General features: G+C 48.5%; 4 protein-coding genes across 9 annotated transcripts; all 4 read right to left on the bottom strand.

Annotated features, from left to right (window-relative positions):
- Positions 1 to 245: 245 nt before the first annotated feature.
- Positions 246 to 3,874, bottom strand: LOC142069072 (uncharacterized). Of its 2 annotated transcripts, none has more exons than XM_075119423.1 (2): positions 3,687 to 3,874; positions 246 to 2,074 (listed from the first exon to the last, which is right to left on the bottom strand). In XM_075119423.1, the coding sequence occupies exon 2, from the start codon at positions 2,000 to 2,002 to the stop codon at positions 998 to 1,000; it is 1,005 nt and encodes a 334-aa protein (XP_074975524.1). In that variant the 5' UTR covers positions 2,003 to 2,074; positions 3,687 to 3,874; the 3' UTR covers positions 246 to 997. The 2 variants fall into 2 exon arrangements, with proteins under 2 accessions (XP_074975524.1, XP_074975525.1); XM_075119424.1 differs by having other exon boundaries at positions 246 to 2,071.
- A 5,307-nt stretch (positions 3,875 to 9,181) lies between these two features.
- Positions 9,182 to 16,093, bottom strand: LOC142069070 (uncharacterized). Of its 5 annotated transcripts, none has more exons than XM_075119416.1 (4): positions 15,938 to 16,093; positions 14,951 to 15,065; positions 13,433 to 13,546; positions 9,182 to 11,654 (listed from the first exon to the last, which is right to left on the bottom strand). In XM_075119416.1, the coding sequence occupies exons 2-4, from the start codon at positions 14,982 to 14,984 to the stop codon at positions 10,549 to 10,551; spliced, it is 1,254 nt and encodes a 417-aa protein (XP_074975517.1). In that variant the 5' UTR covers positions 14,985 to 15,065; positions 15,938 to 16,093; the 3' UTR covers positions 9,182 to 10,548. The 5 variants fall into 5 exon arrangements, with proteins under 5 accessions (XP_074975517.1, XP_074975518.1, XP_074975519.1 ...); XM_075119417.1 differs by having other exon boundaries at positions 9,182 to 11,651; XM_075119418.1 differs by lacking the exon at positions 14,951 to 15,065.
- A 13,400-nt stretch (positions 16,094 to 29,493) lies between these two features.
- Positions 29,494 to 68,737, bottom strand: LOC125621504 (uncharacterized). Its single transcript, XM_075119714.1, has 6 exons — positions 68,485 to 68,737; positions 66,730 to 66,843; positions 60,398 to 61,506; positions 35,449 to 35,551; positions 33,269 to 33,382; positions 29,494 to 32,094 (listed from the first exon to the last, which is right to left on the bottom strand). Exons 2-6 carry the CDS (start codon positions 66,806 to 66,808, stop codon positions 31,070 to 31,072), a joined length of 2,430 nt encoding a protein of 809 aa, XP_074975815.1. The 5' UTR covers positions 66,809 to 66,843; positions 68,485 to 68,737; the 3' UTR covers positions 29,494 to 31,069.
- Positions 53,787 to 60,395, bottom strand: LOC125621812 (uncharacterized). The gene is made up of 2 exons (XM_048819139.2): positions 54,913 to 60,395; positions 53,787 to 54,324 (listed from the first exon to the last, which is right to left on the bottom strand). The coding sequence occupies exons 1-2, from the start codon at positions 55,490 to 55,492 to the stop codon at positions 53,804 to 53,806; spliced, it is 1,101 nt and encodes a 366-aa protein (XP_048675096.2). The 5' UTR covers positions 55,493 to 60,395; the 3' UTR covers positions 53,787 to 53,803.
- Positions 68,738 to 70,113: the final 1,376 nt, after the last annotated feature.

Here is a 70,113-nt window from a genome sequence, read left to right as displayed (position 1 = left end):
ACCCAGAGAGAGAAAGGAGCAATGCTTCAGCTGCTGCTGGGGAGGAGAAGACAGGCTGCTCCCCTCTGGAAGTGTCTGGCCTCCTGGGGTGAGGAGTCACATTAGTCCCAAGTGACCTCTTCAGCTCACAGGTCACCTGAATTCTGCTAACAGTGCCATGAATTCCCTGAACTGATTACATTTGGGGTGGGGAACAGAAGAAAGATCAAAGCCCAGAGACAGTAAGAACCACAAGAACAAAGAAATGGAAATGATTTTTGGTTTAAACATTTTGTTAATCGCTATTTGTTCTACGGTGCATACAGAGTCCCCATGTATGACAGCTGGTCTAGCACAGCCTTGTCTATTCCAGAAGAGAAAGGAAGGCAATGGTAGTAACTGAGTGGGCTGTTTAAAGTAGAAATGAGACTCTCATGTCCTAACACCAGAGTGGGAGCTGGCCTCATTTGCCTTTGACCTGAACTAGTTAAAAGAGATGTGAATGTGCTGCTGCTGGAGAGAGGCCCTTGGTACACACAGCGTGAAAGCTGTGCTGCAGTCCTCTCCTGGAAGAGCCACGGCTAGCACCCCGCTCGGTCCCCATGGCGTCTCTGCTGAGACATTCCATAGTGAACCCCGTCTGGGTTAGTCCCGCTGGTGTTCTCAGGGGTGTAGACACTCATCCTACCTGGAAATGGCAAGAAACCTACAACCCGTTCTACACAGGCCAATAGTAAAAATTTAACAAGACAAACATATCCCTTATCCTACCAGCTACTCGCCCTCCCAATACAAACCCCAGCCACTGGCCAGCTCTCCTTGCCCATCCCTAGTCCCAACCCACTAAAACAACCAATTCTCCCAAGAACCAACCCCTTCCCCTAATGATCCCTGCTAAAAAGCCATACCAGCTCCCTCCCACCCCACTAACCCCCAGAAAGCAGATCCCACAAGCTCCAATCTCCTCTAGCTACTGCCTCCTGCTGCTCTGATGGACTCTCCTTCCCTCCCCCAACCCCTAACATGCTTGAGTGGGGTACGGCCATAAAGGCAGGAAGGACACAGGGTTCTCTCCTGTGTGGGTTCTCTGATGCCTCTTGTGGTGGGAACTGCGGCTGAAGCTTTTCCCACAGTAAATGCACTCATAAGGCTTCTCTCCTGTGTGGATCCGGTGATGCTGGGTGAGGGTAGATTTGTCAGTGAAGCTTTTCCCGCAGTCAGAGCATGTGTAGGGCTTCTCTCCTGTGTGGATCCTCTGGTGTCTGATCAGGTTTGAACTGACATTGAAGCATTTCCCACAGTGACTGCACTCATAGGGTTTCTCTCCTGTGTGGATCCTCATATGTTTGACCAGGTCCGAGTTCTGGCTGAAGCTTTGCCAGCACTCGGCACACGTGATGGGGATCTCGATAGTCGAGGTTTTCTTCTTTGATGTTTTAGTTTTTTTAACCTTCCCAATGGCAGCGCTGTCCCGCTGGATGCATTTGTCCTGCCTTTTCCCTGGAGGGCTCCTCAGGCGCCTCTTATGGTGGGAGCTGCGGCTGAAGCTCTTCCCACAGTCGATACATTTATAGGGCTTCTCACCCATGTGGACGCACTGGTGCTGGGTCTGGGTCGACTTGTCTGTGAAGCTTTTCCCACAGTCAGAGCAGCTGTGGGGTCTGTCCCCTGTATGGGTTCTCTGGTGACGGATAAGGTTTGAATTGATGCTGAAGCTTTTCCCGCAGTCAATACATTTATAAGGTTTCTCCCCTGTGTGGATTCTCCGATGATTCATAAGGTCTGAGCTCTGGGTGAAGCTTTTCCCACATTCGATGCAGATGTTGGGCCTCTCCCCTGCATATGTTCTCTGGCGGACGATGGTGTCTTTGCGTTTCCTCACGCCTCTCCCACGGTGGGTGGACTTACCCTCTCTCTCCTCTGAAGGGTTTTGCTGCTGTGCTTCTGACCTGCCCTGACTCTTAAGGGATTTTCCCTGGTCCAAATTCTGAGACACGTTTCCTTTGGATCGTTTTGGAGACATCTCAGGCAGTTCCTCTCCAACAAGGCTTTGAAGATTCGCCTATTTTGTTATCACTCACAGTCCTGACACCTGCTGGGATAAAGAGAGAATCCAGACACGAGTCATGCTCCAAGCATAGGCAGAAGGAAACAGGAATAATCAGTTGACAAATTATTTTAGAACTGAGAAGGCTCTTTAACCTCACAGGCAAAGGTGTAACAAATCCAATGGCTGGATGATGCAGGCAGCTGAGCTCAAAATGGAATTAAGGCATAATTTTTAATAACTTCCCAAGGGAGGTGGTAGACTTTCCATCATTTAAAAAGTTTTTAAAAAGATTGGATGCCTCTTTCTAAAAAAAGAAAAGAAAAATGTGCTCTCTAGCTCAGCCACACGTTATTGGGCTCAATGCAGTAATCACTGGGTGATCTTCCCTGACCTGTGCTATACAGCAGAGGTTCGGATCCAGGGTGCCTTGGAAGGGCCGTGAGCAGGTTTCAGGGGGTCCTCTAAAATAAACCAGAGAGCAAGGCCTGCCTGAAATTCACTGGGTCCCAAGGCAGAAAGCTGAAGCCCGAGCCCTGCCATGCAGGACTAAAGCCGAAGTCCGAGTAACTTAGCTTGGCGGGATCCCCTGTGGTGTGGGGCCCTGGTTGCTACCCCCTAATGTCAGGTCTGGCTTTTAATTTACTGGATATGCAGTAAAACAGTTGCTGTGGCACAGGTGGGCCGTGGAGTTTTTAATAGCAATTTGGGGGGAGGAGGGGGCTCAGAAAGAAAGATGTTGAGAACCCCTATTCTAAAGGAGGTCAGACTATGCCTTCCGGAGTAGCCACCTGAGCTCATAGTTGCCCTGGGTACCCCTTAATCCCTCAGATTTTCTGTTATGACTCTCACTGATGGCATGTATTAATTTAGGGACCAGTCCTACAACTATTCACTCATGTGAGTAACTATTCACAGAAGCACACCAAGGCCTCATTCCCCATAGCCTTATACTTGTCATTTACACCGGTGCAGATTAAGTGCAAAGTGGGGGAAAACACAACCATTTCAGATTAGCAGAGCAGAGGGTGAATGACACAAAATGCAAGGCAAGAGCACCCAGCCCTTAACTGGCAGCTCCTTAGGGCAGGGGGACATTTTTATTTGTTTCTGCAAAGAACCCAGCCCACTCATCTGTGGGCAAGACTAATAACAATCAAAAGAGCCATTTTAGGGGTTTCCCCTGACATTATCCCCAAGTGCAGGGACTAAGCAGAGGCAACAACTGGCTTTTCCTCTCTCTGCTCTTCTAGTTAAAAAAAACCAAGAAAGTCAATTCTCAGATGGCTTTTGTATAAGGTAACCTAGGCTATGAATAAGAGTTTTTAAAAGGCAGGTTTACTAGCTGATGTATCAGTGACCACAGCACTTGGAGCTGGGTTGGGCAGGTTCGGGATCCGGGAACTCCCCTCCCCAGTTCTCTCTCCTGCTGCCCCTTTCTGGGCTTTCCTTCCCCCGCTGCCCTCCCCTCTGGCAGGGTCCAGCCCGGAGGCATTTCCTCCCCCATCGCTGGCCTGGCTCCTAATAGTGCGAACGGGAGCGAGCTGCCATGCGACGAGCGAGAAGCGCTGGGGGTGAGGAGGGGCCATCTGGGCAGAGCCAGCGCGGCTCGCTTTCTGCCGGGCCCTCGCACTTTCTCCAAGTTCCCTCTTGCAATTACCTGGAGTCTGCGGCTCAGAAGCTGATGTCGACAGAGCCCGAGGCTGCCCCAGGGGCTGGTTCCAGCCCCGGAGAAAGTCCCGCCAGCTGGGCACAGAAGGGCGGTAGGGAATGACTCTCCCCCCACAGCAGCAGCAGCGGCTCAGTCCGGCTCACAATGGAGGCAACAGCCCCAGCTCCTGACCCAGGAAGTTCAATCCCTTATATCCTGGTCAGACGAAAGCCAGAGAGACTCGGAGAATCCCCCTCCCCCTTCCTTAGCAGTAACCAGAGGCCAAACTAGCCTTCTGATGACAACAGCTGCTGAGGGCGGCCCGCTTTGCTGCTGCTGAGCACCGTGTTAATGCACGTTTGAACTGCAAATGGCTTTTCAGGTTTAAGACCCATCTGAGAAGGGATGCATGGGGCAGGTCTTGTCTTGGCTGCCCGCATATACTGGGATGTAACTGGAAGCTGGGGCTGGAAGAGTTGTGATGGTCACATCGAGCAGGGGGGAAAACTCCCAGGATGGGTGTAAAATTGATGGTGATGTGAAAATGTCCTCCAGCAGACAGACATGCACATTGTGTAGCCTGAGCTCACTGCAGTCACCAAGGGCTCCTTGCATCCCTCCATTTCCCCCACGAGCTCCCTGCAGGTCCCCCTTCCATCCCCCTCTATTGGCAGGGTGACCAGATAGCAAGTGTGAAATATTGGGGGGGGGGGGGGGGGTTGTAATTGGTGCCTATATAAGAAAAAGCCCTGAATAACAGGACTGTCCCTATAAAACCAGGGCATCCAGTCACCCTATTGGTAAGCCAGAGGGCTCAGCAGTACCCCAGTTCCAGTTTGCACCCCAGGGATCCCGCTGTTGTAGAGTTGCTGGCAGACCAGGTCAATCCAGGGCCACAGGCCAATTCACTTGTGTATTAGTACAGATTGGGATAGCTCAGTGGTTTGAGCATTAGCCTGCTAAACCCAGGGTTGGGAGTTCAATCGTTGAAGGGGCCATTTGGGATCTGGGGCAAAAATTGGGGATTGGCCCTGCTTTGAGCAGGGGGTTGGACTAGATGACCTCCTGAGATCCCTTCCAACCCTGGTATTCTATGAAAGTATGGTTGGTGTTTACAATTCACAAATAACATCCCAATAGTTTTCATATTATTTTCACCTCTTTGTTCCTGTTATAATGAAATAGCAAACATTTACATTGTGCATACCCCTGTAAGTAAACAACAAAGAAATCTTGTGGGATGCTAATAAAGGACTTCAACAGAAAAGCAAGTGGTCATTATGGTGATAATTGGTGGCCAATGACTCAAACTGCATTCCTCACTCACCATCATCAAAGGAAAACTCTGTGTGTGTAGAGACTCCATCAGCTTGTTTTCGGTGACAAGAAGCTATATGTATGGATTCCAGGAATGATCCTGCATCTCTGGACTGTATGGACTCTTACAGGGAAGGGCACCAGATGCAAAGCCAAGATTCCCAGATCTGGTTGTTCATTACATTACTGCTACCATTTGGACTTACAAACTGTGACTTTCCTGTACCTATATTTTACTACTTTAACCTCTCAATAATTCTCATTTCCTTTTCTTAGCTAATAAACCTACTACTAGGTTACTATAGAACTGGGTGCCAATGTTGTCTTTGGGGTGAGATCTGGAGGACCCATTGATCTGGGGTAAGTGGCTAGTCCCTTGGGACTGGAAGCAATCTGAGGTGGTGTAATTTTTGGTTTATGTGACTATTATCACTAAGTCCAGTCTGTCTAGGTGGCAAGATAGGCTGGAGAGTCTAAGGGGACTGTCTGTGACTCCATGATAAGACTGGTACAATGATCCAGGAGTTCACATTTGTTACTGGCTTGGTGAAATCTAATTATAGAACACAGCTCCAGTTTGGGATGTCTGCCCGGTTTTCTGACAGTCTGCCCTGAGATTAGCACTCACAGTTGTGAGCCACTCCAGACAGTGTGACAATTGTTTTCTTGTGCTCCCTCATCTATCTGTTCCCCTCTGTTGTCTCTTGGCAAGAACTGTCTTTTTGTTCTATGTGTGTATAGTGCCTAGCACCATGGGGTGCTGGTCCATGACTAGGGCTCCTACTTGTTATGGCAATACAAATAATAAATAATAACTATAGATTATTACAGGGATGGTTGGAGCTGCTGGCTCTGTTCACTGGATGCCGGGGCTCCATGTGCTTCCCATTCCCCACTTTCAGTTTTCCTGATTGTCACCAAAATCAACAGGGTTCTGTCCACTGCTGCCTAGAACACACCCTGAAATGTGGAACTGATTGGATGTGGTGCTGAGAAGTTAGGACCTTACATCCAAACGGAGAAATGACATCCAATTGAATGTAGGACCTGGCTTCACACAACCAATGAAACTCCCTCCCTAGCTCCCCACAGGAGGGATCAAGTATCCTTGTCTCTTTCCTGAAAAGTAGGAATGAACCAGAGACCTTGCAGGGCTCTGGGCAGCCCTTGGGGCCAGGTACCCATCATCTCTGGGGCTCTTTTATTAGGGGAATCCCTGGGACAATCTCAGATACCCACAGAATCTCCCCTTCCCCGGACTCATGGAATCTCCTCATCTCCATGCTCACCTGCTACCTTCAAGGAGTGGGGAGGGGCAGCCATACTGTGCAGACACCTCCTTAAAGAGCCTCCCCTAGGCAGGACATCTGAGCAGTAACATCTGCAGAGGACAGGTAACCTTCCTGTGCCACTCTAGGGTCTCCACCTGCTTTTATGGCTCCTAGCGCTGTCATATCTGAGCACTTCATGAACATTAATGGATTTATGCACACAACCCCCAGCCAGGCTTATTTCCCCCATTTGGGGAAACTGAGGCACAGAGGGGTTGGTTTTGGGTGGGGGAAGAGCTCCGTACCTTAGCAGCTCCCCTTGAGAGATGTGCAGAGTGCTTTAGGGACTCTGTCATCATTTGTCCAGCACCAGTGCAGTTCCCTGAAAATTAGGCCTAAGGCAGGTTGTCACACTCAGGACAAAGTCGCTTCATCCGGGGTGAAGTGTCTTGGGTGAGTTGCTGCTGATGCCCCCAATGACTTCCCCATGTGAGAGTCTGGCGATCACCCTGGTGATATGGGTACCATATTCAAGTCAAATAAATCTGTGCTAAGGACTCGCCTGTAAATGGAGAGACTCCCCACCACCTCTGCAAGCTGCAGGCTAGGAATAGAGAGCACAGGGAACGTCACCCGAACTTCACTGTCTGAGAGTCCTCAAACATTTATGAACACAAACCAAACCTTAATTTAATGACAGCTAACGACACATCCCACCACACAAAAAATGTAACCACATGGGAATGAGAAGGAAAGCCTCCTGCAGTGCTGTCAATAACTTACACCCCCGTGCAAAACCACTCTCACGTCAGCAGATCGGCGCACAGTCTTGGACTGGACTGAAAAAAGTGTGTGGTGGCGGGGCAGGTCTATCATAATGTGGAAGCAGCGGCTTTGGTAAGACAGTGCTGAAAGTGCACCCCTCAGCAATTCGTCTTGGTTTAACTTTCGTTGTGTTTTTGGGCCAGGTCTGACTCCTTGCAACTCCTCCATTTTAAGCCCTGTAGGCACATGTGACTGGCACATAGCCCACACACGTAACATTATTCTATTTTAACATCTTAGAGGCTACCATTAAGGTTTCACATGAGATCACAAGTTGGATGAAGCTGGGGTGCATGTGGTTTCTCAGTATGTCTTGGAGACGGAAGTGAATGCCTTGTGGAGTGTCTCTTCGTGCCTAGCACCTGCACACAGGCCATCCCTACACCTAGGTGATTCTCTGAGTGCTGCCTCCCAGCCTCCCATTGCAGTGTCCCAGGCAAATCCAGCTGCAGTTTAGAGCTGGGGTACTTGTAGAATATGAGCTGTACAGTGCCCATATCTGGGGATTTCAACAACCCACTTAGTGCCCAAGGCAGAGAGCAAAGAGAAAGCAGCAAGCCTGGAGCATGCAGTATCAATAGGGAAGCATAAACTTCAGTCTCTTCTGAATAATGCCAATACTCAGCTCTTAAATACCTCTCTCAACATGCCTTAGAAAGGAGGTGAGCGTCCACTTTATAGATGGGGACATGACTTGCCATAAGTCACCCAGCAGCCCTATAGCAGAGCCAAGACTAGAACTCTTGCTTCCTGAGTCCTAGTCCAGCATACTACACAATAGGCCCCATTGTTCTGAGAAGATGATGGCAGTCAACTGGCGTTGCTTGTATACAGCAGCTGAGTAATAATAACCCCACTGAGAGCTATATAAACACTTTCCATCCACTGCTCGAACAGCTCTTTACACAGGTGGCTAGGGGGTCACAGATGGGGAAAAATGAAGCCCAGGACTCATAAGCAAGTCAGTCAGTACCAAGCCAGGCCTTGCACTCAAGGCTTTTGACACTTCATTCAGGGACTTCACAACTACTGTAAAGTTCTCGGGCATGCTTTGCTCTCCATCTCTGACAAATTACATCACTGCAGAACAGAGACTTCATTATTATTATTATTATAAAGGTTTTTACAGCTGTTAAAGCCAGAAGGACCCTTGTTACCATCTAATCTGAACTTCTGCATTACACAAGCAACAGAACTTCACCCAGTGATTCCTGCATCCAGCACAGTTGCTTTTTGGTTGATTTTAGTCTTCCCCTGCATGAAAGCAAGAGTCCATTTAACAGAGAACCAACAACTTTAACAAAATTCAGGAAATTAAATAAACAACAACAAAGAACATTTTGAAACGCTCTACAGAAGATAAGAACCATGCCCTAAAAGACCTAACAAGCTGAAAAGATGATGGGCAGAGATAGGATGAAGCTTGAGATCTGCTGAAAAGCTAGTGTGATCTACCAATGGCATTTAGCACCTGTTGTATGAGTCCCACTATTTAAAACATCTTATTAGCCCTGATCCTTGGCTTCCATGTTCAGTGCAACTCAGGAGGGAGGTGAAAAGGTGTATTTAAGCAATCTTTTATTTTCCCCCCATCCTAGGAGCACTTGACCCCAGATACAGGTTAGACCAGCCTGACTTGTATGGGTTGCCAGTGCCCCCAAAGGGCCAGTACAGCAGCCAGAGGCTGGCAGGGTATGGTGTAGCCATGTCTCTGCACCACCCACAGAGAGGGTAGGTGGTATAGGAGCTGCTTCTCTGCCTCCGCACAAGCCAATGCTATGTTAAGCTGGCTTTAGGACATCTTTGTGCTGGCAGAGTTGGCACCAATTTGCCCCAAACCAGGGGAAAACCTGCTCCAGTTGCGTGCTCTGGAGTTGATGGGCCCCTTGGGAAAAGTCTTTTAATGAGAGGCTCGAGGGATGACTCAGAGATAAATGGAAACTGTGAGCCTCAGGGTGTCAGGGTCTCCAGACCTCAAACACTGGGCAATGCGCCATGCACAACATGCACTGAGAGGCCAATGCTGTGGGCTCCTCAGTTACCTGGCTGCAGTCCCTCTGGGTTCCCAATAAACACACAGACACACACACATACAGTAACCAAAGCTTCTTTACTAGGGCAGGCAGAAAATGGAAAGAGTGCAGACAGCCCCGATACAGAGCTCCTACAGAAATCACCTGGCCACATCCTCAGCTAGTGTAAATCGACATTGCTCTATTGGTGTCAGAGCTACACTGATTTACACCAGCTGAGTTTCTGGCCAGATTGTGTAATTACAGTGTTTCTTCTTGCCCAGGTGGACAGGCAAATAAACATGTTAGGGGCCCATACTCTAGCCTAGGCATGTTCCAGGCTTCAAGCTGGGCTCATTAACAGGGTTAGAACTTTAGTTTTGAGGCCTCCCACATGCAAGGAAAAACAGTTATAGACACTAGGCCCCATCTACACAACAGTTATCACTCAGGTCCTGGTTACAGCACAGATTCCGCTCACCTGACTTTAACATGGTCATAAGGTCTCTAGTTATGTCCTTGTACACAGCCTGAAGCCTGAGCTTTTAACCCATTTAGGGAAGACTGGATTAGGTTCCATCTTCATTACAACCTATGTCTGTATTGTCGCTGGGTCGCTTGAGTTAGGGATGTTACTGTGGGGCGAAGACCAAATGTGATTCCAAGCTGCGTTTAGACATGGGGCCCTGTGAGTTAGTTACAGACAGGAAACACAGAGGAATCCTTCACTGGGCCATCCAATCAGATCCTGAGCAATACTTGCCCCTTGGGTCTCCACTGATACATGAGAAGTGTCCCTCCAAATCCACCCCAGCACAGGAGATCAGCCTGATGTCTGGCTTTGCTTCTGTGCCAGCTGGGCACCTCTCCTCCTGTAGCTCTGCAGGCCCCCACCCAGCTGGTACCTCCTGGAGACCTGCTGGGACACAACACACCCATGCCCAGATCTCCCTGGCTCTGGGGGTGTTTCATTGACTGGACAGCTCGGATTCACAGCTTTCTCTTTTACCTCTGTACATTCTCTCAGGGACTCTCCTGGGTCCTCTTCAATCCAGTGACTGGACAGAGGGAAAAGAGAGAGAAGAAGATGAGGAGACCACCAGGGAAAGAGAAAATAAGGTCCAGTCTTTTCTAATCATTAATAATGTGCATTACCAAGACAGCCCATCTGAGATTGGAGCCCCATCACGCCCGATGCCATACTGACACCTGGTGAGATCCAGTCCCTGCCTGATTCAGCCCAAACAGCATAGTCTTTCTCCAGGCAGCTCTGTTCAGTGACAGACTGGGACAAGGTCACTGAATGAATAACAAGAGACCAAAGACGCAGGCTTTCTGAGGGCCCTTTCCAATACCTCAAAGGATCCACAGCCTCCTGTTCTGGTTCCCAGACCTATCTTCAGGCCTCACATAAGCCCCCAAAGGGAAACTCGCAGCTGGTGTTGATCACAGGTGGATCCTCTGATGTCTAATCAGAGCAGAACTCACAGTGAAGCTTTTCCCGCAGTCGGTGCATTTGTAGGGTTTCTCTCCGGTGTGGGTCCTCAGATGATTGATGAGGGATGAGCTCTGCTTGAAGCTCTTCCTGCAGTCAGGGCATTTGTAGGGCTTCTCTCCAGTGTGGATCCTCTGGTGCTTGATAAGGGATGAGCTCTCGAAGAAGCTTTTCCCACACTCGGTGCATTTGTAGGGCATCTCTCCAGTGTGGCTCCTCTGGTGCCTGATAAGGGCCGAGCTCTCAAAGAAGGTTTTCCCACACTCGGTGCATTTGTAGGGTTTCTCTCCTGTGTGGGTTCTCTGGTGTCTAATGAAGGAGGAGCAGTAGCTGAAACTTTTCCCACACTCGGTGCAATTGTAGGGGCCCTCTCCCATGTGGGCCCTCTGATGAGTGTTAAGGTTCGAGCTCCGATTGAAGCTTTTCCCGCAGTCGAGGCATTTATAGGGTCTCTCTCCTGTGTGAATTCTCTGGTGAACAATAAGGTCTGAGCTCCAACTGAAGCTTTTTCCACATTTTGTACACTTGTAGGGCTTCTCTCCCACGTGCAGCCGCTGATGTTTCATCAGGTGTGAGCTTTGGCTGAAGCTTTTCCCACACTCAGTGCATTTATAGGGCTTATCTCCTGTGTGGATCCTCTGATGCGCATTACGGTTTGAGCTTCGTGTGAAACTTTTCCCACAGTCGAGGCATTTGTAGGGTTTCTCTCCCGTGTGCAATCTCTGATGGATTAGCAGCTCTGACCTCCAAGAAAAGGTTTTCTCACACTCAGTGCATGTTTTCTGGGTTTCTGACTTATCTGTTCTCCGGTTGATGCTGATATTGTTGAATTCCTTAAAACCTTCTCCTGGGTGAGTGGATATCCCTAGTCTCTCATCTGGGTGGTTTTCCTGCTGCCTCTCCAGTCCACACTGACTCTCACAGGTTTCTCCAAGTTCAGGGCTCTGGAAAATGTTCTCTTCAGCTCTTCCCAGCAACATCATGTCCAATTCCACCATCTCAGGACTTTCCTGCTCCAGATTCTCCTCCTCATGCTCACTCCCCATCCCATCATCTGCTGGGTCAGAGAGAGAATCCAGACAGGAGTCACTCCCTGTGCCCAGGGGAAAGGGAACCATTGAAAGGGGAGATGGGTACAACAGAAGGGCTAAGTGCTGAGGGTGAGATCCACCAAGGTACTTAGGTGCCTAAACCCCAGACTTAGGCCCCCAAATCTTGGGTTTAGCCACCTAGGTCCCTGTTTTGGCTCCACTCCAGTCGCCTAACCTCACTTGACACTGAAGTTTTTTAAAATGAAAGTTCCCTGGGTGCCTATGTTCCTGCCTCTGGCCATGTGCACGGCTGCCTCATTCTAGGCATCTGGACGCCCATCTCCCACCGAAGCCCCAGAGTGATCAATGAACCAGGGGAAGACAGGTGTTCAGCCGCCTACATGTATGCAGTGCCCAATCCAGCAGGTGGCCCCCAAGATCAGGTCCCATTCAAAATCCAGCCAGCAGAGGAGGTGGCAGTAATACCTACTTTATAGCTTTTAGCTCAAAGGTTAGAGCACTCAGCTGGGATGTGGGAGACTCCAGTTCAATTCCCCACACCCAAAGGGGAGAAAGACCCCCTGTTCAAATCCTCCCACCTTTCAGGAGGGTGCTCCAGCTACTCAGCTCTGGGATATTCTGATTGGCAGTGGCAGGAGGTGCTCTTTCCATCTCTCCCGTTGGAGCTGCTGCACTCCGGATAAATGATGAAAGAGTTACTGGAGCAAGGGCACTGGACCCAGAGTCTCCCAGGTGGATGCACTGACCACAGACATAGACCTGTTTGTGTGTGCTCTCGTCCTCTCGTTCCCTCCCCAACGATTAAGTGTTTATCCACAGTGAAATAGTCATTGGGCCAGAGAGAAAGAATGACTCTATAGTCCAGAGGTTAGGGCACTGAGATGGGAGACCCGGGCTCCAGCCCCCTTGCTCCAGCCACTCTTCAGCCAGCTTCACCACGAGAGGCGAAGGAAGTCCCACCTCCAACTATCCCATAGCTCAGTGGTAAACACACCCTCCTGAGATGTGGGAGACCCCTGTGCAAATCCTTTCACCCTCTCTGGCAGAGGGGGAACTGAACCTCCATCTTCCACATCCCAGGGAAGTTCTCTAATCATTGGGCTACAGGTGGAGGTTTTGTGTAGAGTGAGATAAGCACCTACCTCATTCCCCCAAGAAACAGCTTAGGCCCCTGAGCCACCTGATTCCAGGAGAGGGATTCCCACTGGTGTATCACTAAGCAGAGCTAGGCACCTCCCAGCAGCCTGGACTCTTATCTCTGAGAGAGGGGCAGGGCTTAGCACATGCCCCTCTGGTCAGCATCTCGCATTGGCTAGCTCAGCTGAGGTGTTAGAGTTTGTGGATCCCATTCTTAGGCACTTATCTCAACCCATTCATTGCACAGGGAAACTCAGCGCCTAACTCAGGCTTTGTGAATCGCAATACTGTTCCTGCAATTTACTAGCTGCCTAAAAGTTAGGCCCTGTGATGCCCAGCATTGCAATGCCTAAGTCCTTTCACGGATCCCAACCTGAATCCCCCCAAGCCCTTTCCCAGAGGAGAGAAAGAAGATGACCAATCCTGCCTCCACAATCCATCTGAACACTCAGGAAAGAGAGCTATTGCCAGATGTCAGTCAGGCTGGGTGGGAGGCCGTGAGTGATGTCTGCTATGAGGGCATAGGACACCTGCTGGGGACAATCCTGACCCGAGGTAGAACTGGGGAGCTCACGGGGTCTTTGTAGGAATCTTGTTAGCACAATTTGCAAATGGTTTCTTACTTGGTTTAATACTGACCCCTCACCTGTGGGGGCTACTCTCAGGATCTCCCATTCCTTAGCGGCGTGGGGATCTGGGACACCCAGCTCTTCCACTGTTTCCATCCGAGAGATCACGTTGGGTTTAGGAATCGGAAAGTCTACTCAGAGAAAGGAAAGAGGAGAAATCAGAGTTTGTCACATACTCATTAAATAGATGCTACTAAAAAGCTCCATAATTTCAATCAAGTTCCTTCCCTTGCTGGTGGTGAACTTGGGTAAACCTGTAACAGAGGGGGAAATGCTCTTGGAGACCCTTTGGGACAGTCAGAGGTCTGGTGAGCAGCATTCATCCAGAACACTGAATGAGGCAGGATCCTGCGCAAAAAACTCTGTGATCATGCATAAGAGGGCTGAACCTAATCCTGGCATTTCCTAACTTTTGAGTGCTTGATTTTGCAATCTTAATAATACAACATTCTTTTGACATATTTTTGTATGATATAGGCTTTTTTTGTAATAAAAAAAAATCAAAGCAATTCCATCTTTTGCAACCATAGTGGTAATTTTCTGCAGCTGATAACTTTTTGTCAAATCTGGCTGCATTTTCATGGAGACAGTGAAAAGCATCTCTCCAACCTTACGGCCATCCCCTCTAAGCATAGGAGATTTGAGTCTGAACAGTTAGTTTGTTAAAGTTATCTTACAACTGAAGATGGAAAGTTATAACAGAAAATGTTAGGCAACTTTAATAGGGCTTGTCTTCCCTCAGGCAAAAAGTGTGGTCTTCACTCGAGTTAGGCACAAGATAAAACAAGATAAAACGAGTGAAGACAAGGCAGGCTGTAGTTTTCACAGGACTTAGTAGCTCAAGGCTGCCGTTAAGCTCCCCCATAGACTTTAACTCAGGGTAAGAACACACCTTTTTCCTAGTGAAGGTGCACCCGCAGGGGTCACTATCACTCCATCCAGAAGGATGATGAGCCCATATGGAGGCAGTGTGGGCCAATCGATTGGACATTAGCCTATGACTATCTACACAACGAGCTCGGGGTGTGATTCCCCTGCTTGTGGACGCATCCTTGTGCTAGCTCTCGTTGAGCTAGTGCCAGTATAAATAGCAGTGTAGCCACAGTAGCCTAGGTAGTGGCAGCGGAGGCATGGATATAGACCCACCGGTTTGTAAGTGGCAGGGCTCAGCCATGTTTCTGCTGCTGCTATGGTGGCTACTTAGACTCACCCTGGCTCAAAGAGAACTAGCAGGAGTACGTGTACACAGACAGGAGAACCACACCCCTAGCTTGTCATGCAGACATAGGCTATGATGCAGAAGACCTGAGTTCTATTCAGAGCCCTGCGAATGATGTGGCCTGTTTCTAGGGCAAGTCACTTGCCCTCTAGGTGCTTCTGTTTCCCCCTCACGCTTTGAGTGTCTTTACAGTCAGACTGTGAGCTCTTCAGAGCAGTGTCTGCCTCTCCCTATGTGCTTGCTGGGCCCTGTTCTTGGTGCTGACTCAAGCACTTCAGAGATCTCCCCATTCTTCTGAGAAGAAAGGAATCCTTACCCAGCAATATCAGGGACTCATAGTTCTCCTGCATGTCGTCTCTCTGACCTGGGTCCAGAAGTTCCCACTGCCCCTGGGTGAAATACAGAGCCACCTCCTTGAAGGTCACCAGCCCCTGAAACAGCAAGTATCTCCTGCATTAGATCTATCCCACCTACTCAGACATAGGAACAGCAAGCTGGCAGCTCTGCTCGCTTTGATTAGGGATCAGGTTGTTTTCCCTGTTCTAGCAGAGCTCTTTGTCCAGCATTGGACGACTGACTCTGTGATGCTTTCCTGTTGTCGCATGAGTGAAACCCCCAGTGTCTCCCTGGTGAATGCACACACCTCTTGAAGGAACCTGAACCAGGCAATGTCAACCTGCCGTGCCAGCGACAATTCCACAGTTCTGCTTCCTTATTTCTTCCCCTGTGTGGCCTCCTCCAGACTCTCAGTCCTCACCCCTTCTGCCTCCTTGCTCCCGGGAGCAGAGGGGACCCTCTTTCGGGCTCAGCAGGGCTAAGAGGTACAGCCAGAAAAGCCCTGGTGATGTTCGCACACTATCCACTCTCCCAGGGCCAGGAATGGTTCCCACGGGCCCTGCGCATCGGGCAATTTATTTTCCCTGGATTTTTGATCTGTCTCCTCTTCGTTTTCCACCCCAGCTCCCTGCAGGGACTGGAATAGATCTGTCAGTGAATGAAGCTGGGCAGGGCTGGGAACAGGGAATCTCCCTCCCCACTTATTACTCCTGCTGCCCCTTCCAGTCTCTCCCCCTGCGCTCGGGCTGGGAGACTCGGTCCCTGGCCCGGCCCCTCTCCCGGCGCTGGCTCGGTTCCTGCGGGCACTCAGGGGAGCAGAGCCTGGGGGGGGGGGCAGCAGCTCCGGGACTCGCAGACCCCCGCCCCCGGGAGCAGAGCTGGGGCGAGGAGGGGCCGTTGGTGCAGAGTCACTTTCCTGCCCGGCCCCGGCCCCGGCCCCGGCCCTTTCCCCGGGTTTCTCCCTCACCTGCAGTCTCTGTCTCAGGAGAAAGTCCCCCCGGCTGTGCACAGAGGGACACTAGCGAAGGGCTTTCCCCGCATACACCCCGCTAGGGAGCCGCAGCGGCTCAGCCCGGGCTCCCGGATGCACCAGCGACTGCCTCTGACCCAGGAAGTTCATTCTCCAAAATGCTAAGCCCAAATGAGGCTGAGAGAAGGAAAGACAAAAAGCGGCTTCTCCTCCCTTCCCAGTGATCAGAGCCCTCTAGTGTGGGGGTGTCCGCCTCCCTGAGCAGCCTCTGGATATGGGCGGGCGACTCACACAAACTCCAGATCAGTGTCAGAGGGGCGGCTGGCTGAGGTGTATTCATAGAATCTCAGGGTTGGAAGGGACCTCAGGAGGTCATCTAGTCCAACCCCCTGCTCAAAGCAGGACCAATCCCCAATTTCTGCCCCAGATCCCTAAATAGCCCCCTTAAGGATTTATGTGTATGGAGTGTAAGGGTATGTCTACACTACGAAATTAGGTCGAATTGATAGAAGTCGTTTTTTTAGAATCGTTTTTATATATTGGAGTGCGTGTGTCCCCACAGAAAATGCTCTAAGTGCATTAACTTGGCAGAGTGCTTCCACAGTACCAAGGCAAGCGTGGACTTCCGGAGTGTTGTATTGTGGGTAGCTATCCCACAGTTCCCGCAGTCTCTTCTGCCCATTGGAATACTGGGTTGAGATCCCAATGCCTGATAGAGCTAAAACATTGTCGCGGGTGGCTCTGGGTACATATCGTCAGGCCCCCGTTCCCTCCCTCCCTCCGTGAAAGTAGCAGCAGACAATCGTTTCGCGCCTTTTTTCTTGAGTTACCTGTGCAGACGCCATACCACGGCAAGCATGGAGCCCACTCAGGTAACCGTCACCATATGTCTCCTGGGTGCTGGCAGACATGGTACTGCATTGCTACACAACAGTAGCAACCCATTGCCTTGTGGCAGTAAATGGTACAATAGGACTGATAGCTGTCATCATGTCTGAGGTGCTCCTGGCCAGACATGGGTGCAGGAACTACATTAGAAGTGACTTGACCAGGTCATTCTCTTTAGTCCTGCAGTCAGTCCTATTGAACCATCTTATGGTGAGCAGGTAGATGATACGGATTGCTAGCAGTCCTATTGTACCATCTACTGCCAGGCAGACAAGAGATGAGGATGGCTAGCAGTCCTCTTGTACCATCTTCTGCTGAGCAGCCATGAGATGTGGATGGCTTGCAGTCCTTCTTCACCATCTGCTGCTAATCAAAGATGTAAAAGATAGATGGAGTAGATCAAAACAAGAAATAGACCAGATTTGTTTTGTACTCATTTGCTTCCCCCCCACCCCCAGTCTAGGGGACTCATTCCTCTAGGTCACACTGCAGTCACTCACAGAGAAGGTGCAGTGAGGTAAATCTAGCCATGTATCAATAAGAGGCCAGACCAACCTGCTTCTTCCAATAACAACAATTACTTAGGTGCACCGTTTCTCATTGGAACCCTTCCTGAAATACTCCTTGATGTAAATCCACCCCCTTTGTTGATTTTAATTCCCTGTAAGCCATGTCGTCAGTTGCCCCTCCCTCCGTCAGAGCAATGGCAGACAATCGTTCTGCACCTTTTTTCTGTAAGGACACCATACCAAGGAAAGCATGGAGGCTGCTCAGCTCACTTTGGCAATTAGGAGCACATTAAACACCACACGCATTATCCAGCAGTATATGCAGCACCAGAACCTGGCAGAGCGATACCGGGCAAGGAGGCGACGTCAGCGCGGTCACGAGAGCGATCAGGACATGGACACAGATTTCTCTGAAAGCATGGGCCCTGCCAATGCATGCATCATGGTGCTAATGGGGCAGGTTCATGGAGTGGAACCCCGATTCTAGGCTCAGGAAACAAGCACAGACTGGTGGGACCGCATAGTGTTGCAGGTCTGGGACGATTCCCAGTGGCTGCGAAACTTTTGCATGCGTAAGGGCACTTTCATGGAACTTTGTGACTTGCTTTCCCCTGCCCTAAAGTGCATGAATACCAAGATCAGAGCAGCCCTCACAGTTGAAAAGCTAGTGGTGATAGCCCTGGGGAAGCTTGCAACTCCAGACAGCTACCGGTCACTTGGGAATCAATTTGAAGTGGGCAAATCTACTGTGGGGGCTGCTGTGATGCAAGTAGCCCACGCAATCAAAGATCTGCTGATATCAAGGGTAGTGACCCTGGGAAATGTGCAGGTCATAGTGGATGGCTTTGCTGCAATGTGATTCCCTAACTGTGGTGGGGCCATAGACGGAACCCATATCCCTATCTCGGCACCGGAGCACCAAGCCGGCGAGTACATAAACCACAAGGGGTACTATTTGATAGTGCTGCAAGCTCTGATGGATCACAAGGCACGTTTCACCAACATCAACGTGGGATGGCCGGGAAAGGTACATGACACTCGCATCTTCAGGAACTCTGGTCTGTTTCAAAAGCTGCAGGAAGGGACTTTATTCCCAGACCAGAAAATAACTGTTGGGGATGTTGAAATGCCTATATGTATCATTGGGGACCCAGCCTACCTCTTAATGCCATGGCTCATGAAGCTGTACACAGGCAGCCTGGACAGTAGTCAGGAGCTGTTCAACTACAGGCTGAGCAAGTGCAGAATGGTGGTAGAATGTGCATTTGGACGTTTAAAGGCGCGCTTGTGCAGTTTACTGACTCGCTTAGACCTCAGGAAAACCAATATTCCCACTGTTATTACTGCTTGCTGTGAGCTCCACAATATCTGTGAGAGTAAGGGGGAGACGTTTATGGCGGGGTGGGAGGTTGAGGCAAATCGCCTGGCTGCTGGTTATGCGCAGCCAGACACCAGGGCAGTTAGAAGAGCACAGGAGGGCACGGTATGCATCAGAGAAGCTTTGAAAACCAGTTTCATGACTGGCCAGGCTATGGTGTGAAAGTTCTGTTTGTTTCTCCTTGATGAACCCCCCCACCCCCTTGGTTCACTCTACTTCCCTGTAAGCTAACCACCCTCCCCTCCTCCCTTTGATCACCGCTTGCAGAGGCAATAAAGTCATTGTTGCTTCACATTCATGCATTCTTTATTCATTCATCACACAAATAGGGGGATGACTACCAAGGTAGCCCAGGAGGGGTGGTGGAGGAGGGAAGGAAAATGCCACACAGCACTTTAAAAGTTTACAACTTTAAAATTTATTGAATGCCAGCCTTCTGTTTTTTGGGCAATCCTCTGTGGTGGAGTGGCTGGTTGGCTGGAGGCCCCCCCACCGCGTTCTTGGGCGTCTGGGTGTGGAGGCTATGGAACTTGGGGAGGAGGGTGGTTGGTTACACAGGGGCTGTAGCGGCAGTCTGTGTTCCAGTTGCCTTTGCTGCAGCTCAACCATACACTGGAGCATATTGGTTTGATCCTCCAGCAGCCTCAGCATTGAATCCTGCCTCCTCTCATCACGCTGCCGCCACATTTGAGCTTCAGCCCTGTCTTCAGCCCGCCACTTACTCTCTTCAGCCCGCCACCTCTCCTCCCGGTCATTTTGTGCTTTCCTGCACTCTGACATTATTTGCCTCCACGCATTTGTCTGTGCTCTGTCAGTGTGGGAGGACTGCATGAGCTCAGAGAACATTTCATCACGAGTGCGTTTTTTTTTCTTTCTAAGCTTCACTAGCCTCTGGGAAGGAGAAGATCCTGTGATCATTGAAACACATGCAGCTGGTGGAGAAAAAAAAAGGGACAGCGGTATTTAAAAAGACACATTTTATAAAACAGTGGCTACAGTCTTTCAGGGTAAACCTTGCTGTTAACATTACATACATAGCACATGTGCTTTCGTTACAAGGTCGCATTTTGCATCCCCCCACCACGTGGCTACCCCCTCAACCCTCCCCCCTCCCCGTGGCTAACAGCGGGGAACATTTCTGTTCAGCCACAGGCAAACAGCCCAGCAGGAACGGGCTCCTCTGAGTGTCCTCTGAAGAAAAGCACTCTATTTCAACCAGGAGACCATGAATGATATCTCACTCTCCTGAGGATAACACAGAGAGATAAAGAACGGATGTTGTTTCAACGCCAGCAAACATACACTGCAATGCTTTGTTGTACAATGATTCCTGAGTATGTGCTACTGGCCTGGAGTGGTAAAGTGTCCTACCATGGGGGACGCAATAAGGCTGCCCTCCTCAGAAACCTTTTGCAAAGGCTTTGGGAGTATATCCAGGAGAGCCGCGAATGCCAGGACAAATTAATCCTTTCACATGCTTACTTTTAAACCATGTATAGTATTTTAAAATACCTTCTCCCTTCTCTGCCTGCCGCGTCCAGGAGGCAGCCTTGGGTGGGTTCGGGGGGTACTGGCTCCAGGTCTAGGGTGAGAAACAGTTCCTGGCTGTCGGGAAAACCGGTTTCTCCGCATGCTTGCTGTGAGCTATCTACAACCTCATCATCATCATCTTCTTCGTCCTCAAAACCTGCTTCTGTGTTGCCTCCATCTCCATTGAAGGAGTCAAACAACACGGCTGGGGTAGTGGTGGCTGAACTCCCTAAAATGGCATTCAGCTCATCGTAGAAGCGGCATGTTTGGGGCTCTGACCCGGAGTGGCCGTTCGCCTCTCTGGTTTTCTGGTAGGCTTGCCTCAGCTCCTTAAGTTTCACGCGGCACTGCTTTGGGTCTCTGTTATGGCCTCTGTCCTTCATGCCCTGGGAGATTTTGACAAAGGTTTTGGCATTTCAAAAACTGGAACGGAGTTCTGATAGCACGGATTCCTCTCCCCAACAGCGATCAGATCTTGTACCTCCTGTTCAGTCCATGCTGGAGCTCTTTTGCGATTCTGGGACTCCATCATGGTCACCTCTGCTGGTGAGCTCTGCATGGTCACCTGCAGCTTGCCACGCTGGCCAAACAGGAAATGAGATTCAAAAGTTCGCGGTTCTTTTCCTGTCTACCTGGCCAGTGCATCTGAGTTGAGTGTGCTGTCCAGAGCGGTCACAATGGAGCACTCTGGGATAGCTCCCGGAGGCCAATACCGTCAAATTGTGTCCACAGTACCCCAAATTCGACCCGGCAAGGCCGACTTAAGTGCTAATCCAGGGGTGGAGTAAGGAAATCTATTTTAAGAGCCGTTTAAGTCGAAAAAAGAGCTTCATCGTGTGGACGGGTGCAGGTTTACATCGATTTAACGCTGCTAAATTCGACCTAAAGTCCTAGTGTAGACCAGGGCTAAGAGCTACACCTAAGTCCATGTGTTCACTCTGGGAGGGGAACGATTCCGTTCTCAGCAACTCTCCTGGGAGATGAATGTGACTTGTAGTTATGAAAATACTTGCCTATTCTGGGAACTTCATGTTAAAATGTCTCGAATCCCTCTTTGTGCTCTGATCAGAGATTATCAGCCGTTTGTTCGCAGAGAGAAATGCCTTAAAGAGGAGTAGTGGGTAGGCCACTAGACTGGGGATCCCGACAAGTAGGTTGTGTTGGATATGCAATCAGGGGATGTGGGAGAGGGCTGACTTTGTATGGGCAGTGGCTAGCATAGTGGGCCGGAAGAGCTGGGTTCTATACACAGTTTTGCAACTGGTCTGTTGGGTGACATTGGGCAAACTAGTTCAGTACCTATGTAAAATGTGGGTAATGAAGGTTGTCTCCTTTGTTAAGTCTCTGAGATATACTGATGAGAAGAGCTTGGTATTATAACTGGTTATAATGAACTGGGAGGTACAAAAGCTGGGTTAATTTCCTGTCACTTGCTGTGTGACGTTAGATCAATCATTTGATGTCTCTGTACCTCATCTGTAAAATGGGGTAGTGATATTTCTGAGACATGTTATGAGCCTGACATTAATACACGATGGCGAGGTACTCAGATACTGTAGGATGGAGCTCACAAGCCAAGGTCCAAACTAGATTATAAAGCCTGAAGAGACCACTGCGATCATCTAGTCTCTGACCTCCTATGTAATACAGACCAAGGGACTTTCCTGAATTAGTTCCTGCTAAACATGTATTTTAAGAAAACAACCAAACCTGATTTATAAATTGTCAGTGATCAAAAATCCACCACAATTGTTAGTAAGTTGTTTCAATGGCTAATTGAACTGTTAAAAATTTGCATCTTATTTCTAGTCTGAATTTGTCTAGATTCAACTTCCAGCCATTGGATCTTCTTATACCTTTGTCTGCTAGATTGAAGAAACATTTATTGTTAAATTTCTGCACCCCGTATAGGTACTTATAAATTATGATCAAGTCACAATTCTCTTTGTTAACATTCTCGCTGTTAAGCTAAATAGGTTGAGCTCTTTGAGTCTATCACTGTAAGGCATGTTCCAGTCCCTTAATCATTCTTGTGGCTCTTTTCTGAACCTTCTCCATTTATCAACATCCTTCTTGAATTGTGAGCACCGGAACTGGACACAGTATGCCAGGAGCACCAAATATAGAGGTAAAATAAAATATTAAAACGTATTGTTTACCTGTGCCCAATCTACCAAGAAATCCAGATAACTCTGTATCAGTGCCCTGTCCTCTTCATTACTTATCACTCCCCCAATATTTGTGTCATCTTCAAACTTTATCAGTAATGATTTTAGGTTCTCTTCCAGATCATGGATAAAAATGTTGAACAGCACTAGACCAAGAACTGATCCCCGTGGAACTTCATTAGAAACTCACGTTCCTCATTTACAATTACATTTTGAGGGACCTGTCATTTAGCCAGATTTTAATCTATTTAATGTATGCGATGTTGATTTTATATCTTTTGAGTTTCTTAATCAAAATGTCATGTGGTATCAAGTCAAATACCTGACAGAAGTCTAAGTATACTATATCAGCAGTATTGTCTTTATCAACCAAACTTGTAATCTCATCAAAAAGATATTCTTCTTCTTTCATTTGGCGATAGTGGAACAATGAAAGCAACAGTGAGGGCTACAGTTGGATTTTAAGGTCTATTATTCAGTCCAGAGCATGGCTGTGACACCTCCAGGATGAGCATAGATTGGACAGTCATCCGTTATTTGTCTGACAGTTTGCACCATATCACAGTCGCAGTTTGGTGATTCCCTCACTTTCTATCTATGGACTAAGTCTGCACATCTTCCATGTTGGGTGTGGATACGGTTTAGAACTGTCCCGATGCACCGTGGGAAGGAGAAGCCCGGCACTTGCACGGTTGGGTTGTTGATTAGATTTTTGTTTGGTACGTTGGCAGCCACCCAGGCTTCAGACCATCTGCTGCAAACATCCTTATCTTCTGCAAGGAGGGCTGTGGTATGACAGCAGAAGGGTTTTCTTGATTTTAGTTGGTAGCGCGGGGGGTGTTGTCAGTTGGGGGGAGCGTTAGTGTGGTATTTGCCATGATCTTTGTGTACTCCTTTGGAACACTGGGGGATCTTTATGTACTCTCTTGGAAACTGGGGGAGGAGATGACAACCTGCTTGCCATCTCCTTGGCTACATGCATAAGCACAACGAACATCATCAAATTGGAGACCAAATGTCCTGAAAAAGCCACTGGTCAGCAAAGGAACGGACAAAAAAAAAAAAAAGACATTTAGTTAGTTTGACCAGGTCTATTTTCCACAAATCCATGTTGATTGCCATTATTTTTATTACCCTCCTTTAATTCTTTATTAATCAAGTCCCATGTGACAGATATGACAATTTCTTTCAATATCTTTGTGAGATCTTACTGTATTAAGTTCATGTATCATTGTGGGTCAGGGATTGTATGTAACTCCATGGGAGAAGGAGACCACAGCCCTCCAGGAACTAAGAACAGTGGTGGAAGAGATTAGGCAAATTCAATCAGGTTGTAACACCTCCAGAGAGGTGCCTCTCCACTACATGTAGAGACTCATCTATACTGTTTCAAACTGGATTCTCCAGAGATCAACAGAGAAAGAAAGGACTTTTGGAAAAATACCCAGAGTTTAAATGGACTCAGGGCCTTCTTTCAGCTCTTCAGACCTTCTGTCCAAGGGATGGGGGAGCTTTCTCCCTGAGAAAAGATGTGCTTGCTTAGGAAGAGCTGTGTGGGAATTTACAGCTATGGGCAATTATGCTGTTTGTAGCCTCTAGAGAGAGAGCAGAGCATGGATGCTGGTCTGTTTAGGCAGTCTGGCTTGCTGGGGATAGCACATTGTAGCCAGGGAACTGTGCAGCTGGGAAAAACCCCAGTCAGGAGGGAGAAGGATGTGGGTCTCTGCCCAAGAGAAGCAACAGCTGGGAGCCCGAAGTCTAAAAGTGGGTGCCCTTGCTAGTTCACAGAATGTAAATGCAGTTGTCCTGAACTGTGACATCTCAAATCAGCTGTTCCATTATCTTGGCCAGGATTGATGTTAGGCTGACAGACCTACAATTCATCCTGTTTATCCTTTTTTAAATATTGGCAGAGTATAAGCTTTCTCCCAGTCCTCTAGAATTACCCAGAGTACCAAGACTTATTAAAACTAGGGTTTAGAGAGAAACTGTTTCTTTTCCCTCCATGGATGATGTAAGCAACTAACCAACGCAGTGGACATAGTGAAAATTGCACTTGAATGCATCTTTTAAAATTTGCCTTCAGCGGAAATTTAAGCTTAAAATGTTCTTTGTGTGGAGATGTGTGCTAATGAAGTTCACATCCTCATTCACCCAAACAACAAATTCAGAAAAATCTTTGTGCACAGTATTTCTTCATTCTCCACTTTGTTCCAGCCAGGGTTGATGGAGCTTGTCAGCTCTTCTGCATACCCACCCAGAGAGGGAGGATGGGCAGGATTAGAGGCACTTAGCAAGGACACAAAAGACCTTTGTTCAAAGGCAGTGGGTATAAGATGCCAAGGGAGGCTAAGCCTCCCCAAATAGCCTGCCCGCCGCCTTTGGAGCACACCGTTGCTGAAAGGGTGGGTGCCCCGGTTGTGGCCCTGCCCCTGCTCCACCCCAAGGTCCTGGTCCCGCTAGTCCTCTTTCCCTGAGGCTCTGCCTCTTTCTGTCCCCGGTCTGCCCACATGGGAGCCTTGCAGGAAGGGGTGAAGAAGTGCATGTGAGCAGTGAGTGCCTGGCTGGCTGGTGGGCAGGTGGGGAGAGGGCAAAGAGGTGTTAGTGGTGAGCAGGAGGGCCTTGGGGAGGGGGCTGAGCAGGGCCAGGGATGGAGCATGGGTGGGGCTTCCAGGGGAGGATGCTGAGCAGGAGAAATGGAGGAGTCTCCTTTTCTTTTTACGGATACAGACCTAAAAGTGGCAATTCTTCATGTTCTCTATGTATATAAATCTCCCCACTGTATTTTCCACTGAATGCATCCGATGAAGTGAGCTTATGCTCAAATAAATTTGTTAGTCTCTAAGGAGTACTTGTGGCACCTAATAAATTTATTAGTCTCTAAGGTGCAACAACTACTCCTTTTCTTTTTTGGTTTTTGAATGTTATAATTCTTGACGTCTGATTTGTGTCCATTTATTCCACACAAAGATGGACTACAAGCCGTCAGGAACAGTATCCCCGATAATGTCACAGCAAATCTGGTGGCTGAACTTTGTGACTTTGTCCTCACCCATAACTATTTCACATTTGGGGACAATGTATACCTTCAAATCAGTGGCACTGCTGTGGGTATCCGCATGGCCCCACAGTATGCCAACATTTTTATGGCTGACTTAGAACAACGCTTCCTCAGCTCTCGTCCCCTAATGCCCCTACTCTACTTGTGCTACATTGATGACATCTTCATCATCTGGACCCATGGAAAAGAAACCTTTGAGGAATTCCACCATGATTTCAACAATTTCCATCCCACCATCAAGCTCAGCCTGGACCAGTCCACCCAAGAGATCCACTTCCTGGACACTATGCTGCTAATAAGTGATGGTCACAATAAATACCACCCTATACCGGAAACCTACTGACCGCTATTCCTACCTACATGCCTCCAGCTTTCATCCAGACCACACCACACGATCCATTGTCTACAGCCAAGCTCTACAATACAACCGTATTTGCTCCAACCCCTCAGACAGAGACAAACACCTACAAGATCTCTATCAAGCATTCTTACAACTACAATACCCACCTGCTGAAGTGAAGAAACAGATTGACAGAGCCAGAAGAGTACCCAGAAGTTACCTACTACAGGACAGGCCTAACAAAGAAAATAACAGAACGCCACTAGCCATCACCTTCAGCCCCCAACTAAAACCTCCCCAACGCATCATCAAGGATCTACAACCTATCCTGAAGGACGACCCATCACTCTCACAGATCTTGGGAGACAGGCCAGTCCTTGCTTCCAGACAGCCCCAAAACCTGAAGCAAATACTCACCAGCAATCACACACTACACAACAGAACCACTAACCCAGGAACCTATCCTTGCAACAAAGCCCGTTGCCAACTGTGTCCACATATCTATTCGGGGGACACCACCATAGGGCCTAATCACATCAGCCACACTATCAGAGGCTCATTCACCTGCACATCTACCAATGTGATATATGCCATCATGTGCCAGCAATGCCCCTCTTCTGACCTAAATATCTGTGAATCTATGAATCTATGTACATTGGCCAAACTGGCCAGTCTCTACGTAAAAGAATAAATGGACACAAATCAGATGTCAAGAATTATAACATTCAAAAACCAGTCGGAGAACGCTTCAATCTCTTTGGTCACTTGATTACAGAACTAAAGGTGGCAATTCTTCAACAAAAAAACTTCAAAAACAGACTCCAACAAGAAACTGCTGAATTGGAATTAATTTGCAAGCTGGATACAATTAACTTAGGCTTGAATAAAGACTGGGAGCGGATGTGTCATTACACAAAGTAAAACTATTTCCCCATGTTTATCCCCCCCCTCCCCGCCCAAACTGTTCCTCAGACATTCTTGTCAACTGCTGGAAATGGCCCACCTTGATTATCACTACAAAAGGTCACCCCCCACCCCACCCGCTCTCCTGCTGGTAATAGCTCACCTTAGCTGATCACTCTCCTTACAGTGTGTATGGTAACACCCATTGTTTCATGTTCTCTGTGTATATATATCTCCCCACTGTATTTTCCACTGAATGCATTCGATGAAGTGAGCTGTAGCTCATGAAAGCTTATGCTCAAATAAATTTGTTAGTCTCTAAGGTGCCACATGTACTCCTTTTCTTTTTGCGGATACAGACTAACATGGCTGCTACTCTGATATAAATATACTCACATTTATAGACATGTGACTTGCCCAGGTGGCTACAGACTTCATCTTGTTGCTGTGACTTTGCACAGAAGAACAAAGGAGTTTCTGCCCACAAGAGAGAGAATATAAAAGCCCTGGAAGCCTCTCCATTTTGTCTTCAGCTGCCTTAAGAGATGGCTTCTCCACCCCAAAGAAATGCCTGAAAGAAACTGGAACAAAGGACAGTAACTACAGGGGTGTGCGTGATTACTGGACCCAGACTAGGAAGGAGTCCAGTCTGTGAAAGAAGCTTATTGGAACATTTCTGGGAGTGAGATTTCATCTGTAATTAGTTTCTTAATGTATTAGGCTTAGACTTGTGTGTTTTTGTTTTATTTTGCTTAGTAACTTACTTTGTTCTATCTGTTATTACTTGAAACTACTTAAATTCTACTTATTATACTTAATAAAATCACTTATTTATTAGTAAACTCAGAATAAGTGATTAATACCTGGGGGAGCAAACAGCTGTGCATATCTCTCTACCAATGTTATAGAAGGCAGACAATTTATGAATTTACCCTGTATAAGCTTTATACAGGATAAAACAGATTTATTTGGGGTTTGGATGGATCCCATTGGGAACTGGGTGCCTGGATGCTGGAGAAAGGTGACCTACTGAGCAGTTTTTGGTTAAAGTCTGCAGCTTTGGGGGCGTGGTTCAGACCCTGGGTCTGTGTTGCAGCCAGCTGGTATGTCTGGCTCAACAAGACAGGGATCTGAAGTCCCAAGCTGGCAGAGAAAACGGGCTCAGAGGTAGTCTCAGCACATCCGGTGACAGTCCCAAAGGGGTCTCTGTGACCAAACCCGTCACACAACCCTTAAACATTCAATGATATCTGGAAGGTCTCCCATTCCAGAGAGGGTACAGTAACATTAAGGATAGTTACGTATGGTGATTTATTGTTTAATACTGTAAGAAGGCCCTACAGTGCTCCATGTTTTCATTGAAACAGGAAAATATATTTTAACTAGTTAAAATTGGTGGGGCTCCAGCTGTGAGCCCTGTGCTGGGCTGATAGCTTGGGGGCAGGGCAGCTGTCTGCCCCACTCTGGGCTCAGTTCCACAGCGGGGAGGCTACCAGCAGTGAAACTGACATTCACGGCTCCAGCTGTGAGCCCCCACTGATGACAGAATGACAGCCAACAGCCAATGTAAGTAACGCAGTGTTACACGGACACTGCATCACCCTAAGTACACCAACATAAGTGCTACACCTCTTGTGGAGATGGAGTTGTCATGTTGGTGGAGCAGGCCACTGACTTTGGCAGAAGCCGCATTCTAGTGGAGACACAGACATAATTAGGTTGACCTGACTCTGTAAACCAAGCCTTAACCATCCAGAGCAGGTGGCTACCCAGCCTCCTTTGAAAACCTGCACTAAAGTGCTTCCACGACCTCCTGAAGCCTCTGTTACATTGTCCTATTGTTCTCATCCTTGAGTGAGAACCAGACAACATCCCCACCTCCGCTGGCTTCAGCTAACTCCCGAGCATCCTGCAGCTGGAGGTTCCCGCTCTCTGTCACTGCCTCCATACTGTGCCAGTTTCCTCCCTGTGATTTCTTGCCTCTTCCCTAACTTCCTCCTCTGACCGTCTGCCTAACGAGAGTCCGGCTCACATAGTAGCCAGGACAACTCCACCCTCCCAGCACTGCCAGACCAGGAAGGCAAGCTCTACACAATGGGACCAACTCCCCTCCCACTCACCCTGGTATAAATCAGGTGTGAACCCACTGGGAGTCAATGGGGCTGGTTCCTGTCACTGACCAGGGTATAAATTGGGTGTAACCTCACTGGGAGTCACCAGGGCTGGTTCCCATCTCACTCACTGTGATGTAAATCAGGTATAACCCCACTGGAGTCACCAGGGCAATTTCCCTCTCACTCATGCCAGCATAAATCGGGAGTAACCTGGCGGGAGTCAGTGGAGCTGCTCCAGTGAGTGAGAGAAGAAACAGCCATGATGCTTTTACCCAATTATGGGAAGTCTGCCAGGTCGCAGTGGCTAATGGTGGAGAATGTTGGATGTATTGGGGCAGTTCTAGGTTTTCACACATGTTGAAGCTGTATCACTGCATGAAGCAGAGATCGCTCTGTGTTTACTGAGGCAAACAGCCAGTGGACCAAATGCTCTAGGTGATGAACAGTGTTGAAATGAAGAGAAAAGCTAATAAGATGATATCAGATATGCTCTTCTGGTCAGTGCGAATGTTCATGATGCTAGTTCAGGACTTCATATTAAACTCACACAGATGCTGCAGTATTCCTCTGGGAAATATGCTCAAACCACTGTTCAACCAGAAGGCAGCAGTTGCAACACCAGTGCCACATTGAGGGGCAAAAATAGTGCACTTTTGAACGAGTATTTTACAAGCCTCAAACATGTTGCCACCACTGCCCAGACTTTTTTATTTTGAAAATACAGTCAGCTTTCCAGGAAGTTGTGTGCTGCGCCGCCGTGCCCGTGATTCTACAGCCACTCAATCACAAGCAGAGAGAAAGAAGCTGCATTTTGCTATCATCTGCTATTTTTCTCTCTCCCAACTGTGTGTGCATTTGTTTTGTCATAAGAGGAAACAGTATCAGTTTGTGTCAACAGCTACTCAGAGGCTACAACTGACTTTGGGCCATAATACTAGTACTAAAAGTTTGTTCTATAGAAGAGTCCACTCAGTCTAGGGGATTGGGAATGAGGGAAACTGCCCATATGAGGTTTTACCTCACCTTTTACATGTCAAATGCTTTAAGGTCAAGATTTTCAAAACTGCCTAAAGGTTCTGGAGGCCCAACTCCTATTAAATTAAATGGGACTGGGGCATCCAAATACTCTGTGTGGCTTTGAAAATCTCATCCAGCTCTTCCTTTTTACAGATCAGAGTTTAAGGTCATAAGGGGCAATTCTGATCATCAAGTCTGACTTCTGGCATAACACAAACTGCAGAGTCTAACCCAACAATTCCTGCATCCAACCAATACCTTCTGATTGAGCCAGATATCTTTTAGGAAGAGACACCTGATCTCGATATAAAGACTCCAGCTGATCCACCACAGGCCTCATTACATTGTTCATCCAATGGCTAATAGTTCGTGTGTGCTTTAATAAAAGGATTAAATGCATTTTGTGATGGTCGTTACAATGGGTGTCTCCAGTCAATTTAAGCAAACCACAATTAACCATTTAATGCTGTAACAGTAATACCAGGGTTCTATTAACCCCTTCAAGCCAATGCCAATATGACACAAACCCCACTCCTAGCGATGCAGAATCTTTAGAGTTACAAGCACAGTTTATGGGGTTTGTAAACTCTTCTAGTTGAACCTGTAGGATTCAAGTAACTTGGGGAAGTATGTCTTTACATACTATTTTTCTTAAAATAATAATAAAAAAACCCAAGAAATTCCCATTTAAAACTTTGTTACAGTAGTTACTCTTGTGAATATGGTCCACTAATTGAAAACATAATGGTCAGAACTTTTGTTTGTTCTAGTCAAGAAAGTTAGTTAAGGCATAGAAAACAGCTCTGGCCCTGCAACGCAGCATCATCAACCCAAAGCATTCAAAAATTACAAGTCAGGCCCCTTGCCCCCTCAAAAACTTAGGAGATTTGAAACAATACATTTGTGGTTCTTTTTTTTTCTTTGACTTCTGGTTTCTGAGCCCTCGAGAGTAATATTTTTGGGGTTTTCTCCACAACCATAAGGATTAGAAACTCACTTTTTTCTTTCTTCCCCCTCCCCTCAACTTTAAGTGAAAGTAGAGATTCTTGTGCAACAAACACAGGACTCTGTGAGCTGGGGCTTTATAAGAGAAACACCAAATATCAATAGAGCTGGTGACTCCGGGCAATGAGATCTCATGGGGGTTTCTTTTCTGCCTCCTCTGCAGTCAATAAACTGAGGGGGGCAGCTATGGCCCTGGGGCCGTGCCAAGCACTGTGGCTAGTAGATGGGTGCATCCTTGCCCTGGTGGGTCCTCCGGTGACGGGTGAGCGTGGAGCTCTCCCCGAAGCTCTTCCCACACTGGGTACACTGGAAGGGCCTGTCGCCCGTGTGGGTGCGGTGGTGCCGCAGCAGGTCCGAGCTCTCGCCGAAGCGCTTCCCACACTCTGTGCACTTGTAGGGCCGCTCACCTGTGTGTAGGGTGCGGTGTTTCACCAGGTATGAGCTGAGGCTGAAGCTCTTGCCGCAGTCAACACAGCGGTAGGGCTTCTCAGCCGTGTGGGTACGCTGGTGCCGCACGAAGGTGGAGCTGTCGATGAAGCCCTTCCCACAGGCTGGGCACTTGTAGGGGCGCTCGCCACGGTGGATGCGGTTGTGGGTGATGAGGTAGGAGCTGACGCTGAAGCTCTTGCCACAGTCGGGGCAGGTGTAGGGCTTCTCGCCGGTGTGGGTGCGCTGGTGGATGATGAAGGTGGAGTTCTGGCTGAAGCTCCTTCCGCAGTCCAGGCACTTGTAGGGCGTCTCCCCAGTGTGCAGCCGATGGTGGGTCAGCAGCGTGGAGCTCTGGCTGAAGCTCCTCCCGCAGTCGGGGCAGGTGTAGGGCTTCTCACCTGTGTGGGTGCGCTGGTGGCTGATCAGTGTGGAGCTCTGGCTGAAGCGGCGCCCGCACTCAGAGCACTGGTAGGGCTTCTCGCCTGTGTGGATGCGCTGATGGATGACGAGGTGCGAGCGCCGGGAAAAGTGTTTCCCGCATTCGGCACAGCTGTTCTGCTTCCCACCCACCTGCAGGGCCTGCTGGGCATCTCCAAGCTCCTGGTAGCTCCCCTCCCAGGGATTGGGCACAGCCAGTCTCTCCACTTGCTGCTCTTCTGACCTGTCCTTACTCTCACAGACCTCTCCCTCATCAGGGCTCTGGGAAACGTTCCCTTCATATCCTCCTGCTACCAACCTGTGATGTTCCACTGGCTTGGGACTTTCCTGCTGAAGGTTCTCCTCCTCGTTCTCACTCACCATCCCGTTGCCTGCTGGGACAGAGAGAGAGAATCCAGACTGGAGTCAGTCCCTGTGCCAGAGGGAAGGAACCTCAGAAAGACGAACAGGGGAGTAGGGAAAACAAATCAAAATAACTGATGGGGAGACTGAAAAACCAGGAACTAAATCCCCCACGCCCTTCCCTCAAGGTGAGGGAAGAGGGAGTCAATTGGCTTCACATCCCACCCGAACACTCAGAGGGGAGGGAGCTGGGTGGATGGGAATGCTGATTTTCAGTAAGTCTTGGAGCACTGGGGAAGTTCCAGAAGACGGGAAGAAAGATAATGGTAGTAGTGTTGATGTAATATACTTAGACTTCTGTAAGGTGTTTGACTTGATACCACTCAACATTTTGGATTAAAAAACTAGAATAGTATAAAATTAACGTGGCACACACACTAAATTGATTAAAAAAATCTAGCTAACTGATAGGTCTCAAAATGTAATTGTAAACAGGGAATCCTCATCAAGCAGCTGTGTTTCCAGTGGGGTCCCACAGGGATCAGTTCTTGGGCCTGCACTATTTAACATTTTTATGAATGACCTGTTCTGGTGCCCTCAATTCAAGAAGGATGTAGATAAATAGGAGAGGGGTAAGAGAACAGTCACAAGAATGGGGGATAAAGAATTAGAAAACCTGACTTATAATGACAAGCTAAATAGACTGAGCTCCTTGAGTCTAACAAAGGGAAGGTGAAGGGGTGACTTGATCGAAGTCTATAATTACCTACATGGGGAGCAAATGTTTAATAATGAGTTCTTCAGTCTAGCAGAGAAAGGTCTAACACGATCCAGTGTCTGGATGTTGAAGCTAGACAAATTAAGACAGGAAATAAAGCACACATTTTTACTGGTGACAGTAATTAACCATTGGAACAACTTACCAAGGGCTGTGGTGGATTCTCTAGCACTGACAATGTTTAAATCAGGATTGGATGTTTTTCTAATAGACCTGCTCTAGGAACTATATGGGGGCAGTTCTCTAGCCTGTGTTATACAAGAGGTCAGACTAGATGATCACAGTGGTCCCTTCTCGCCTTGGAATCTATGTAGCTAAGAGAAGCGATGTCTGCCATGAGGATCCAACCCCTGCTGGGGACAGCCCTGACCTGGATGAGATGAGATAGAACCTGGGGAGTTCACAGGGCTGTGGTGGAAATCTCTCACCTGTGCTAGCATCACTTGGGATCTCCTCTTCTGAGGAGACATGGAGATCCAGGATGTATGGCTCTTCCTCTTGCTCCATCCAAGGGATCCTCGGAGATTTAGGAAACTGAAACCCTGTTCATGGGAAGGGCAATGGGTGAAGGTTCATTACATATTTCTGAGGAGTCACTCCAAAAAAGTTCCTTGAAATGTAACCCATTCCTCTCTCATCACTGTGCAGATGAGGAATGTTTCATCCCAAAACATGGACAAATGTTTACCAAGACCATAGCAAGAGTCACACCTGGGGTGTTGGTGCTATCAGACACAATTCCAGTAGGGAACAAAAGTGCAAAGACAAAGAAGAAATAACAACCTAATAAGTTATCATAACCTGAGTCACGCTCTGGACAAAGCTATCCAGCTTGGGGCTGATGTGGTCCCATCACTGTTGCATCTGAGTGCCTCATACTCTGGCTAGGTCTTCTGGCCCTGAAGTCTGGAGTATGGGGCTGTGAACTGGAGCGCTGGAGACGAGCAGTTTTAATAAACTGGTCACTTCATGTACGTGACTAAATGGGAGCTGAAAATACTGTGGCGTGCCCACAGACACGCTTGGCCAGGAGAGAACCCAGATTTCCTAAGACCCACTCCACAGGCTATTTTTGTCTCCTCTCATGTGCTCAGATCTGATGAGCCAGTATCTCTTTAAAATAATTAGTCATGCCTCAAAGAGCACCGAGCACCAGTGATTTAGGCCCAGCACTAAGTACTAAGAGTGACTTGAAGTATTCGTCAACTTTATAATGAACTCTCTGACCACTTAAGTTGTTGAAAATAATCGCCCTTGGATACCTGGCATATTCTGAGTAATTTATTCTGTTTCTGTAATTACCTGCTGAATATGCCATAAAAAGATCTAACTGGAAAGATGTCACCTGCACAGAAATGCATTTGAATCATCAAATTAGATTAATAAATTCATAGATTTTAAGGCCAGAAGGAAACGTCATAACCATCTGGTGTGCCCTGCACAATGAGAATACTATCCACTGATTCCTGCATCAGGCTGGTATCTTCTGGCTAAGCTCTAGTTTTTCGATAGATCCCCCCCCAGTCCTGAAGGAAAGACGCCATGTGATGGAGAAGCCACCACATCCCTAGTTTCAAGGGTTAATTTCCCTCACTATTAAATACATGCACCTCATTTCAGGTTCAGATTCCAGGCACTGGCTCTTGTTATATCCGTATTGGTTAAATTAAAAAGCCCACAAAGTACTGTACCTGCATGGAATGAAGGGGTCTGAATGTAGCTGGGACAGGGTCTGTCATTTACTGCAAGTTTGCTCAAAACTGTTGGTCCCTGGTCTGGCTCTAGGTGCTACCCCAATACAAAATAAATGACGTGTGTTCTCCCTGGGCTTTCTTTTAAACACTGACCTAGGGTAACTGGGGACAGGACTACAAAGAGATTTTCTATAATGCCTGAAAACTGGAACACAAAATAGTGCCAGACTAAGGTCAAAGAAGCCAAAAACTTAGGGGTAATGGGTCAGGGCCTAGCAGATCTCATCCCTTCGAAGTTACAGCTGATTTTCAGTCTCACTCCCTTTCAAAATTTCATCCCTTTCTTCTCCAGTCCACCCCGGTTACACCAGAGTTAACTAATGCTCAGAGTTTCTGGAGCTTTGTCTATGCTAACAGCTTCCAGAAAAAAACAGCGAGAGAGTGAGTGAGAAAGTGTCTGTGTCATTTCCTAATGTAGGATTTGGCACTTATGTTCCCAAGTTGTCTGGACATTTGGCAAACCCGACTCCTGTCCCCAGCTTTAGTTTCTGTCTCCCCAACCACCCCTCCGGCAGGGAGACTGGGGGGCCATATTTCCAAGAGCTGACCACCCACAATTGGAGCCAGATTCTCCAAACCGCTGGACTCCCACTGTGAACCCAACGCGCTGAGTTCTGAAAACTCTTCCCGGGAGACTCCGTCCCTGACCCAGTGCCGGGGCGGTCGCTCTCCCGGCGCTGGCTCGGCTCCTGCAGGCGCTCAGGGGAGCAGAGCCGGGGGAGAGGGAGCAGCAGCAGCTCTGGGACTCGCAGACCCCCGCCCCCCCGGGAGCAGAGCTGGGGCGAGGAGGGGCCGTTGGTGCAGAGTCACTTTCCTCCCCGGCCCCGCCCCTTTCCCCGGGTCTCTCCCCTCACCTGCAGGCTCCGGCTCAGGGGCTGGTGGCGGCAGAGCCCGGGGCTGGTTCCAGCCCCCGGAGAAAGTCCCCCCGGCTGGGCCCAGAGAGACCTTAGGGAAGGACTCTCACCGCACACACCCCACTTAGGAGCAGCAGCTGTTTGTTACCGATTCTGCAACGTCTCTGACCCAGGAAGCTCAGCCCTCAATATCCGGAAAAAGAAGAGGCAGATCAGCAGGTCATGGAGAGACTGGCCGCCCGCCTGTGTCCATGGCCAGGGCCCTCTGGTGGTCACAGCTGATGGACTCTCCTCCCCAACCCTCGGCCCGTGCTCCTCTTGGGACAGAAAGGGGGCTGGGGTATCGGCCCGGATCCTTCCCTCCTTTCTGAGCAGAGAGAAACCTCCAGACCGAGACCACAGAGAAACCTGCCCCTGCTGTCAGCCAGGGCTCCGGGCAGCCCCTTGGCCAGGTGCCCACTAGCCATGCTGGAGCTATTTACCCTATTTCCAGCTCCAGATGTTCAAAAATCATGAGTCAGGAACACCAAAAACCATGAGATTTGCTAACAATAACAGCTTTGGGCTTCTTTTTATTTGCCTTCTGTTTTCTGAGCCTTTAGGGTGTGCTGGGGTGACATTTTGAAGCTTCCTCCACAGCCGGGAGGGCTAGAAACTTACTTTTTCTTTAAGAATGAATGCTGAAATCATTATCACCTCACTCCAGGAACTGGGCTTTAAGGAAAACAATAATTATCACGAGACTCATGGCAAAACCATGAGAGTTGGCGATGCTGCATTTATTTTGGGGACCCTCTGAGACAATCCCAAGTCCCTCAGAATCTCAGTCCCACCCACAGTCTCCAGAAGTCTCATTATTTTTATTGATATTATTGGTGTGAGAGCACCTGGAGGCCCCGGTGTGCTCAGAGCCACACACACAAAAAGATTGTGTCTGCCCCAAAGAACTTACCCAATCTAACTAAAAGACTAGACACAACAGAATAATACAGACAGACAATGGAGGAGCACAAGGGAACAATAAGCCCATTCTGATCAGTGTGATAAACAGCAACTACTAGCCATTGTTAGCACCCCTGCTGAGGTGACTTTTAGCAGATGTTAGGGGAGCTGCTCCCCATACTGGGGTGACATGGCAGGAAGCAGGGAGGTGCCAGTGGGGTCAGACAATAGAATACGTGGGTGAGGAAGGCTGGTGTTACTGGCAGATCAGATGCTGGGCTTGACATTGCAATAGTGTGGGAGGGTGATACATCAGCCACGGAAGAGCCTTGCAATGAGTGGATTGTGTGTGACGCAGTGGAGAAGGGGAGACAGCCAGGAGCTTGGAGAGAGGGGTGATGGGGTCACAGGAAAATGATCTTTGCAGCAGCAGCGTTCTGGACAGATGTAGGTGGGGTAAGAAGATGGGATCGGTCCCAGCAAGGGAGGAGGATGCTCAGTGATTAAGATGTGAGATGAAGGCCTGGATGAGAGGTTTAGCTGTGATGGAGGAATGGAGGAGAGCTGGGTTGACCATAGAGAAGTGATGCAGGAAGCAGATTGAGACATGCCAGGATGGGGCCACCAGCCATGTCGAAACAACACACACTCTGCTGGCCTGCATGACAGGGATGGTGGTTCCCTACCACCAACAGTGTATAGCAGACTGACTTGCCCCTTTAAAGGTTTGCCTGGGCCCAGCCGACCCTGGTTACTAAGAAGGCACAGCTGAGCAGGAATCAACTTATTCCTCCATCAAGAGCAGCAGGAAGCTGCAGGGAGAGCACAGTCTCAGGGAGAACAGAGTGTAACAAAGAGGCAGTTGGGGGTGAATCTGCTCCAGCAGGGAGACCTGGGACTTCAGGTAGAAAAGGCCTGAGCATGACCTGATAGAAGGATAAATGGATGGGCTTGGGAGGAGCTTGAGAATGTTATCTTGCCAGTTTGTTATTTTAATAAAACCAGAATTTGACACCGGCTGTTAATGGACAACAGCCTGTGTGAATCATTGAAGAAGCTCCTTGAAGGGGGAAACTGAGGCAAGGGGCTGCTTGCAGAGCTTCCCTGAGGCCATGAGTGGGTGTGTGGCAGTCAGCCCCTGCTGACTGGGAAAAGGGGCTCCATTCTGGGAGAGAGTTGGTGAATCCTATTTGACAGAGTACTCTGCTGGAGGGTGCAGTAGTCTGCACAGCTACAGACTAGGGACCGAATGGCTAGGCAGCAGTTCTGCGGAAAAGGACCTAGGGGTGACAGTGGACGAGAAGCTGGATATGAGTCAGCAGTGTGCCCTTGTTGCCAAGAAGGCCAATGGCATTTTGGGATGTATAAGTAGGGGCATAGCGAGCAGATCGAGGGACGTGATCGTTCCCCTCTATTCGACATTGGTGAGGCCTCATCTGGAGTACTGTGTCCAGTTTTGGGCCCCACACTTCAAGAAGGATGTGGATAAATTGGAGAGAGTCCAGCGAAGGGCAACAAAAATGATTAGGGGTCTGGAACACATGACTTATGAGGAGAGGCTGAGGGAGCTAAGATTGTTTAGCCTGCAGAAGAGAAGAATGAGGGGGGATTTGATAGCTGCTTTCAACTACCTGAAAGGGGGTTCCAAAGAGGATGGCTCTAGACTGTTCTCAATGGTAGCAGATGACAGAACGAGGAATAATGGTCTCAAGTTGCAGTGGGGGAGGTTTAGATTGGATATTAGGAAAAACTTTTTCACTAAGAGGGTGGTGAAACACTGGAATGCGTTACCTAGGGAGGTGGTAGAATCTCCTTCCTTAGAGGTTTTTAAGGTCAGGCTTGACAAAGCCCTGGCTGGGATGATTTAACTGGGAATTGGTCCTGCTTCGAGCAGGGGGTTGGACTAGATGACCTTCTGGGGTCCCTTCCAACCCTGATATTCTATGATTCTATGAGCGGAACTGGAGGACAGTCAGGTTTCTGGGGGACCTAATCTGGATGACATTGAGGCTCGGCTTTGCCAGCTAGGGGGCTGGCTGCTGCTGGACAAAGCTTACCTAAGGTGTGGAAAAGTTCATAACCCTTCTGTCTGTGTGAATACAGCCAGCAGACATATGCAGTGTAGTTGTAGCTGTGTGAGACCCAGGATATTAGAGGCAAGGAGGGTGAGGTAGTATCTGTTATTGGCCCAACTTCTGTTGGTGTGAGAGACAAGCCTCCAGGCTGCACAGAGCTCTTCGTCAGGTCCTGATGAAAAGCTCTGTGTATGCTCAAAAGCTTGTCTCTCTCCCCAGCAGAAGTTGGGCCAATAACAGATTTAAGAATTTTATTAAGATGATGTTAATGTAAGCAGAGTCAGGATGAATTCCACCCTGACATCTGGTGGTGAGGTGTGGCAAGTTGTGGAAAAGAACTTCAGGGGCTGATCTCATTTGCATAGGCACACCCACCCCGCCTAGAATGAGGCCATAACTGCCCAAATGGTCACTTTGGCTGTTGTGGGATCCCCAGTGTCTCTGTTATTGGGGCGGGAAGAATAAATTGTTATTACCCTGATTATGGGAACTGTGGTTGGAACTGTACTTGGCCTTTTGTTATGATGGAGGGACTCACCATCAACTAAGTAGCACTCGCTAGGCAAGGGACATGGGTTCCAAAACTCTGTGAATTGGGAGAGGCTTGAGACAGGTATTTGTACCTGGTGATGTGGGCCTGAAACACCAATTGCACCTCTGTCTCTCTCCACTGTAGAATGTCAGAGCTAATTTGGGGTCTATTAAGAGTCTTGCTACAGATACTGTGTTGAATTCACTTTGGCCTTATAGTACACCAGCACTAAGGCTCCCACTACTATGAGCTGAAATCACTGAGTGCTGGAATCACTGTGTCAAATAGTGGGGAGCTGGAAGAACTAGAGTGCAGTGGTGCTGTTTGTGGATAGGCTGGCGGAGTGTTTGTGAGATGGTGAGCTGTGCAGAGCGGAGCCGGTCGTGAGACAGCGGAGTAGAGCAGAGCCCTGTGGGGCAGTCAGCTTCAGGATACGTAAGGCACCCCTTACCTCTTCCCCACCCCCCACAGGCACATTTTAGCCAGACTGGGGAGTAACACTCTGCAGATGAACTTTTGAACTCTGGGGCTGGACTTTTTGAACTTTGGGTGATTTGTGGATTGCTGGACTCAAGAGACGTTTGGGTTCTGGGACTCAAGAACCCGAGGGAAAGGATGTGGCCCAATTTGCTGGGGTGGGTCTTTGCTCATGGTTTGGTTAATGAACACTAGTTGTGGTGTTTCCCCAATTTAATGTTGATGTCGTTTACCTCATGTTATTAAAGATTTTCTGCTACACTGAGACTCTGTGCTTGCGAGAGGGGAAGTATTGCCTCTTTGCGGCGCCCAGGGGGTGTGTAAGATTTTTCCCAGGTCACTGGATGGGGGCTCGAGCCAGTTTTGCATTTGCTTTGATGAGAGGGAACCCCTGTGTACTGTACCCGGCCCTTGCTGCTATCAACTTGGCCTGGCAGAAGGGTTACATTAAAATAAAAAGAAAATGGTACAGAGTTTAAGCATAAAAGTTTCTGGTTATCAGGGAATAACGTACAGATTATCAAGGGGTGCGAAGTTTAGGATCAGATGGCATAAGGAGTACATAATCTGCAATATCCCCAATTGGGGGTATATTACCCCCCTCCCCTCCCCGTGTCTCTCTAAAGCCAGGACAAACATTTCCTCGAATGGTGACAGCAGGAATATAACATGGCTGATGCTTGGAGCTGGTAGAATTTTTTAAAACAAAAACACTTAGTCCTTCAAAGGCTTTTTAAAAATCCCCAGTTAGGTATTTCCAGCAGTTTTTAAAAGTTTTTCTATGGCAGTTTTCGAAAAAGAAATTAGCCTTTTGGTTTTGAACAATGAATGAATGAACTCTCCTGTTCGCCGCCTTCCTTCCAGCATGGCCTGATGCCCTCAGTGGCACACACCAGCTCTCCAATCGGGCTCCCCTGCAAAGCCAGATGTGCGTCAGGGATGCAGGGAGCCCCAAGAACTTGCCAGATCTCCGTGTAGTGATGGCACTCATTTAGCAATCTTGGGGCAGGGCTGGGGTCAGTCTCCACTGCAGCGAGGGAGACACACAGCCAATGCTAGCAGCCAGCAGCCTGGTTCACAGCGGGCTGAGGGGGCTGTTGCAGAGTCCTAGCGCAACATCATATTGCATGGCCCTGGGAAGATAACTGGTCTGGCCCCAGAGGGTGGAGGTCTACAATGGGGAGCTGGCCTGGTTCATGGAGATTCAGGCCAAGCCCAGGAGGGTGCCATTTCAGGCATTGCCTCCCCAACTGTGAATCTGGGGGCGGGGGGCTTAGCTGTTTGGCTTTTAAGTCTTTATGGGGAAGCCAGACACCTCCAAGCGTGTGTGAGCATCTCAGGGTCAAAGTTAAATCTGCAATGCACATGCTGGCTGCTTGCAGGGGCTCTCCCCTAACCCCTGGGGTGGGGAATCTGCAATTTTACCCTTCTCCACCACCACCATTGTCACTGTTCTGGTTCCCTCTGTACCCACAACCCTGCACAGCACTGTGGGCACTCCAGGAGATTCCCCCTCCCACCAGGGCACTGCCCGAGGAGGCATTGGGCTGAATTTGGTTCCATATTCTGAGGCCTCATCTACATGACAAAGTTAGGTCACCATAAGTTGCCCTGCATCCACCTTTGTGTACATGTGTCTACACTCAAATTTGTATCGGGCTGACATAAGTGCCCCAATATAGCAATGCAGTCAAACCCGCCCCCCTGCCAAATGGCATCAAGCCATGGTCGACCTGCTGAAGTTCACACAGTGCATGTGTAGACATTGTGTTAGTGAGGCTAAAACCTCCTGAGACCCACCAGCCGCATCTCCATGAGGTTAACAAACCAGACAGGCTCAGCCACCCGAATCTGCTGACATTGCTGACTCAGGCAGTATTAGAGGGCTTATTCTTTCACCCACTCACTTCCCTGGTCCTTCTCACATGAACAGAGAGCAACAATACCTGAGGTCCAAAGGTGCAAACAATTCGATGTTTATTGGGGTGAACTTCCAGCAAGCAATGATTCCAATTTCCTTCCTTAGTGTCCCCCTTCCCAGCTCTGACACCACAGAGCCTTGCCTGTGTCCCTGTTCCCATTCCCTGTTCCATTCCCTCCTTAGCAAAACATAATTCCAATTCCCCCACCCCCATTCCCTGTTCCCATTACCCCCCCTTACTTCCTGATTGACTGCAGACTATATAGTAAAACTTGAGTTCTGCTTAGCTATACCTTAACCTGTCATGTTACTGAAATTTAACTAACCAATCCTAACATATTGTAACATGTTTCAGAGTAGCAGCTGTGTTAGTCTGTATCCGCAAAAAGAAAAGGAGTACTTGTGGCACCTTAGAGACTAACAAATTTATTTGAGCATAAGCCTTCATGAGCTACAGCTCATTTCATCGGATGCATTATCTAACCAATTATATCCCACCACCTTAATTAGTTTGCACCCAGCAAAATTAATTATGCAGCAGACAGAAACAATCACAGAACCAGACAGAGATTATACAGACAAACAATAGGGAAATGGGGACTACAGTGATAGAACAAACACAGAAATGAGGATTTCACATTCCAGCTATTGATAAGTGAGTTCTTGCCAGACAGGATGCTATCAAACTAAGTTTCCTTTTACATCTTCTAGGCTCTTCCCTTTCTCTGGAGGTGATAGGCATTATCAGGACAGGACTGTATTCCTAACAGCCCAGTAGCATCTTATTTCAGTGTGACTGGTGAGGATGTGACCGTTCGCTTCCCAGTTTATGGCTGCTTCTGCTGTTTAGCCAAAGGCCTTAGCCTAAGAACAGGGCCTCAGACTGTCACAGTAAGAGAAGGCCCTTACACCAGCAGACAGTGATTTTGATTCTTTCTTTTATACCTCTATAACTAGCTAAGTGATAAAAATACACCAAAATTCTTGAAGTATAGGCCTTTGCAGACAGGCCTGAATATGGTGTGGTGTTCACGCCCCATTGAGGTGAATGGGGAGGTCACAGCTCTGACTGCAGAGCTCACTGCCCACTGGGAACCCCCCAAAAGCAGCTAGGTAGCCTGGGTGCCTGGGACCTGGACAGCCTGGGCTGGGACAGAGAGAAGTCACCATGTGTGACCCAGGGACCCTTTGGTAACAACTGACAGAGAGCACTGGGGGTGCACAGGGATTACAGGGAGCCTTGGTTTGGATATACGTATAAATAGTTCACCAAAAGCTGTACCCACTAGTCAACATAATTACTGTGAGATATATGTACAGCTAATATGTAAGACATTACGGATCTAGACTGACAATTATACTTTTGAGTTCTTGGTGTTAAGGCAGGTGACAGACCTAGTGCATGTTCCAAGGCAGGAGGTAACACATACCTGTCTCCCAGGGGTGGCCCATCCATATAGGCAAACTATGTGGTCACCTAGGGTGCCAAGTTAAATGGGGCTCCAAATTCAAGGAAAAAAAAATCAAATAAAAAAATAATAAAATGGAAAAAAAATGAAAAAGATGAAAAAAATACAAATAAAATAACGAAGATGTCATTATTTCAATTCCCGTGCATGTATGGAGGGAATATGAATTATAAATCATTTCCCTGCATTTCTGAGAATTTATTAATATGTCAAATCTTTTATTTACTGCAAAAATAAATAATATTTTAGCGAATTTTTTTGTCAATTTGCAACACAGGGTCAAGATAACCCACTCTGCAATTCTGATAAGCAATAACTCAGCCACAATGAAACACATCCGCCAGTGGCAAGAGCTGCAATGCTAGTGACACCTAACTCGAATATACATGTTGTCAAGGTTCCTTCCCCACTCTGAACTCTAGGGTACAGATGTGGGGACCTGCATGAAAACCTCCTAAGCTTACTTTTACCAGCTTAGGTTAAAACTTCCCCAAGGTACAAAGTATTTTACCTTTTGCCCTTGGACTTTCGCTGTCACCACCAAACGTCTAACTGGGTTTATTATTGGGAAAGAGTCGTTTGGAAACATCTTTCCCACCAAAATCCTCACCAAAACCTTGCACCCCCCTTCCTGGGGAAGGTTTGATAAAAATCCTCACCAATTTGCATAGGTGACCACAGACCCAAACCCTTGGATCTTAAGAACAATGAAAAAAGCATTCAGTTTCTTACAAGAAGAATTTTAACAGAAGCAAAAGTAAAAAGAATCACCTCTGTAAAATCAGGATGGTAAATACCTTACAGGGTAATTAGATTCAAAACATAGAGAATCCCTCTAGGCAAAACCTTAAGTTACAAAAAGACACAAAGACAGGAATATCCATTCCATTCAGCACAGCTTATTTTCTCAGCCATTTAAAGAAATCATAATCTAATGCATATCTAGCTAGATTACTTACTAAGTTCTAAGACTACATTCCTGTTCTGTCCCTGTCAAAAGCATCACACAGACAGACCTAGACCCTTTGTTTCCCCCCCCCCTCCAGCTTTTAAAGTATCTTGTCTCCTCATTGGTCGTTTTGGTCAGGTGCCAGCGAGGTTATCCTAACTTCTTAACCCTTTACGGGTGAAAGGGCTTTTCCTCTGGCCAGGAGGGATTTTAAAGGTGTTTACCCCTCCCTTTATATTTATGACACATGTAAAGCAGAAATTCCTGTAGAGCAGAGATATTGCGAGTTGATACATGTCAAATGGTCATTTTAACACATGTCGCAGGTAGATGGTTAAGAATCAAGCGAATACTGTGGAAAATTGTGTTTCTTGTTGCCAAAGAATAAAGAATAACATCTTTCAGCATTATAAATCCAAATTCTTGTGGAACATGGACACGAACAAGTTCATGAATTTCCCTTCCTTAAGGATGGAAATAAAAGAAAATTCTCTGCTCAGCATTACAAGAGGAAACTCATTAATGGGGAAGAAATTCATCAAAACTGGTTACATTATTCAGTGTTGAAGGACTCTGTGTTTTGCTTTTGCTGCAAGTTGTTTAGAAATCAAGCAATTGGTACATTACTTACTGAAAATGGTTCGAAGGACTGGAAAAAACATATCTTCAATTCTCTCTTCACATGAAAAAAGTACAAAACATTTAGAATGTTTTCAAAATTGGAAAGAACTTGAATTACAATTGAAAAAAGGAAAAACTATTGATGAAGAAAATTTACGTGTGATCAAGGAAAAAGAAGAATATTGGCAACAAATATTAGAGTGTCTGATTGCTTTAGTGAGAGTTCTTGGTGGGCAAAATTTAGCATTCTGCAGCCACGGTAGAAATGAAACATTATACACGCCAGGTAATGGAAACTTTTTAAAATGTGTTGAATACCTAGCTTTGTTTGATCCAGTCATGAAGGAGCATCTGCGTAAAATAACTGATCATGAAACATAGGTTCATTACTTTGGAAAAAATATGCAGAATGAACTGATTCAAATCCTAGCAAATGCCATTAAAAAGAAAATTATAGAAGCTGCCCATTCTGCAAAATACTTTTCAATAATACTGGACTGTACACCAGATGTGAGTCATATGGAACAAATGACGATGATCATTCGTTTTGTGGATATGGAAAAGTCTGTAAATGAAGATAATGTTGAAGTGCTCATAAAGGAACATTTTTTGGGTTTCGTACCACTGAAGGAAACTACTGGAGCATTTATGGCTGAAACTATTCTACAAGAGCTCAAAACAATGTCATTATCTGTTGAAAACTTACGTGGCCAAGGCTATGATAATGGGAGTAATATGAAGGGTAAAGACAATGGTGTGCAAAGGAGGAGGATGGAAATCAACCCTAGGGCCTTTTTTGTTCCTTGCAGTGTGCATTCACTGAATTTGGTTGTCAGTGATGCTACTAGATGCTGTTTGGAGGCAAGCAGTTTCTTTGACCTGGTGCAACGTGTTTATGTGTTTTTCTCAAGCTCAACATGCCGTTGGGAGATTCTGACTCGCCATGTGAATTCTCTAACTGTGAAACCACTTAATCAGACAAGATGGGAGAGTCGCATTGCTGCTTTGAAGCCTCTTCGCTATGAATTTGGAAACATTTATGATGCCCTAATTGAAATTTCTGATGATACTACCTTTACTGGATCATCTGGCAATATGGCATGTTCAGATGCAGAAGCTCTTACAAATGGCCTTTCGAAATTCAAATTTGTGACTTCACTCACTTTGTGGTAATATCCTTTTCAAGATTAACCTCACAAGTAGCAGCTTCAGGAAAAGAACTTGAACATACATTCTGCTACTCAAAAACTGCAGCAAACTAAAAATATTCTGGAGGAATTCAGAAGTGATGAAGGGTTCGAAAGAACACTGGTAGATTCTCTCGAGCTTGCTGAAGAAATAGACTGTCCAACAGAATTTGAACCAGCACCAGTTTGCATTCGGCAAAAGAAACAACAGTTTTCATATGAAGGACGAGACACACCCATTCAGAACCCCCCAAAAAAAGTTCAAAGTGAATTTCTACTCTGCAGTCCTTGATACTGGTATTCACTCAGTTGACGAAAGATTTCCACAGATGCAGCAGCTAGAGTCAGTATTTGGCTTTCTATATGAAATCCACAGCTTGCAAAAGAAAACAGCAAAACAGATAAGAGAATTTTGTATAAAACTAGAGTCGGCATTGTCTCATGAAAATTCAAAAGACATTGATGCTACAGATTTGTGTAGTGAGCTTCGGGCTTTTTCAAGACGACTTAAGAGACATTCCACTCCTGAAGAAGTACTGAAGTTTGTTTGTGAAAATAAACTCACAGACAGTTTTCCAAACATGTTTATAGTTCTACGCATTCTTTTAACTTCGCCAGTTTCCATAGCTAGTGGGGAACTTAGCTTCTCAAAGTTAAAACTGATAAAAATATATCGCATTCAACAATGGTGCAAGAGAGACTTGTTGGACTTGCCACAATGTCAACAGAGCATGAAATAACTGGAAAACTGGATCTAAAAGAACTAGTGACTGAATTTTCAAAACTTAAAGTACGAAAAGTCATGTTTAAAAAGTCATGTTCAAAAGCTGTGATACAGGAGGGTCAGGGAGCAGTGGTAGAGGGGAAATATATAAGCCCAGGGCTAATTAAGCCATCCGGTGGAGCGCGGGTCCGCTGCTCTATCTCGGCGTTTACCTTTCTGCCACGCATCCGTCTCCGCCGGAGAACTGGCACGGTTTAGAGGGCAGGGTGGTAGAGCGGCTCCGGAGATGGACAGGACTACTCTGGTGTCTGTCCTTTCGAGGGCGGGCACTGGTGCTCAATCAACTAGTCCTGTCCATGCTCTGGTACCGGCTCAACACCCTGGTTCCGGCCCCGGATTTCCTGGCCAACCTCCGGAAGTTGATACTGGAGTTCTTCTGGTCAGGACTGCACTGGGTCTCTGCAGGGATTCTCCATCTACCCCTGGAGGAGGGAGGGCAGGGCCTGAAGTATCTCCGCACTCAGGTCCATGTCTTCTGCCTCCAGACCCTGCAGAGGCTCCTTTATGGTGCAGGTAGTCCAGTGTGGAGCATATTGGCGCACGCCTTCCTGCGCTGCTTCCAAGGGCTCCGATATGACCGGCAGCTCCTTTATCTCCACCCGAGGGGTCTTCCGCGAGACCTCTTCAGGCTGCTAGTCTTCTACCAGGACCTCCTCCGGACCTGGAAACTGTTCACAGTGATCAGGTCCGTGGTGGCCTCCGTGGGGGAAGATCTCCTTGCGGAGCCCCTGCTACACAACCCCCAGCTCCATGTGCAGTTGGCGGAGTACCCCTCGGTGCGCCAGAGGTTGGTCCTGGCAGAAGTCACCAGAGTCGGAGACCTCCTGGACTACGACCGGGGAGACTGGCTGGATCCCCTGACGCTCGCTCAGCGCATGGGGCTCTCCAGACCTTGTACTCCCCTGCGCGTACTTCAGGAGGTGAGGGCCGCTTTGCCGCCCGCTGCTCGGGTTTACCTCGACCGGGTCCTGCGAGAGGGCGTGCCCCACCCACCCTCCACCCCAGGCCCTCCAGACCTTTTCATCGGGCCCCTACCCCGTGGACCCGACCGACCCCCCCCGCCCCTTCACCGTGAGCTGGCTACGCGAGCTGCAGCCAGTCTGGTTCCAAATCGCGCCAAAGAAACATCTCTACACACTCGTGCTCCACACCCTTCATGTCCTCACCCTCGCGTCCTGCCCTGACACAAAGTGGCGGGACCTCCTGCCACCTCTAGAGGGTGAGGAACCCCAGTGGGCCAGCCTATATTCCACCTTAGTCCCGAGGCCCACCGGGGATATCAGTTGGCAGCTCCTTCATGAGGCTGTGAGCACGGGCGTGTTCTTGGTGCGGTTCACCCCACTCCCGGACACCTGCCCCTTTTGTGGCATGAGGGAAACCTTGGCGCACGTCTACCTGGAGTGCGCCAGGTTGCAGCCCCTATTCCGGCTCCTCACGAAATATTTTGTTAAGATTTTGGTTGCACTTCTCCCCTCAGCTCCTTACCTATGCACTCCCTGTCCGTGGCCCCACTAAGTCGCAGGACCTCCTGGTCAACCTCCTCCTGGCCCTGGCTAAAGTGGCCATCTATAAAACCAGGGTGAGGAGGTTGGCCAATGGAGTCTCCTGCGACTCTGGGTCCTATTTCTGATCCTCTGTCCGTTCACACCTCCGGGCAGAGTTCCTCTGGGCGGCGTCCACTGACTCCCTTGACGCCTTTGAGGAGCAGTGGGCGCTGTCCGGGGTTCTCTCCTCAGTGTCCCCATCAGGTTCCCGTCGTTTAACCCTTTGACTGCACTCCTGTCCCTGTTCATCATTTGTCCCCTGTAATTAATTGGTTTTCCAGGTCCTGTGGACCCCCCCCTTAGGCTGGGGGGTTCCTTTAGCAGCGGGTGGGCTTTACCTGCCCACTTCGTGGATCCCAATAAGGCTAATTAAGGCATGGTTCCCTGTAGACTAGGGAGGGTGGCTACAGGTTAATTGGAGCACCTGCAGTCAATTAAGGCCCTGTCAGGAACCTAATAAAATCCCCTCTGCTTTGGGCAGACAGGGAGGAGGAAGGAGAGGGGACCGGAGCTTGGAGTTGTGCTGTGAGACTTGAAAGATCAAAAAACCGAAGTAAGGGAGACCTTGTCCCAGCAGGGAAGGGAGACTTCCTCCCCCCAGTGTCTAAGGACTGAAGGTACCCCATCCAAGGGGGAAGAGGGTAAGAACCCACAGGGGTTGAGAGGGGCTGGGGCTCAGATTAAGGAGCAAATCCAGACCCCTCCCCTGCTTCCTCCTTTACCACCTTCCCAGGCCACTAGTGGGGCCCTTGGCACCCCAAGAGCAGGGGCAAGGGGTGGCATCTTAGCCCCCGCCCCCCACCAAGAAAAGCACAGGACCCACCATACTAACATCGGCCATTTTGGCACAGAATGTTTTGTATTCAGAGTGTTTTGTAAATACAGGTTAAAATTAATTGAAGAGTTTTCTTATTTCTTTCTGTATTGGATGTGGTGGTAATGGCAGTTAAAGCAGGGTAGCGTAATGTATGATTTTGGATTTGTAATAATAAAAATTATAATTACATTTTTAATGCATTTTTATTTGAAATCGGACTGAAATATCATCTAGCTGTCATGTACAAATCTGTTCTGAAAAGTTAGTGTCTTTTATCCGATCTCAGAAACATTGGTTGGACAAACGGATGGATGGACAAACTGAATAATTAAGCCTCTGTTTAAAAAATGCTTAAAAAACATTAAAAGGAAAAAAGGGGCAAAATGTTTCCCAGTTTACCAAAAACCTCAGCCTAGATCTGTCCTGGGGGTTTGGGGTGGGGGTGCTGATTCCATGGTTTGCCTAGGGCACCAGTTGCTGGCAGCTAGTCTAGGGCTGCGCCTGCCCCCCTCCTGTGCCCCAACCCCTGCACTGTGCCCCCTTCACCCCAACCCCTGGATACCCTCCTATGCCCCTAACCCCTGTACTGTGCCAACTTCGCCCCTAACCGCTGCACTCCCCTCCTGTGCCCATGTGGGGCAACTGATCTGGATGCATGGAGCAGCTGGCACTTCTGCTCCCTCCCCCCCTCAAACACTGCTCCTCTGCACACACCCCTCCTCCATAGGGGGCATCTATGACACAGCCTGGGCAGTCCCAAAATTGTTTCTCTCTCAGGAAGTGCTTGATGATTCTGCCAAATCTGGCCAAGGCTGTAGGTGTTAGCTAAGAACTGACACACTCCTAGCTGGAAACCAGACCAGTTCACCTGTATGTTAATTTTGTTCAAAATAGGTATTAGTCTTGTAAGAGTGTATTTCATGTTTAGATGCTATGACATGCTTGTAAATTGCTGCCTGCATTAATCTCACTTGTAATGTCACTATTCCAGGCTATCAGGAAATATGTAAATTTTTCTTTATATAACTGAAAATGTTTGCTCTGAACTTGTGAACCCGGGCACAGGAATTGTCCCTCCCCCCTCCATTTAGGAGGCCTATCAAGATTAAACAGGCCATTAAGGAACATCACAATACAAAGGATTGGTGAATGGCCCTTTACACCTTGGAAATGTTATGTGCATGGGCACTCCCCCCATAGGCTGGAAGACTAAACATAAAAGATAAAACAGGGTCACCCCAGAATTTTTTTCACCTCTGCTCTTTGAACTCTCACAGAGCCAGAGACACTAAACAAAATCACAGGTCCACCCTGAAAGATATTTTGAACATACAGATTACCACATCTCGGTCACCTTTAGGAACCACAGATGATAACTCATTGGTGTTTCTCTGTTGGCTTGCTTTAACCTGTACATAACTCTCATTTCTTTTTCCTGGTTAATAAACCTTTAGATAATTTATTACAGGTTCGGCTACAGGCGTCGTCCTTGGTGTAAGATCTAGGGCAGTGGTTCTCAAACTTTTTTTTTCATGGACCACATGAAAATTGCTGAGGGTCTTGGTGGATCACTTAATGATCTTTCCAAATGTTGTTTGTACCATTAGCTAACTATTGTAAAGTGCTTTGGATAAAAGCGCTATATTAAAAAACTTAATAATAATAATAAACATTTTTTGTTCTACAAATAAAAGCACACAACTCATATTTTAATATCAGTAGTCTTACCTTTCTAATGCGGTGGATGTGCCCTCTCTCCCGCATTGTGGCAGCCCCTGAGCTGGGGCTGGGAAGGAGAGGGGGTCTCTTCCCTGCCACAACAGTCACAGAGCTGAGGCTGGGAAGGAGGGCCATCTCTCACCGGCAGCTGCAGCCCTGGAGCTGGGGAAAGTCGCCTCTTTCTCCAGCTGCCGCAGTCCTGCTTGTCCCAAATTCCCCCCACCCGCTCTTCTCACCCCACTGCCTCCTCCCACCTACCCCCTATCCTCCCCAAGGCCACCACCTCATCTTACACATGCATCTTCTCCAGGGTCCAGGCACCTAATTAGTGGAGCCATACCTGTGCATCTCCACTAATTAGGTGGGTGGCCCTTCATTCACTTGTGTGTGGCCACCCAGGCACACACCTTAGAGGGAACTATTTGCGGACCACCTAAATGGAGCTCGCGGACCACAGTTTGAGAACCTTTGATCTAGGATACCAGTTGACCTGGGGTAAGTGACTGGGGTCTGGGAGCAACCTGAGTGCCATGTGATTTTTGGTGTAAGTGACAATTTATCACTAAGTCCATTTTGTCTGGGTGGCAAGATAGGCTGGCGAGTCTAAGGGTATGTCTACACTACGGAATTAGGTCGAATTTATAGAAGTCGTTTTTTTAGAAATCGTTTTTATATATTCGAGTGTGTGTGTCCCCACAGAAAATGCTCTAAGTGCATTAACTCGGTGGAGTGCTTCCACAGTACCGAGGCAAGCGTCGACTTCTGGAGTGTTGCATTGTGGGTAGCTATCCCACAGTTCCCGCAGTCTCCGCTGCCCATTGGAATTCTGGGTTGAGATCCCAATGCCTGATGGGGCTAAAACATTGTCGCGGGTGGTTCTGGGTACATATCGTCAGGCCCCTGTTCCCTCCCTCCCTCCGTGAAACCAAGGGCAGACAATTGTTTTGCGCCTTTTTTCCTGAGTTACCTGTGCAGACGCCATACCATGGCAAGCATGGAGCCCGCTCAGGTAACCGTCACCGTATGTCTCCTGGGTGCTGGCAGATGTGGTACTGCATTGCTACACAGCAGCATCAACCCCTTGCCTTGTGGCAGCAGACGGTACAGTACGACTGGTAGCCGTCATCGTCATGTCCGAGGTGCTCCTGGCCACGTCGGCCAGGAGCGCCTGGGCAGACATTGGCGCAGGGACTAAATTTGGAGTGACTTGACCAGGTCATTCTCTTTAGTCCTGCAGTCAGTCCTATTGAACCATCTTATGGTGAGCAGGCAGGTGATACGAATTGCTAGCAGTCCTATTGCATCGTCTTCTGCCGGGCAGCCATGAGATATGGATGGCATGCAGTCCTTCTGCACCGTCTGCTGCCAGCCAAAGATGTAAAAGACAGATGGAGTGGATCAAAACAAGAAATAGACCAGATTTGTTTTGTACTCATTTGCTTCCCCCACCCCCAGTCTAGGGGACTCATTCCTCTAGGTCACACTGCAGTCACTCACAGAGAAGGTGCAGCGAGGTAAATCTAGCCATGTATCAATCAGAGGCCAGGCTAACCTCCTTGTTCCAATGAGAACAATAACTTAGGTGCACCATTTCTTATTGGAACCCTCCGTGAAGTCCTGCCTGAAATACTCCTTGATTTAAAGCCACCCCCTTTGTTGATTTTAGCTCCCTGAAGCCAATCCTGTAAACCATGTCGTCAGTCGCCCCTCCCTCTGTCAGAGCAATGGCAGACAATCATTCCGTGCCTTTTTTCTGTGCGGACGCCATACCAAGGAAAGCATGGAGGCCGCTCAGCTCACTTTGGCAATTAGGAGCACGTTAAACACCACACGCATTATCCAGCAGTATATGCAGCACCAGAACCTGGCAGAGCGATACCGGGCGAGGAGGTGATGTCAGTGCGGTCACGTGAGTGATCAGGACATGGACACAGATTTCTCTGAAAGCATGGGCCCTGCCAATGCATGCATCATGGTGCTAATGGGGCAGGTTCATGCTGTGGTATGCCGATTCTGGGCTCGGGAAACAAGCACAGACTGGTGGGACTGCATAATGTTGCAGGTCTGGGACGATTCCCAGTGGCTACAAAACTTTCGCATGCGTAAGGGCACTTTCATGGAACTTTGTGACTTGCTTTCCCCTGCCCTGAAGTGCATGAATACCAAGATGAGAGCAGCCATCACATTTGAGAAGCGAGTGGCGATAGCCCTGTGGAAGCTTGCAACGCCAGACAGCTACCGGTCAGTTGGGAATCAATTTGGAGTTGGCAAATCTACTGTGGGGGTTGCTGTGATGCAAGTAGCCCACGCAATCAAAGATCTGCTGATATCAAGTGTCGTGACCCTGGGAAATGTGCAGGTCATCGTGGATGGCTTTGCTGCAATGGGATTCCCTAACTGTGATGGGGCCATAGATGGAACCCATATCCCTATCTTGGCACCAGAGCACCAAGCTGGTGAGTACATAAACCGCAAGGGGTACTTTTCAATAGTGCTGCAAGCTCTGGTGGATCATAAGGGACGTTTCACCAACATCAACGTGGGATGGCCGGGAAAGGTACATGACGCTCGCATCTTCAGGAACTCTGGTCTGTTTCAAAAGCTGCAGGAAGGGCCTTTATTTCCAGACCAGAAAATAACTGTTGGGGACGTTGAAATGCCTATATGTATCCTTGGGGACCCAGCCTACCCCTTAATGCCATGGCTCATGAAGCCGTACACAGGCAGCCTGGACAGTAGTCAGGAGCTGTTCAACTACAGGCTGAGCAAGTGCAGAATGGTGGTAGAATGTGCATTTGGACGTTTAAAGGCGCGCTTGCGCAGTTTACTGACTCGCTTAGACCTCAGGAAAACCAATATTCCCACTGTTATTACTGCTTGCTGTGTGCTCCACAATATCTGTGAGAGTAAGGGGGAGACGTTTATGGCGGGGTGGGAGGTTGAGGCAAATCGCCTGGCTGCTGGTTACGCGCAGCCGGACACCAGGGCAGTTAGAAGAGCACAGGAGGGCGTGGTATGCATCAGAGAAGCTTTGAAAACCAGTTTCATGACTGGCCAGGCTACGGTTTGAAAGTTCTCTTTGTTTCTCTTTGATGAAACCCCCTGCCCCTTGGTTCACTCTACTTCCCTGCAAGCTAACCGCCCTCCCCTCCTCCCTTTGATCACCGCTTGCAGAGGCAATAAAGTCATTGTTGCTTCACATTCATGCATTCTTTATTCATTCATCACACAAATAGGGGGATGACTACCAAGGTAGCCCAGGAGGGGTGGTGGAGGAGGGAAGGAAAATGCCACACAGCACTTTAAAAGTTTACAACTTTAAAATTTATTGAATGCCAGCCTTCTTTTTTTTGGGCAATCCTCTGTGGCGGAGTGGCTGGTTGGCCGGTGGCCCCCCCACCGCGTTCTTGGGCGTCTGGGTGTGGAGGCTATGGAACTTGGGGAGGAGGGTGGTTGGTTACACAGGGGCTGCAGTGGCAGTCTGTGCTCCAGCTGCCTTTGCTGCAGCTCAACCATACACTGGAGCATACTGGTTTGGTCCTCCAGCAGCCTCAGCATTGAATCCTGCCTCCTCTCATCACACTGCCGCCACATCTGAGCTTCAGCCCTGTCTTCAGCCCGCCACTTACTCTCTTCAGCCCGCCACCTCTCCTCCCGGTCATTTTGTGCTTTCCTGCACTCTGACATTATTTGCCTCCACGCATTTGTCTGTGCTCTGTCAGTGTGGGAGGACTGCATGAGCTCAGAGAACATTTCATCACGAGTGCGTTTTTTTTTCTTTCTAAGCTTCACTAGCCTCTGGGAAGGAGAAGATCCTGTGATCATTGAAACACATGCAGCTGGTGGAGAAAAAAAAAGGGACAGCGGTATTTAAAAAGACACATTTTATAAAACAGTGGCTACAGTCTTTCAGGGTAAACCTTGCTGTTAACATTACATACATAGCACATGTGCTTTCGTTACAAGGTCGCATTTTGCCTCCCCCCACCACGTGGCTACCCCCTCAACCCTCCCCCCTCCCCATGGCTAACAGCGGGGAACATTTCTGTTCAGCCACAGGCAAACAGCTCAGCAGGAACGGGCTCCTGTGAATGTCCCCTAAAGAAAAGCACTCTATTTCAATCAGGAGACCATGAATGATATCTCACTCTCCTGAGGATAACACAGAGAGATAAAGAACGGATGTTGTTTGAACGCCAGCAAACATACACTGCAATGCTTTGTTGTACAATGATTCCCGAGTACGTGTTACTGGCCTAGAGTGGTAAAGTGTCCTACCATAAAGGATGCAATAAGGCTGCCCTCCTCAGAAACCTTTTGCAAAGGCTTTGGGAGTACATCCAGGAGAGCCGCGAATGCCAGGGCAAATTAATCCTTTCACATGCTTGCTTTTAAACCATGTATAGTATTTTAAAAGGTACACTCACCGGAGGTCCCTTCTCCACCTGCCGGGTCCAGGAGGCAGCCTTGGGTGGGTTCAGGGGGTACTGGCTCCAGGTCCAGGGTGAGAAACAGTTCCTGGCTGTTGGGAAAACCGGTTTCTCCGCTTGCTTGCTGTGAGCTATCTACAACCTCATCATCATCATCTTCTTCGTCCCCAAAACCTGCTTCTGTGTTGCCTCCATCTCCATTGAAGGAGTCAAACAACATGGCTGGGGTAGTGGTGGCTGAACCCCCTAAAATGGCATGCAGCTCATCATAGAAGCAGCATGTTTGGGGCTCTGACCCAGAGTGGCCGTTCGCCCCTCTGGTTTTCTGGTAGGCTTGCCTCAGCTCCTTAAGTTTCACGTGGCACTGCTTCGGATCCCTGTTATGGCCTCTGTCCTTCATGCCCTGGGAGATTTTCACAAAGGTTTTGGCATTTCGAAAACTGGAACGGAGTTCTGATAGCACGGATTCCTCTCCCCATACAGCGATCAGATCCCGTACCTCCCGTTCAGTCCATGCTGGAGCTCTTTTGCGATTCTGGGACTCCATTATGGTCACCTGTGCTGATGAGCTCTGCATGGTCACCTGCAGCTTGCCATGCTGCCCAAACAGGAAATGAGATTCAAAAGTTCGCAGTTCTTTTCCTGTCTACCTGGCCAGTGCATCTGAGTTGAGTGTGCTGTCCAGAGCGGTCACAATGGAGCACTCTGGGATAGCTCCCGGAGGCCAATACTGTTGAATTGTGTCCACAGTACCCCAAATTCGGCAAGGCCGATTTAAGCATTAATCCACTTGTCAGGGGTGGAGTATGGAAATCGATTTTAAGTCGAAATAAAGGGCTTCATCATGTGGACAGGTGCAGGTTTACATCGATTTAACGCTGCTAAATTCGACCTAAAGTCCTAGTGTAGACCAGGGCTAAGGGGACTGTCTGTGACTCCAAGGCGAGACTGATAGTGATCCAGGAGTTCACATTTGTTACTGGCTTGGAGAAATCTAATCACAGAACAAACCACCAGTTAAGGGTGTCTGCCCTGTTTTTGACAGTCTGCCCTGAGGCAGGCACTTACTCACAGCCATGAGCTGCGCCAGACAGGCTGACATAGGGATTAAAGAGTGATTAATGGGGAAGACAGGTTTATTCCCTTCCAGTTCATTGACTGATCTCTCCTCTCACACTGACCCTGCAACTCTCTTTCCCAGTGCATGTGACTCTGGATCCAGGCACGGCTCATCCTGTCTGTGGATCGGAGACATCTGAGGCTCAGAGACACATGGGAGGACCGGCCCAACAATCCAGAACGAGTTGATCCTGTTGGTGGCTGTAGTTCTCGAGCAGGTGGCATTACTGGAAGGTGAGGGTGGGAGACGAGAGTGAGAGGGGACTGGGGGCTGGTAGGGAACCTGGGAGCAGGAAGGGAGTGAGGGGGTATATCACCTGAGCATGGGTACTGACTCCTCTGGCTGAAGGGAGATTTCTGCCACCCCCTGGCTCCTTCCCACCAACACAGTATTACTGGCCAGTCCCATCTCTTCACTTTTACTGCCACCTTCTCTGGGTGCCCTGTCTTTCCTTCATGGCTTGTGGTGAGAGTGGCAGGGGTGGGGGAGGTGAATGCGGGTACCTTGGCAATCTGCCTGGTTACAGAGAAGGGCTGAGGGGCTCTGCCAGTGGGAGCCAGGGGTTCTTTTGTTTAGATGTGTGAGGGCAGTTCAGATGATCTCAGCTGACAACAGACACACAGGGAGGGAGGCGAGCTCTGTAATACTGAGGATCCACAGTCCCGTTTCTCTGAACAGGGAATGAAATGCAGTGATAAGGATACAGGACTCACCATTGAGAAATGGACGGCCCCAGGAACCACTGTATACTTCATGTGTAGAGTCCTACCAAATTCACGGCCACGAAAAAACATGTCACAGACCGTGAAATCTTATCTCCCCCCTGAAATCTGGTCTTTTGTATACTTTTACTCTATACTACAGGGTAAAAGTATACAAAAATACAGCATTTCTCAACTTGGGTGTCCCGATCTAAAAGGGGGTTGCAAGGTTATTGTAGGGGGGAGTCACATTATTGCCACCCTTACTTCTGTGCTGCAGCTGGCATCGGTGTTGTCTTCAGAGCTGGGCACCTGGCCAGCAGCCGCTGCTCTCAAGCCACCCAGCTCTGAAGGCAACGCAGAAGGAAGGGTGGCAATACTGTGAACCCCCTACAATAGCTTTGCAACCCCCTTTTGTGTCAGGACCCCCAGTTTGAGAAACAGAGGCTTAAGGGCTTTACATGTTTATATTTTGCCATTTTAAAATACATATTATGTTTTATTACACCACCATGAAATTTAAGATTTAAATATCTGAAACTGTGAAATTCAAGATTTTTAAAATGCTATGACTGAAATTTATGAAAATGGACCATGAATTGGAGATGTGAGTGCACCGTACAGCACTACCGACTGACAGAACCATCATCTGCAGTCACATTATCTGGGCTAATGGAACCTTTCTGCCAGGCGGTGACAACAGCAACAAGGGCTGGGTTCAATATCTCGGGGTCCCTCTTAACAATACAAAACAGAACTGGCTATAGCTTCCACCCAGGAATCTGGGAAAACTGACCACTACCTCTGGGTGCCTCTAAGAGGTAGTACTGCCCCACTCGCAAGCACTGAGTCTGTGTATAACAAAAGAGAACTTTTATTAGAATGGAAAAGGAACCAAGTGGTAAGTTGGGAAAACACCACAACCACTTTCCAAGCATGTGACCGCAGTGTCCTTTTCCTCAATTTCCCACATTGCAGTGGGAAAGTCCAATGAACGAATGTCCCTTTAACACATCTCACTCCCCTCCCCCACCGCTGCACCTCACTCACAGTTGCTGTCCTCGGTATGCGAAGACCCAGAATTCAGAGGTACATTCAAAAAGGGAGCTAGGGGGGAGCACTGAGCTATGTCTCTGCAGTTGCTATGCACCTCTGCAATTGGCTGCTTGCCTCTGCCTACTTGCTGCCGCTGTTGGATGTTCACCACCACTTCTGTGACACCATGTTCTGAGGTTCCACCGCTTAAGCCAGGTCTTTGGTGATTTCAGTGGGTAGGAGGGAACCTCACTGCCAGTACAGCTTCTGCATTGTCCTTCATTTCACTACTATCCCAGCACCAGGTCCAAGGCATAGCCCATAGACTGGCTATCAGGGATTCAGCTGCGGTAATTGCTGAGCAGAAATAATGACTCTCAACTGAGTCTAATCAGCTCTGTTTTTAAATCCTGGAGGAGGAAAGATCAAATGGTGCCTAGAACTCTTTAAACAGAGTCCACATCACATACAAACCCTGCCCCTCCCTTTCCCTTTATAGGGATTTGACATTTCTAGCCCCTGCTTAGCAAGTGAGGTTCAATATAGGGTGAGCCCTTCAATCAGATCAGGCAAAGCACAGTTCTGCTGCCCTTTACTTGTCCAATCAGGATAACAACATTTCATTGCCCCTGCTTTCAAATACTAGAGTGATTTGTAACTCAAAACCATCCAGAACTGATCACTTTGGCAAAGCAGCTCTATCTCCTGCCCACCTAGGCAGAGTAGGCATCAGTGCAAACACAGTCTGCTCCTGAAGTCCTCCCTGTCCCCCCCCCCCGCCCCCAGCTCAGCTCTAGAGGTTACGGGAGAGCTCATTCATACCCCATTTACACTTTTTAACGCAGCCCAGCCTCTGGGTTGTGTTAAGCCATCTCTGTGCCTTGAGAGGATGTTTACACTAACCTGACCAGAATGACCCCCCGGCCTTCTTCCTTTGTGGTTACAGTTCGTTTCAGCGTGTCTACCTAACACAAAGTGTTCTTTCCAGCGTGCTTCACTTTATTCCTCTCTGTTCTGAACTTCACCTGCCTCTGTGCTGCCCAATCACCCAGTAAACTCAAATCCTTGTGATCAATGAGAATTGTTCAATAGCACTGAAACCCCATCGCTTCCTTGCTTCAAAGTGAAATGAGCCGAGATCAGGCATTTTGTGTACTACAGGAAAAATTGTTTAGGATTCATTATCTCTGCATCTCATTGCTAGAGATGAACAATTAGCTCATACTGAAGAGATGAGCAATTAGCTCATAATGATGAATTTCTTCTAGGAATTGAGCATATTTGCCTGCAATGTAGATCTGCAATGTAGATCATGATTCCCTCAGATGTACTGGTTGTTGAAAGAGTATCTTTTCAAATTGCTTCACTCTCTGGTTTAATTGCAAATACTCCATTGCTGAACTGTCAAGTGTGTTCCTTAGTTGTACTAGGCCATGTAAGTCACATGGTATTGTTTATTCTTGGCTCGATTACTTTGAATTTAAAATCTGGTTTAATGGATTACTCACATGGGCAACTTGGAAATTCATTTCCACAGACACCTGTGATAGTAAAGCCCAATTGCTTGAGAGCAAATGATCACAAAGGGGCATGAACAGGGCCAAAGAAAACCCAGGCACAAATTCAAATAATCTGTGTGGAAATTGGTTGGCATTATTCTCTGAGCTCTGATCATTATTGACCAGAACCTCAGCTCTAATGGCGCCCTGCTTCCTTCCCCCACTGATCCCCACCTGCTGTCCATATCCTCCACAGGCCCCAGCTAGTCTGCTGGTTCTGCTGACACCAGCACTATGGCTGCTCTTCAAGAAAACACGTGAGTTTAAGGAATGAAACTTTTATGAACATGTGACAGGCACTGACCAGACCCAGCAGGAAATAAACAACCCAAGAACCGTGCCGGAGGGGAGAGGGTTTGTATGACCCCAGCCCTAAAGTACTGAGGTAGGCGCAGTGGAGATGGGAATGGGGAGACTTCATTCTAGGGAGCTGGCACCAGTAGTAGGTTTCTTCTCTCTCCCTTGCACCAGATCAGCAGGGGGCAGAGGGACTCAACAGCACTGAGGAGCGCCAAACCCACAAAGCCAAGGGGTCATCGGCCACTGCCGCTTGCTATGCCATGAAAGGGCAGGCAAAAGACTGGTGCCATGGGTGGGAATCAGCAGGCAGAGCTGCTGTTCCCATGGCGGCTGTGCCGGGGGTCTCACAGGGATTTCCCAGGCTGGGGGGTAGAGATGGGCAGAGCTGCTGTTCCCATGGCAGCTGTGCCGGGGGAGAGGTGTGTGTCTTTCACAGGGATTTCCCGGGGGGGTGGGGAGGGGAGAGCTGCTATTCCTGTGGTGGTCATGGTGGGGGGAGGGGCACAGCAGCTGTTCCCGTGGTGGTCATGGTAGGGGAGGGCAGAGCTGTGTTCCTGTGGCAGCCATGCTGGGGTTTGGGGAGGGGCAGAGCTGCTGTTCCTGTGGAGTCAGTGCTGGGGGTCTCACAGGGATTTCCCAGGCTACGGGTGGGAGATGGGCAGAGTTGCTGTTCCCGTGGCCATGCTGGGCTCTCACAGGAATTTCTGAGGCTGGGGGTGGGGATGGGCAGAGCTGCTGTTCCCACGGTGGCCATGCCAGGGGTCTCACAGGGATTTCCCATGCTGGAGTCTCCAGTGGGTGATAACGTTTGAGCTCTGAGTGAAGCTTTTCCCACAGTCAGGGCAGACATAGGGCCTCTCTCCTGTGTGGATTCTCTTGTGCTTGGTCAGGGCAGAGCTGGTGGTGAAGCTTTTCCCGCAGTCGGGGCAGATGTAGGGCCTCTCTCCCGTGTGCACTCTCTGGTGGGTGGTGAGGTGAGCGAACTGGCTGTATCCCCTGCCGCACTCGTCGCACTGATAGGGCTTCTCGGCCAGGTGGGTTCTCTGGTGCCTGGCCAGGTACGTGCTGGTGGAGAAGCTTTTCCCGCAGTCAGGGCAGTTAAAGCACTTCTCTGTCTGGTGCGTCCTCTGGTGCTTGATGAGGAGGGAGCTGTCAGTGAAGCCTTTCCCGCAGTCGGGGCAGACATAGGGCCTCTCTCCCGTGTGCGCTCTCTGGTGGATTGTGAGGGATGAGCAGTCCCGGAAGCTTTCCCCACAGGCCTCGCACCGATAGGGTCTCTCGCCCGTGTGCAGCCGCTGGTGCCTTGTGAGGTTTGAGCTGCTGCTGAATCGCCGCCCACACTCGGTGCAGGGATAGGGCCTCTCGCCTGTGTGCGTTCGCTGGTGTTTAATCAGGTCTGAGTTCACATTGAAGCTCTTTCCGCAGTCCCGGCACCGGTAGGGTCGCTCTCCCGTGTGCAGACGCTGGTGCGTGATGAGATGCGAGCTCTGGCTGAAGCAGCGCCCGCACTCCGGGCACTGGTAGGGTCTCTCCCCCAGGTGCAGTCTTTGATGGGTGATCAGATTTGACCTCAGGCTGAAGCTTTTCCCACAGTCCTCACACGTGTTGGGTTTCTCCCCAGGGCAGGGTCCCCTGTGGATCGTAGAGTCATTGTGTCTCCCAAAATATCCCCGAGTGTGACCGGGATTCTCCTGTCTCTCTTCTGGGTGGCTTTCCTGCTCCTTCTCTGACCTGCCCTGACTCCCGCAGGCTTTGCCCTGCTCGGGGGAAACATCCCCATCTGATCTCCCTGGTCCCACCTCATACAGTTCCACTTGCTCAGGACCTTCCTGCTCAGGGTTCTCCTCCTCGCTCTCACTCACCATCCCATCACCTGCTGGGACAGAGACAGAATACTGACAGGAGTCACTCCCTGTGCCAGGGGAAACAAACCAAAGTAACTGCTGGGGAGATCAGAACACCAGGAGCTGAATTCCCCTCTCACCCACTCCTGAGAGGAGGGGGCAAACTGAACCTCCACATCCCATCCAAACACTCTGGGGAAACTCAGGTGTTGCCAGGTGTGAGTCAAGGGGTTGGAAGCCGTGAGTGACATCTGCCATGAAGTTACAGCAGCTGGGGACAATCCTGACAACCCAGGAGTTCATGAGCTCTTCGAGGGAACCTGATTTTTCTTCACTTCCTGTTTTTCCCCCAAGCTGGTTTAACTGATTCCTCACCTGTTCAGGCCTCCCTTGCCCTGGAGATCAGACACCATAACTCTTCTCCTCATTCCAGATGGGAGACCACATTGCTTTTCTGAGATCAGGGTGAATTACTTCTTTGTGGGATATTTATCACAGAGAATGTTCCCAGGTTTTAACCTCAGCCCATTTCAAAGCAGTGAAATCCCTGGGCCAGCTCTCCAGGGCCTCAAAGTCCAGCCACTCTGCTAATGGGGAACTGGACTCCCACATCTCTGCTCAGAACACACATCCAGACACACATCATCAAAGGGGCTCCTCAAATACACAGACAGTACGTCTGGATCTCAAAAAGAGGAGGCCTAACCCGCTATGGAGCTGCCTGGATCTGCTTCTCACTGCCAGAGCTGAGCCCAGTGAAAGTGAGAGGAGCAGAGGGAATCTTGGGGCCCATGAGCACAAGTGAGGGGCTCATAGGGTGACCAGACACCCCAATAAAATCGGGACTGTCCCAATTTTTAGTTCTTTGTCCTGTGTCCCGACTGATGCACGGTCGGGATGCCATTTGTCCCGATATTGCGGCTTTGGCCACTCCGGCAGCTTTTTTTTTTTTTTTTTTTGCTTCCCCCATGTGTCCCGATATTTTGTCCATTTCATCTGGTCACCCTAGGGGCTCAGCACAGTGATAATGGGAGGGTTTGTCAGAGGATGCAGCAGGACAGGGGAGTGAGATTTCAAGAAACTGCATTTTGGGGAATGAATGAACCTAGTGAGTCAGCTTCAGCAGCCACAATAAAAACCGTAACTGGTAACAATAATGAGAAGAAGCACTAAAATCCCCAGGCTCTGTGCATGCTGGAGAAAATTACCCTTTAACAGTATTAATTATGCGTATGGGGCCCTACTGTGCTAGGCACACACATCTATACATAGCTAGGCACCGTGTACACACATACACAGAGCTTAGGCACCGTGTACACACACATACGCACACAGCTAGGCAGCGTGTAAACACACACACGCACGCAGCTAGGCACCGTGTACACACCCCCAGACTCGCACACAGCTAGGCACAGTGTACATACACACACACACACACACAGAGGTGGGCACCGTGTACATACACACACACACACACACACAGCTAGGCACCGTATACACCTCCCCACACACACGCAGATAGGCACTGTATACACCCCCCCACACACACAGAGCTAGGCACCGTGTACACACACACACACACACAGAGCTAGGCACCGTGTACACACACACACACACACTCTCTCTCTCTCTCTCTCTGAGTCCCTTGCCCTGAAGTGCTTATCATGGCAGAGGTCAGTTTTAAGGAGGAATCTGAAGGGGGACAATGGAGTGGCTTAGTGTAGTTTACAGTGAGCTCCTCTCATGCACTGAGGACAGTGGGGGTGAGTGGGGGCAGGAAACTTGAGGGCAGTACAGACTGATGGGTAGCATGGCTGGTATCGCTGGCAGAGCAGAGGTGGGGTTCTGCCTCTCAATGATCTGGATGATGGGATTAATTGCACCCTCAGCAAGTTTGCAGATGACACTAAGATCGGGGGAGAGGTAGATATGCTGGAGGGTAGGGATAGGGTCCAGAGTGACCTAGACAAATTGGAGGATTGGGCCAAAACAAATCTGATGAGGTTCAAGGACGACAAGTGCAGAGTCCTGCATTTAGGAAGGAAGAATCCCATGCACCGCTACAGGCTGGGGACCGACTGGCTAAGCAACAGTTCTGCAGAAAAGGACCTAGGGGTTACAGTGGATGAGAGGCTGGATATGAGTCAGCAGAGTGCCCTCGTTGCCAAGAAGGCCAATAGCATATTGGGCTATATTAGTAGGAGCATTGCCAGCAGATTGAGGGAAGTGATTATTCCCCTCTATTTGGCACTGGTGAGGCCATTCCTGAAGTATTGCATCCAGTTTTGGTCCCCCCACTACAGAAGGGATCTGGACAAATTGGAGAGAGAGTCCAGCGGAGGGCAACAAAAATGATGAGGGGGCTGGAGCACATGACTTACGAGGAGAGGCTGAGGGGAACTGGGGTTATTTAGTCTGCAGAAGAGAAGAATGAGGGGGGATTTGATAGCAGCCTTCAACTACCTGAAGGGGGGTTCCAGTGAGGATGGAGCTAGGCTGTTCTCAGTGGTGGCAGATGACAGAACAAGAAGCAATGGTCTCAAGTTGCAGTGGGGGAGGTCTAGGTTGGATATTAGGAAACACTATGTCACTAGGAGGGTGGTGAAGCACTGGAATGCGTTACCTAGGGAGGTGGTGGAATCTCCATCCTTAGAGGTTTTTAAGGCTTGACAAAGTCTTGGCTGGGATGATTTAGCTGGTCTTGGTCCTGCTTTGATCAGGGGGTTGGACTAGATGACCTCCTGAGGTCTCTTCGAACCCTAATAGTCTATGACTCTATGATTCTTGATAACACATCGGAGATGGTGGATAGGACAGGGCGAGGTTGTAAAAGGCCTTAAAAGTGACACAAGTCGTTTATATTTGATGCATTGAAGGGAGGACCCGGGAGGATGGGGGTGGGGAGTTACTATGGTGACAGCACAAGCCAGGAAGATGATTTTTGTAGCAGCTTTCTGAATGGCTGTAACAGGCCTAGGATGGTGTTTGTCATGGCCAGAAGGGAGGAGGCTGCAGGCCAGGAACCTCAGGGACATGGCAGCTGAATTGAGGAAGTGCAAGGGTTCCCAAACTGACTCACCCTGGGTCATTTCAATACAACCAGCATAATTACAAACCAGTTCAGTCTCTAATGCAGACAAGGCTGCAGGCTCTGGGAGGGGAAGGGATGTGGACAATAGAGTTATTCATAGTCAGGTTGCGCTCAAAGACCCCAAGCAGGATCAGGGCCCCATTGTGCTAAGTACTCCACAAACACAGACAGAGACAGGATCCCTGCCCCGAGGAGCAACTCAGAGTCCAGTTTAAAGCCTGTCTGTTCTGGGGAATTTCAGACTTGCTTTCAGCAGGGGTGATCAACACAGCTCTGAAATCAGCTGCCACTGAGTCCTCTGCACCAGCAACACCAGTGGGGTGGCTGATCCAGGCACAGCACGCCGATACAAGAGATTTTTCAGCCGCTCTGTTCTGTGTAAGGAATACAGCACTAAGACTGCTGCGCTGCCACCACTAGCTGAAGCGGCGAGAGATAGAAATTAAATTTGTTTAAAATAATAAAAAACAGAGTGGTGACAGTGAATGATAGTGTTAGAGTATACTTAGATATGTATATTTGTTTATAATTACAGAGGTTTAATAGTTAACAAAGATAGTTTTAGGTGGTTATGGCTAGCGATAACAAGATGGTGGTCACAAGCAGTCACAGTCAGAGAAATCCAAAATGGATGTCTGGGAGAGATCTGGCCAATAGCAAGCAGGCAGGCTGAGCAGAAATAAAGATCACTCCAAAACCTGAAAGTAAGTCAAGAGGTAAGTCTTCAAGCAGATCAGTCAAATAAGACACAAGTTTTCAATCAGGTCTGGCTTTGATTGACAGATAGGTTAGCACCCATGACCAATCAGAGAAGGCTAGAATCTGTATATAAGGCAGAAAGCTGGCCGATTTTAGTCAGTGTGAAGTGAGCGGAAGGAGAATAAGAAGAAAAGAGTTAAAATCACTTAAGAAGAGACAAGCAGTGGCAACACCAAAAACAGTAACAGCAGAAGGAGCTCTCAGAGGGAAAAGACGACAGTGGAGAAAGTAAGCAGGATAATCCTCTTATAAAGAATTATTAAACTGCATGAATGTGTATGCATGGGATAATAAAGCTGGATGTTTGTGTATGCTATGATTTAGATGTGTAAGAGTTTGTTTTCAGCATTCTATATGTGTCTGGCCATCTCACATAGAATGTAACCACCTGAAGCTATTTTCAGTTGTATGGTATTGCAATTTTGAATACTTTGTGTATCTGTGCTAATAGACTTTATGCCTTGATAAGAAAATATACGGATTCTTTATTCTTTTAACAAATTTGTATTAAGGAACATTGTGCTAAATAAAGAATATTTTTGTCCTCAAAGAATACTGCCTAAGTGTCAATCCTTTGAGAGGAAGCCTGTCTGTTTCCTTCTAAGGATCAACAGAGCGAATCTGTTCTGGGGAGTCCTCTAAAGTTTGGAGAGAAACACCCTGGCAAATGCTCTAGGGCAGGCCATCCCCTTTTAATTACCAAAATAGATAGATTAATAGCGTTATTGGGGTAGGCAGGTCATTGTGGGGTGCCTCTAATTTTGGAGGTAACAGCCCCACATAGACACAAGACAATGAGTGAGTGTAACTAATGGCGGTAAGGAGGGATCTGGGTTTCCAGTCTAATACAATCAGATGTTTTAACTGTAATAAAGACAAATGAACAAACTGATGCTCAAGCTACATTTACTTGCACAGTATTTGGAAAAAGCAAACTTGCAGCAAGAAGGGACGGCAGATTAGTGGCCTCAGAGATCAGATACTTAAATGGACAGTGTCAACTTAAAATCACAGTGCTGTCTGAAAAGCTCTCGCCTGCTACTGCTGCAGGTGACACCTACCATCAGTGTCAATGAAGGGTTTAGAGCATTTTCTGTTTCACCCCCGTCTGCTTTGTGCTAGTGCCAGCACTTGGCATAGAAGTTTCGCTCTTTCCTGTAGTGTTGGCTTCTCCCTTGTAGTTTGTAGACAGCTGCCAAACAGTAATGGGGGAGGGAAAAGCCTTCTGTTTTAAAAATGGGGGAAAAAAGGTTGTACAACCACAAAAGTTGGCTGCAGGCCTCTAGGCAGAGCCAGCACCTGGGACTATATGTAATGCATTGTTTGGAAATGGACTTGATTCCAGGCTGACAGGCCCCAGGGAACTGCTCCAGAGATTTCAGAGTTTGTTTAGCCAATTCCTCACCTGCCCAGGAGCCTCTTGGACTCTCCCTTTTCTCAGCACCCTGGAGATTTGGGACCCACAGCTCTTCCCCTTGCTCCATCTGGAAACCACACTGGGTTTTGAGAATCAGAAATCCTGCCAAGAGGGAAAGAAACCAGACGAGATCAGGGTGAATTACAGAACCATGGAATATTTGTTACCAAGAACATTTTATGACTTCAAGCCAGCCCCTTCCTGCACTGAAGATGGGTGAGATCCAAATGGATCAGAACATGTTTGTGGAGGCTATTTCGGGAGCCAGATATCTAGGGAACGTGTTACACCCCCTGTAGGAGCGTTAGACATCTCAAAGCATCCAGTGTTCTGCAGGGACATACACAGCCGCCTGTTCCATATCCCCCTCGAGCCACCAGCTCACATCAAGGCAACGTGGCTCAGGTGTGACTTTGACTGTCATATGCTCGGTCTAGGGCTGAGTTAACATTTGCTCAAGGGAGAGTTTACCCTAAGACATTTCATACACCAGGCCTGGAGTCCGCAATGGCTCATATACATGCTTAACTTTGAGCCCAGTGAGGATTTAGTATTCCCAGGAGAAGGGCCTATGTCAGAGTTGCCAATTCTCACACTGTTACTGTGACTCATGGGATAGCTCACATTTTTCTTAAAGCCCCACTCCACCTCCTGGACCCAAGTGATAAGACCAAAATCTTATTTGTTTTATTTTGGTAAAAAACAAGTTTCTAGCCATTGTGGCTTCAGAGAAAAGCTTAAAAGCACGAAGTGGCTGCACCCTAAAGGTACAGAACCCAGAGGGCAAAGAGAAAAGAAGCAGAATTTCAGTATTTCAAAAAACCTCATGATTTGTAAGCCAATCTCCTGATTTTGGGGGACTGAGTCATGATTTTTCAACTGCTGGGGCTGGCAATACTGTTTTCTGGCCTTTTTCATTGTTATTTACACTGATAGATGTGTCAGCCCTTTGTCTGCAAAGGGACAATTTATGATAAATTAGAAATAAAATTTAGAAAACATGAGTAAACCTCAGTGCTGGATTAATGTCAGGCCTGCTAGGACATTTTTTGGGAGCAATATCAAAATGTTTGCAGTGAAGTGCAGCTCCCTGGCAGCTTCTTAGCCCATGGGGGGCTGCCTCTGCTTTGCCCTTCCTGAGGAAAAAGGAGTTTGGTTAAATAAAAAGGGTGGGGAGGAGAGAAATCAAAGAATGAATCACTCCCTCCCCTCTCTGCACACACCTCCCAGTGATTCAGAGGGACCTGGCTGGCTTGGAAGGAGCAGGGAGTCTGTAGTGGGCTTGGAGTCTACCCCCAGCTGCTCTGCTGCAAGAAAAGCTGTTACTATGTTAAGGACTTTCTCCTCCTTTAGGTCCTTTCCAGCCAGGACCCTGAAGCCCTGAATAGACCTCGTTAGGTTGGCAGGGTTGGTGCCTCTTACCTCCCTCGCCCGCATTGCTCCTGCTGGCCCTTCCAGTCTCTCCCCCTGTCTCCCTCCTGCCTCCTCTCCCCTCGGGCCGGGAGACTCGGGCCCTGGCCCGGCCCAGGCCGTTCACCCTCCCGGCGCTGGCTCGGCTCTCGGCTCCTACAGGCTCGCGGGGCGGGGGGGCAGAGCCTGGGGGGGGTCAGGGAGGGCGGCAGCTCCGGGACTCGCAGACCCCCGCCCCTCCCCCCGGGAGCAGAGATGGGGCGAGGAGGGGCCGTTGGTGCAGAGTCACTTTCCTGCCCGGCCCCGGCCCTTTCCCCGGGTCTCTCCCCTCACCTGCAGGCTCCGGCTCAGGGGCTGGTGTCGGCAGAGCCCGGGGCTGCCCCAAGGGCTGGCTCCAGCCCCCAGAGAAAGCCACGATCCTGGAGCGCTGCAGCCCGGGCTACTGATACAGGGCACAGGAAGGGGCTGGAGTAGCTGAGCGCGGTAGGTGCTGGGTGGTGGTAGGGAAGACAGGAAGGGGACAGCGAAGCACGGAGAGATCTGAGCCTGTGCAGCTGCGGCCCGCACTGAAATTTGTTACCAGCGGCTGTCGCCTCCATTGTGGGCCGGGAACCCAGGTTGAGCCGCTGCTGCTCCCCTGCGGGGTGTGTTCGGGGAGAGCCCTTCCCTAGCGCCCCTCTGGGCCCGGCCCAGTGTGGGGGAGGAAAATATCTGTTCTGATTTAACATCCTCACCGCAGTGTGAGAAATCTCTCAACACACATGGGGGTTTGTCATCCCCCAGTCCTCCAGCTACTGGGATGGTGGGGGGAGAGACACAACACAATGTTTGGGAAGAAGAAAACAAGCAAAACTGTGTCTTTATTTTTAGGAAGGAAACACTCCACAGTGTTCTTAGGCGTCCCCCACGTCCCCTGGAGAAGCACAAAAGAGCACAGGCCTTAAGTCTTCTTCCACTTTGATAGATCCAGAAGGGACCATTAGATCATCTTGTCTGTGTATCACACATGAGTACATTTTACCCAGTCATCCGAGCCCAGTCACCTGTGTTTGGCGAACACATCCTCCAGGAAGGCAGACAGGCTGGATTTGAAGAGGGCCAGTGATGGAGACTTCTCTTCAGGGCACCTTTAAAGACAGCCATGAAAAGCATTCCACCCAACTCTCCAACTTTAGATTTTGTCATTTTATTGCTATTTCTTCCATATTGAAAAACAATCCCATCTCTCTTCAATATTGATTTGAAAAAAATTATCTCCAGTTCTGCCACATTTCTCTCTATCAAACACGGATATAAAATCTATTCAGCTTCCCCCCTCTCTCAAATTATGGAACATTTATCTATTGCCCCACCCCATGTTTTGCCCCTTTATCGAATATTGCTAAGAAATCCGTTCAGATCTTTGCCTTTGCTTATTGTCAGATATTCTATAAAACATCTCTAATTTTCCCACTTCCAAACTAATCAAGTATTGATCTAAATCACTTCAGATTTTCACTCTTTTCAGTTTAATTATTGAATATTGCTATTAAATCTTCTCAGATTTCAGGCTTTCCATGTAATTATCAAATACTGATATAAAATCCTCTCAAATTTGTATTTTTTCCCCATACTTAATAGTGCCAACATCTCCTTTTTTTGGATGGAAACTTGTCCTGATCCATTGGGGGCCAGCGGGCCCTGAGCTCTTTTGGGAGTTTGGCCCAGAAAACCCTGATTTCCTATCTGGGTTATCTTGAGTAGGCCGGTTACTCAATGAAGGGGGAGGGGGGAGACAATAACAGAAAATGTGGAAAGGGCAGAGGTGCTCAATGACTTCTTTGTTTCGGTTTTCACCAAGAAGGTTGGTGGTGATTGGACGTCTAACATAGTGAATGTGAAAATGAGGTAGGATCAGAGTCTAAAATAGGGAAAGAACAAGTCAAAAATTACTTAGACAAGTTAGACGTCTTCAAATCACCA

The sequence above is a fragment of the Caretta caretta genome, chromosome 14 (genome assembly GCF_965140235.1).
Source record: "Caretta caretta isolate rCarCar2 chromosome 14, rCarCar1.hap1, whole genome shotgun sequence".
NCBI lineage: Eukaryota > Metazoa > Chordata > Testudines > Cheloniidae > Caretta > Caretta caretta.
Note: the sequence above shows the minus strand (reverse complement) of the source record. Positions and strands in the feature narration are given on the sequence as shown.

Coding starts and splice junctions, on each gene's coding strand:
- LOC142069072 (XM_075119423.1), bottom strand. CDS start 2,002: ATGTCTCCAAAACGATCCAAAGGAAACGTGTCTCAGAATTTGGACCAG.
- LOC125621504 (XM_075119714.1), bottom strand. CDS start 66,808: ATGGAGCAAGGGGAAGAGCTGTGGGTCCCAAATCTCCAGGGTGCTGAG. Junction 35,552..60,397: donor TCCAGCATGGGAAATCCCTG/TGAGACCCCTGG, acceptor GTGCGGTGAGAG/TCCTTCCCTAAGGTCTCTCT. Junction 32,095..33,268: donor CCCAAGTGATGCTAGCACAG/GTGAGAGATTTC, acceptor TCTCTGTCCCAG/CAGGCAACGGGATGGTGAGT.
- LOC125621812 (XM_048819139.2), bottom strand. CDS start 55,492: ATGCAGAGCTCATCAGCACAGGTGACCATAATGGAGTCCCAGAATCGC. Junction 54,325..54,912: donor AGGTGGAGAAGGGACCTCCG/GTGAGTGTACCT, acceptor TTTCTCCACCAG/CTGCATGTGTTTCAATGATC.
- LOC142069070 (XM_075119416.1), bottom strand. CDS start 14,984: ATGCAGGAGAACTATGAGTCCCTGATATTGCTGG. Junction 13,547..14,950: donor TGAGTCCCTGATATTGCTGG/GTAAGGATTCCT, acceptor TTCTCTGAGTAG/ACTTTCCGATTCCTAAACCC. Junction 11,655..13,432: donor CCTGAGAGTAGCCCCCACAG/GTGAGGGGTCAG, acceptor TCTCTGACCCAG/CAGATGATGGGATGGGGAGT.